We start from the raw sequence: 72,089 nt of genomic DNA, 5'->3' as shown, positions 1-72,089 counted from the left end.
ATGAGGTTGTGCGGTTCAAAAATATTTGTTATTCAAATACTCTGAAATTCAAATACTGAATTATTTGCGCATTTTATTTTATTTGCGGATCATATTTTATATTTGTGAATTACTTGAAGTTTTTGTTTGTGGATCTTTTATTTATTTTGTGGAACTTGTTATTTATTTGTAAGTTATGCAAGAAATATACCTCCATAAATTAATGATCATATTACTACTTTATTGACTACTTTTACAACATAAATTAAAAGCTTAGGCAAAATAACGGATGTTTGTAAGGTTGTACGCGTAACAGCATAATGCTGCAAAATTATATGAGTACAGCAAAGTGATGTGTGTGGATTTATTGTGAATGGATTGTTTTTGTCACAGCTATTACGGTCATATTAACGCAGTTCTTTCTTTATTCTTTGATTACAGCTGAATCCCTTACTGTACAGGTCCTGGATAGTACCATCTTTAACACGGGAGACAATCTGAATCTCACTTGCTTGGTTTCTGCAGATGACCTTGCTGCCTTAGGTCTTGAGGTGACGTGGCTGCTAAATGACACACAGGTTCTTACCCACCTTAGTCGAGATGGAGTGGTGGCAAAAACTTCAGATATGTTTAGCATTAACCGGGTTGGAGAGGGTGAATTCAGACTGGAGATCCACAGCATTGAGCTATCTGATATGGGCCTTTACTCATGCAGAGTGAGGGCATGGATACAACAGAGCTGGGGAAAATGGTACCAGGCTGCAGAGAAGACATCGGCCCCTGTACAAGTGGTGATCACCCCAAAAGGTGAGTTAATCAGAAACATATCTCGTGTCTTTTCAGAAGTTACCCTCAAGCCCAGACAGTCCAAAACATCACATGTACAGTTCATAATAAGCCTGAGATGCCCTTTAAGAAACCATACAGATTTTTTCTCCTTAATGTCCTGGATCTGCCCTGGAACTTGATCATTATCTTTATTGATCATCCTATGCATTTGCACTCAAGTGCTGTTTTGTTATCATTTAGATAATTCCTTCCGTTTTTTTCTAATCGGATGTAATACAGGGGTGGCACAACTACTCCAAAATTGGTGGGCCAAATTTCGAAGCTTTTAATGATATTTAAGCTATTAATGATATTTAAACGTGATAACATGTGCCGCAACAAATACTGCAAGTAGAATATACATCAAGCAAAATTCTTTAAATGAGTTTTATTAAACAGTAAAGAACCCACAATGTCTTTGTTTGCTTCCTTATACAGTACTAGGCTTGACTCCGTTACATTCCACTACTATGGAAAATGATAGCATGTTACATATTAAAATTACATTACTTAAATTATTTAAAGAGACTGCATATTTTAAACCATTGCTAGCTGGTGCTTAAACCAATGCTACATGTATACCTGTTTGTTTCCTGGAAACTCAGATCTTGGGATACAGGTCTGTCATCATCTTTTTGTCTGAGAGAAGAGGTACATATGTCATTTGTCTATAAAAAACATACAGATTAACTATGTGTGTTGCTTTTAGCACTATATGGAACCTGGGTTTGATTATAATACAATAACCGGGCACAACACACCTTTCAATGAACATCAGAGTAGTTTGTTTCAACCCAACATGCTTCATTTTGCATTTTACTCATTTTACTTGTTGTTATTAGGCAACTAATAACAACAAAAAGTTTGTTCACAAAGTTAGATATAAAATATTTAACAAAAATTGAAGACGTTCACATTCCGCAATAGCCTTTTTGTCACTGTAGTAACTATCTGTTTCGCTAAACATTTTTCCAGCAAGCCTTACTGTCACAGTTTGGAGGCGGAGAGCGATGCAAGTGTAGATTAATATAAATTGAAACAAAAACAGAAAACAGGATATATAGAACGTGTGGCAAAACACTAAGGCTAAGAATAAACATAAAACAAAGACCATAATTATAGAAACAGAAACAACAGCAAAGAAAGACAATCAATGTAAGACAAAGAGTGCAGTGAACACTGTGACTATATATATACACACAGGTGCTCGTTAACATAAATGTGAATCATGTGCAGGTTGTCATGTGAAGCAGTGGCTGCTGGGAACTGTAGTTCCTCCTGGAGGAAGGAATCAGATCGAAGGAACCCAACACTCGCCTGTTATTGATTTGTTTGTGTGTCTGTCAGGGAGAATGCAAGCAGGACTAGCGAATGAAATAAAGTCTCGTACATAAAACAAAACAAATTGGGGATGCCATGTCTGAGTAATTTCATTTAGTCCCCCTTTGCTATTATAATAACCTCCACTCTTCTGGGAAGGCTTTCCAATAGATTTTTTGTGGCTGTGGGGATTTGTCCATTGTTCCCCAAGAGCATTATTGAGGTCAGGCACTGATGTCTGATGAGAAGACCTGTGGTGCAGTCTGCATTCTAGTTCATCCTGAAGTTGTTCAGTAGGGTTGTAGTCAGGGCTCTGTGCAGGCCACTCGAATTCTGCCACTCCACCCTTGGCAAGCCATGTGTTCATCAACCTCACTTTGTGCACAGGGGCATTTTCATGCTTGGGTTAGGTCCCTGTAATGCTAAAGCATAGCACAAATGTATCCTGTACAAATGTGTGCTTCCAACTTTGTGGCAAAAGTTTGTGGAAAGCCCACATATGGGTGTGATGTCCACAAAGTTTTGGCCATATGAAGTAATTTACATAGTATTATATATTGCATCTTGATATTTGTATGATGGATACCTTAGTATCTATACTCATCTATACTCAGTATAAATGGGACTGGATTAGGCCTTCTCAGACTGGCTCATCTAAAGTATATATTAAAAAAAATAATAAAAAAAACAAAGAAAACAACTCAAACCAACCTGAAACAGTTCCTTTTTATCAGTTCTCATAAATGTTCTAAGCTGAAACAAAAATGTAATACTTTACAGACTGCAGTACGGACAGCTGCCTTGTTTAATTCTACTGAAAAGGCCTGCATTATCTATTTCTCAATAGCTGTGTTTATGTGGACAACAATAATCCACAATGCTTCCAAAACATTCTCCTCAGTGGTTCTGTACACTGGGTGGGAATTGTGGCTAACAACCTTAAGGTTGGGACGATATAACAGCCTGTTCCTGTGAGGCTAACGAGGCAGCAACATGAGTCATTACTTCTTCAGTAACTGAAACAAACTCACTGTTGACAGGACAGCAGTTTGGTGTCTCAATATTATTATTGAGAATTATATTACAGAACAAACTCGATGCTTTTGTGATAAATTAAATACAACAAAACATTTTCTTTGTTTTAATTAAGGACCAAAACTCCTGTTATATAGCCAACACCTAAACAGAATTAAACAGAAGTCACATAAAAAAAAGCACGTAATACAAAAGCAGCTTTAGTCTTATTGTGCTTGGAAAAACCACCTTTGAATACTTCATATGAGAATAGAAGCTGTTCTTTTTCCTGTGAGAATGAAAAAGGTCAAGATCCTTTAAGTAAGGACTCAATAGTTACCATTCCTGCAGAAAAAGTGAATGGATTGTGGATGCTGCAACATGCTCCACAAGCCCTGTAGCCACCCATAACGTACTGAGGAATTTTTCCAGAGATCCAGCGTATGCCAGCTATCTGGCTGAAACATATACTCCAATACTCCTCTCTCCTGTTTAAGCAAAAAATGAAGAGCGGTTACAACTAAAATCTTTGAAGAATACACATTATACACCCAACATATTGCATATAATACCTCAAAGCTTTGTATATGCCAAAGTAATTAAAAAGCAATTGGACAGATTATATAATATACTGTAACCAGAGCCAGACTTTTGCACATTCACTGTAACAAATGCACGCAAATGGGTTAGGGCCAGGGTTAGGACGTAATTTTGTGGGCATGCTTTGCTGCTTCAGGGTCTGGGCCACTTGCAATAATTGAGGGAAACATGAATTCTGCTCTCTACCAGAAAATCCTAAAGGAGTCTTCAGTCCGTAAGGTCAAACTCAAGTACAACTGGATTATGCAGCAAGACAATCAGTGCGTTTACATGGACAATAATCCACTCTTATTCCGATTAAGACCATACTTTGATTAAGAAACTACCATATAAACTGCAATTTTTACTTACCTTAATCTAATTAAGGTCATACTCGAATTAAGCTCTAATCGAATTAAGACAGGTGGGGTACTCCTGTTTTAGTCGCATTATCGACGTATATTACAGACATGTAAACACCTTAATCACATTATGAGCGTCGTGTGAGAGTTTTCACCGCATTTTGCGACAGGACACGATCACACACGGCAGTTTTACGTTTTACGGCAAACAAGAGAGTTCGGCTGCGTCCCAAACCGCACACTTGCCTACTATAGGCCCGTAGTGGGGAAAAATACATGTATCTCGGCGGCGGTAAGTACGCGGTTTGGGACGCAGCCCACGGCTTCAAGCAGTTTTCTATTAGCACGTATAGCATGACAAATCAATTAACTGCACTTAAAGCGTTCGTAAAAATTTTTAATAAAAACACACAAAACTGTATACGGTACCATAACGAAGACGGACCGTATGTTGATACGTGAAATTCTGGAGGGACGTCGGACGGCGTCACGCGGTGACGTAATGACGCGGGCTGTTAATCTAATTATGTTCTATAACATGTAAAACGGGAACATGACAGGAGTATTCTAAAAGCGACTCATGTAAACACCTTAATCACATTATTATCTTACTCAGAGTAAGGTCAATAATTAGATTACTGCTGTCCATGTAAACGTAGTCATCGTTTTCTCACTATTTACAATTCTCACGAAAGCGGTAGCTTGCATCTTACACTGCTGAATCACTGGTTAATATCAACACCTAATGTGTTTATTACAAGTTAAGACCTGTAAACCTCTAGAACAGTTCAGAAAGTCATTGGGTGTTGGCAGTGGTGTAGCCCCAAATTGCATAAAAATGCACACACAAAAAAAAAAATCTATAATTTTTCTGAACTGTATACTTAAATTGACAACTCTGACAAGCTCCTGCATTTTTGGGTGGATCAGTGGGCATGGTGATGGCACAAATGTGTTATTTAATCATTCAATTGCACAATCTATCTTTAGTTAATCTTGCCATGTTAATAAGGTTGCCGTATAATGCCTGCATAACAGTTCCAGTGAAAATGAATAAAATAACATGATTCTTTTCTAAATATGGAGGTATGGTAATGATGACTTTGTTGACCTTTTATGAACATCATTATAGTGCAATCCCCTTCCCTCCATCACCCACTGTAGAGACTTATAAATATGTTGGAAAAAAGTATAAAGATAATCCAGTGTGAGTGCTTAAGTATGTTTCTTAACCTTATATATATATATATATATATATATATATATATATGGAATATATAAATATATACAATACTGTGCAAAAGTCTTAGGCACCCTATGTGTGTGTGTGTGTGTGTGAGAGAGAGAGAGAGAGAGAGAGAGAGAGAGAGAGAGAGGGAGAAGCAGGAGAATCAATCAAAACATTGCACAACCATTGGAAAATAACAGCTGATGAAAGAAACATTGTGAAAGCGCCCAAAACAACAGTCAGTGACATCAACAATAACCACAGTGCAGGGGTGAAGGCATCACGATCCACCTTTTGAAGAAGACTTAAGGAGCAGTAATAAAGAGGCCGTACCACAAGATGCAAACCACTCATCAGCAGTAAGAATCAGAAGGACAAATTGGAATTCACAAAGAAATACAGAGATGAGTCACAAATGTTCTGTAACCATGGTTAACCTCTTAAGTGATGGAAAGGCCAAAGTGTCGAGAAAGAAAGGATCTCCTCTTGATCCAAAACATACAAGTTTGTCTATAAAACGTAGTAGATGTAGTGTCATGGCTTGCATGCTCTAGAACAGGATCACTAATCCTTATTGATGATGTAACTCATGATGGTAGCAGCAGTATGAATTCAGAAGTTTACAGCAACATTTTGTCTGCCAATTTAGAGAAATGAATGAGGAGGATCTTTATCATGCAGCAAGACAATGATTCAAAACATGCTACCAACTCAACAAAGGACTTTATCAGGGGTGAAATGTAATGTTTTAGACTGGCCCAGTCAGTCACCAGACTTCAGTCTAATTCAGCAGAGACTGAAGGGAGAAACCCCCGGAAACAAAGGACAAGGCCACTTGGGGTGATGTTTGCTAAGACTGCTTGAAGCCCACAGATCACCCTTGCTGATATATTTATGATTCTTTGCTGAAACGCGATGGACAGCCCAATCTGTTAGTTATAGAAACACCAAACTTGGTGCAGAACTCCCACCGCCACTCATTAAGGGACCAGCATCAACCTGATGGTGGCGCTATAGCGCAAGTCTTTGTTTTTCATATTATTCCATAGCTTCTACTGCATTTAACTAGACTTCACTCAATAATTTGCGGCATATTGGATTTTTTGCTAATTTACATGATCTGCAAAACCTACTTTTATGAACTGAGTGAAACTACTCAGCAGAGTGTGAACCTCAATAATGATCTAAACAATGTTGACATGTGTAAACGATATGGCCCCCACATGTCAATCAATATTAACAAGGCTGAGCCTTATTTATTCAAACAGTAACTTATGACTGCTTGCATGGATTTGCACAGAATTTGAATGGTATATTAAGGAGGAGATTCTGAGGTCATATCAAAGTTTGGAGCATGATCATAAATGGGGCTAAGAGCTAAGGTCAGATAACTTTCTAAGGAACCATAAGTCTGTTTGAGCTGAAGTTTGGTTTGGTGCACCATTTTGGTAATCTGTAAGTGGATTTTTGATGATGACCTAATTAATTAAGAAACATGGCTGCCACTGGCCAATCAGCTTTCAGCAGGCATTTTACAGGGTTAACATTGAAATCATGAAACTTGAAATATAGATTCAGGTAGTGAGCCACTAGTAATCTGCAATCTCACTCAAATTAGCCTCTGGGTGGTGCTATACATGTTTACGCATACAAAAATAAGCATATGTCTTGGAAAATAAGGTGTAGAAAGAAATTGCTTCAGTAGCTTGACTCTGTTGCTGAAACTATATAAAATTGTTTTTGGACCATTTAGCCATACACAAATAATATACAAACTAGTCTTGGGATTTTTGGCCAATCTTCACAATATTGATCCCAAACTACTCAGGAGAGTGTGGACCTTCAATAATGATCAAAAACATGTTGACGTTTCTAAACAATATGGCCACCACACGTTAATTAATTCTAAGGAGACAGAGTTGGTTTACTCAGTGTCTGCAATGGGTGGGGCATGGTCATACATAGGGGTGGAGTTTAAGTCTTTGAAATTTTCTAGGTATAGTATTAAATGAACAAATGTAAAATAATTGAAAATAATTTTTTGTGTTATTGAACGGTATATGAGATGATACATGATGAATTTTAATGACAAAATGTAAATATCTAAAAAAATTAATTAAAAAACAGTGCGTGAGTCAGGTCAGATGCCAATGCAATAATCATACAATTATCATACACTCTAGACCCTACCGTGCAATGTCTTTGTTGTCATAGGTGTTGAGAGGTGGAAGAAAGCGGAAAGGACATTGAGCATTGAAACCCAATTCTTTCTCAAAACGAAAGACATGTTGTGTTATGGAACAGGAACCTGTATATCCTTTATTTCCTCTTGAACCAAATTATGTATATCTGAGGCATATGTAAAGATATAGATAATGTTTAAAAAATACCTCTTATTTCATGCATTTCAGTATCAATCAGTGCTTACTTTGTGAATGTTGTCTTATTTCCAAATGATTAATTGTACATTGAAATATGTCTGCTTCACAGCCAGGACAAAACAAACACTAAAAAGAGAAAGACCAGAAGAGAGAGAAAATAGGAAGAAGAGGGAGAATAGGCAGTGTTGCAGTGGTAGGCCTGGTGGTTTGATGATGAGTGTCAGGTCTGGACAGAGTAATTGAGGTTGATTTACACCCTCCTTGTTTAGTTCCCAGAGTCCTACATTCCTATTCCCAGCAACTGGCTAAAGTCAACTGAAGAACATCCATCTTGTCTGTTCTATTTGTCTGGCTAACAGTGTTTTATGTGCTCCATATGTCACTTTTTTCGATACCATCTATCTCTTTTCATGCATTGCCACTAGTTGGTGGATGCATTATGTTTTTGGGTTGTCCATTCATCCAACCATCCATCTGTCTGTCCGAGATTCTCATTTGTGATCTATCTCTAAAACAAGTGGTTGGATGTTTGTAGGATTTATATGGAAATATCACTGTAACCAGCAGATGAACTGATTAGATTTTGAAACTGTTCACAGCAAGGTCAAAAATCTGAATTAGTTTTTATCCAATAACTTCCTTCTGGTTTGAAGCATATTTTAAAGGCGTTTGAGGCATATAAATTATTAACAAGGATGAGACTTGGTGACAAAATCATTCCTGTCTATACCATTGGTGTTGTGTTCATTTGCCTTTCATATGCTGTTGGATATATTTACTGGAATGTAACTTGCTGAATTTGGCCAGGGTTTGTTTTCTGAATAAACATTTAGGTTACAACAAAAGATTCCAAGATGAAAGATGGTGGCATGGTAGCACACAGCAGCCACTTCAGGGGCTAGAAATATGGTACGTGTAGTCCATACCAATTATACTTATCATTCCTACACTGCTCAATAGTTCACATTTAGAACCCATGTTCTGAAGAGTTGTGAGGAGAGCTTAGGGAGTGGCATATCAATGCTTGAAATTGCTAAAATTACTGGCGGAGATTGTTGTACCGCAGAGAAGTATGTAGCAGATTAGAAAGCAATTAGCAAAAGATCGGATATAGTTGAAAGCTGTTTCACAATGGTAACACCCTCTTATTACAAAAGTGCTGACCAGAAATCCTTTAGCCAACAGCAAACAGAGGTTGGAAAATCTTGGAAAATGTGTAAAGCCAGATATTTAACTTCCATTGAAGGGCAGACACAAAGATAACTGTGTTGAATGGGCCAGATATACTGTACATGAAAGTAGATTTCTAAACTGTATTGTACAATGACAAGTACATAACAACTCTTTGTGGTCTTGGTAAATGGAGCAAGGACTCGGCCAGAAATTATGACTCTCGTTCTCAGACGAAGACGACAGAACGGAGGTGGTGGTGTAATGTTTGGAGCTGGAACAATTGGTGGTGAGCTGGTCCCTGGCAATGCTTACAGTTTCTGAAGGTGTAAAGTTAAACACTGATGCTTATTGAATTTCTGGAAAAACTTTGACCTATGGCATAAAGACAAAAAGATGATACTCATTCATGCATGGTAACACTCCATCACATGCTGCCTAGAAGACAGAGGAGTACTTGAGTAAGTGTCGTTTGCTGGAGTGGCCAGCATCTTCGCTGAATATGAATCCCATTGAGAACCTATGAAGCACCATCAACTATGGGATGCTATTCCAACATCATTGTGACACCCTGGTGGATAATGAAGGGAATGTAAACATGGGAGACAGGCTTTGGAGAGTGTAACTTGGACTTTTTTCTTTTATTGGCTTGAGTTTTTCTTTTTAACTAGAACGCTCATTTTTAACAGTATGCTTTTTCTCCTTGAGTCGTCACAAATTGCCCTTGACCATGGTCCTACCTCCACAATCAGCAAGAAGTATTCTACATGTAAATCTAACAGAACCAATGGCTCAAAGACTCATCTTGGCCACATCTAACCATGGTAATTACATTAAAAAAAAAATAAGCACTATCTTGCAGGACTGTTATCTTGCAGGAATCATTGCACCAATTATCATGGGAAAATTCTGACAGTCTGATAATTCTGATCAAATCTGATAAGCATCTGGAATTTTAAAGAATGTTTAATTACACCAATCAGCACGTGAACAGTCAGTTCTCGAAGGTGATGTGTTGGAAGCAGGAAAAATGGGCCTGTTTCACACGACTTGTATGCATTACGTATTTTTTTCAGTGCCCATGTTAAAAGGTTAGAAGGTTAAAACGTATCCATTCACACTGCTCACGGATGCGACACGGCAAACGCGTTGCAGGAGCGGTGTGGTACAGCGATCATTTCCGCACCGAGTCTATTTTTTGCTGTATTTTTGCACATTGTTTGTGGTCAAAATGAACATGGATTGACATGAAAATGTAGTCATTTCAGCATAAATGCATATAATTAAAGTATCCTATTGCTTTTCACAGTCATCTTATTACTTTAAGCCCGGGGTAAAGTAAAGAAAACCAGGAGTTGCAAAGATAATTAATGCGGTCAAAATTATATCTAAGTATATATTTTTTTAATGTGAGATACAATATATCAAGCTGTGCAGTGTGTGGGTGAGAGGGGGAGACACTCGCATCTCAGCAGAAAGCAGCAATCACGTGACATACTGGTTGGTTGGAGAAAGTTGTGAATGACCTGCAGGATTTCTTGTATAAAGATTTAAATGCAAAAGAAAAGACATGAGAGGCAGTTTCCTCTACTGTTTGTGAGGATGGTAAGTTTTCATTTAAAATGTTTGTGATAATGCCTTTTTCACGTAAGAGATGTACAATGTTTAAATTTTCAATAATTTCTTTGAACTTTTCTTTTTCTGGGGCAGTATGCTGATACAACATACATCTTTAATAAAAAAACAAGAATTTGGTTCACAATTTTAATTCATTTGGGGTTTTCTGTAATCAACACAGGACCAAAATTATACATACAGGGTCAAAAATATATATACCAAGACTTAGATTATAAATTCAGTGGTGCTGAAAGTTCCAAATGTCCTTCAATTTGCCAAGACCAAGGCCTCTTAATTTCCTGGTAGAGATCATGATTGACGATGTCACGATCTCCCCTTTAGACAGCGCTGCAGCTTGCAGCGCGCCCGGAGAACCAGTGCACGAGCTAGTGCGTGAGTGCTCAGCGAGCGGACGCTCTTCGAATGTTGATAACTGTGGCATTGTTTACTGTGGACACGTGCGTTTGTTTTGTTTCTGTTCTCCTCCCTGTTTTGTCATTGGTTGTTGTTCGAGGGTGTGTCTTCACGGTTTCAGCCGTTAGCACTTAACCCTGATTATGTTTGCTATATACGGCGGGGATTATTATAGTATATAGTAGTTAGTCTTAGAGATAGTTTAGTTTAACGTAGATTAGTTTCCACGATACCTCACTGTTGTTTCCCGCCTCTCGTTTCCCTGTTCACGTTTCATGTTTTGTGTTTTGACCTCGTTTCTACTGACCTCGATTTTGATTCCTGCCTAGCCCAGTATATGCTTGTTTGCCGATAGCCCGTTGCCAGTTTTCGACTACGCCTCTGTTTCACATTTTGGATTTGTCTGCCTGCCTCCTTTAATAAAATGTCTTTACCTGCACTTGCTTCCGCCTCAATTACCGCACCGTGACAGACTACAGCAGGCAGCCTCGCTGTGTCAACATAAAAAGGGTTTGTTTGACAGCACTCACTGGCTTGACCAACACACAGTACTATGGGAAAGTCCAAGGAGACTGATAGAGACTGAAAGAAGGATGGTGGATTTACACAAATCAGGAATGTCTCTTGGAGCCATTTCTAAACAATTGCAGATTCAAAGATCATCAGTTAAAACAACTGTATGTAAATACAAGCTATTGGCAAGTGTTGCCATTTTGCCATGGTCTGGATGAAGACCCAAACTGTCATCCTCAGCTGAGAGGAAATCACCAAGGGACAGGCCTGCCATGAACTAGAAGCTTTTAGAACATACAAAAGCATTTTATTTCACATTAATATCTCCTAAAATGATTTCATTGCGCAATAACCTTTTAAAGCTGTTCTCCATCGATTCACATGTCTTGACATTACATTGACTCACAAATACTCAGACTTTTCACATTTTTTTATGCTCATTTCAGTCTGACCCTCTCTAAATTATTTTTCTCCCTCCCTAAATTATTTTTCAAGCCATTAGTCCAGTACAATTCCAGTGTAGTTGGAATAAAATGGATGTAAAGATTTGCAAAACACAACTTCAGCAGCATAAACTAAATTGTGGCGGTGTTTTTCCCAATTATTTTATTTTTTTTATTAGGCAGCAAACATACACAATATACTGTTTTGATGAGAGGGCCATTACGATGTCTTTCATCATTCAAATAAATGGACCCCATATATGATTGGTTTCATCAGGCCTCAGCCACCATATCTCATATGTTTTGGTCTCTCCGTAGCTTCCTTCTGCAAGCTGTCTTTGAATGCTTCTGCTCCACATCACACATATCAGTCCCTGCTATTCCTAAGAGTACCTTTGTGGAGTGGAAATCACGTTCTTGCATTCTGTACCATTTTAGCTAGGCAGCTTATTCTTCTTTGGTGAAAACATCTGTCCCCTCCTGCACTTGTACACTGGCTGAGGGATGTCACCCTTATCTTATACCTAAAAAAGACAAGATTCACAACCTTTCTTCCTTGTCTCAGTTGTTAGTTTATTCCTTGTTTGTTTTTTCCTTATTTCATACAATATGGTTTTCTGGAGTTTACCTGTTTAATTTTACCAATCTGTCATGCATAGTGACCTATATTTTTTCAGTAAATAAAATCTGTCCACTACTTCTGGCTGGCTGCTACCTGTTTTTAAACACACATGTATAAATAAAAAAGTAAGCTTCTTGATGAGCCACTTAATTTTTCAGAAGCACTTGTTATTTTGCACTGATATATTTCTCTCTTATTTCTTTCAGATCCAGCATTTACTGTGACCCTTACATCTCCAGTCATAGCCCAGTACTTGGGTGATCCCACAGAACTTTTGTGTCAAGTGTCCAACATTTCCCACTTCTGGGGTGAACGGTTGAGCGTCAGTTGGTTCTATTCAGCTGCCTCATCTGGTGGTGGCCAGGGTGGCAATGATATTATTGCGTCACTGAATGAAAATGGGGCTGTCATTCCCAGTGATAAATATAGGGACCGCATTGACTCAGGTCTCATCCTGGTAACCCGAATTGAACCAGCTACCTTCAAGCTCCGCCTGCTCCGCACCACAAATGCAGATGTAGGTGAATATGTTTGCCGTGTCACAACATGGACACTTACTCGCCATGGCATCTGGAAATATACATCAGAACATCATGCTCATGCACTAAAAGTCAGCTTGGCCTCCAAGGGTGAGGGAATTTTCATAATTCCATTTAAATGCTACTCATCAACAGGTTAAAAAATATGTGGTGAAGACCTTCCTAGAGAGAAGAATAACAGCAATAAGTGTCTTCCTTTATCAAGGCTGGGGACAGTCGAGGGATTTTGGATGTCTCTTTCATGCAGAACATTTCAAGCTCTTTTATATTCTTAGGTTTGAACATATTGACTTTTCATTATAGATCACAGGTTTTCAATAGGGTTCAAACGCAGAGGCTGAGATAGTCATTACAAATTATTGATTTTGTGTTCCCAAACACATTTCTATGTTTAGTTGGGTGCAAGTTTGTCATGTTAAATGTTTCATATGCTGCCAATTACTAACCTCCTAGCAGAAGCAAGCAGGGTTCAGGCTAAAATATGCTTTTACTTTGTGCCATCAATCTTCCAAAGAGCACCTGCCACAAAACATTCCCAAAGTGCCAATGATCCACCACCATATTTTACAGTGGATTTGGGTGCTTACACTTATGGGTACATTATTTAAAATAGTCTTAACCATTACTAAATTACTATTTAATAGGTTTTTAACCATTAACTAATGATATTATTGATAAGAAACATCCCATATTACTAAACATTTTTTAAAATGCATTAGGGTCAGTATATCTGAAGTGGTCCAATAATTGTAAATTTGGTTGCTTGACTGTTTTAAATTTTTTTTAAAAAAATTTGAGTGATTACCTCTGTGTATTGCCATTGCAAATCCAGTGTTTTTGTTGGTTTGTTTGTTTTAAAATGATTTTACCTGGTTTAACCAAGAGATGTAACAGTATGAAAATTTCATAGCATGATTATCGTGACCAAAACTATCATGGTTATCAGTATTATCACTGTATTGTTAAAATATGCTGAAAATGTACAAAAAATACTGTTGCACAAACTGAAATAATTTTAAAAGGTTTTATATTTGAAAATCAACAAACAACAAATAAAATTAGTAGCATAAAGAAAATAACATTAACATTAAAGTTGGCACCATGTAGCCATGAGAGGTAAAAGTTTCCCCAATGCAGGTTTTAATGAACACAACCCTAATTGCGCATATAAAAACAAGTTAAGCAATCTGCATGTACAACTATACAACATAATAATACAAAATAATACAACGATATCTAAACAAATACAATGTGCAGGTGTTTACACTAAAATGACAAAATTTTCAAACATTCATCTCAAATCATTTCATGTCCTCATAATTATTTGAAAAGCCGTGTATTAGTGGTATGAATGTACATTATCCCTTAAATGTCGCACTTATTTGTTACTTTTCTTGTTTGAACTCGTTAGTTAGCTCAAAGCCGTGCACTTGCTAGGAACTTTTTTTTTCATGCTCAAAAAACAATGTTGCATGCTGCACCTGCGTAAGTGTGTGTGGGCAGCATTTACCGGGAGTTTTACAAATCACGATAATTGTGCATGATCTTAATGATAATTAAATGTGACACGGTAATACTAACCGTCGGGGAATTTTATCGTGAAACTGGTAACCGTTTCATCCCTAGTTTAACCACGATGGCCCTCTTTGTGTCATGGGACACAGCGAATTTTGGTATTCAACCTGAATATCTCTGCTCAGGATGGTCCTAGCTTCTTGGAACAAAAACTGATCTCTAGAGCACATTACAAGGTACATGAACATATATAAACATTTTACATTCTTGTTCCTAAGACTGAGAATTTAAGTCCAAATATATTCCTCAGGATTGCACACAGTTCCACTTTTAGGGTCAATTTATAGTGGGAAGGGTAGGTAAGTAAGGTAGGCAAGTATAGTGTGCATGCAGAACATTTCAGGTTTGAGACCTATTTTTTTATGGGGCGAGAATGTGCAATTTTTTAGAAATTCTCCTCACTTTCAGGTTGAATATCAGGTGGGGGACTGGATATTCAACATAGGTTGAATTTCAGGTGGGGGACCAGATACGTACCTGAAATTTCTTCTGAGCTGTAGGTACTTTTATTGTTACTGCTTTTATCACAGGAGAAGCAACACCACAACTCTGTTTATGACACTGTTCATTTATGAAACACCCAACTGAACACTCTAATTCCATATGTGGATAAAATCTATTCACGCATACCACCTGTACATCTGTACATGATAGAACAGGGTCCTTCAGATCTGGCCCTCGAGGTCTACTGTCCTCCAAAGTTTAGCTCCAATCCTAATCAAACACACCTGAACAAGCTAACCAAGCTCTTCATGATAACTAGAAAATTACAGACAGGTGAGTTTGTAGGTTATAGCAAAACTCTGCAAATTTGAAGAACCCTGTGATAAATCATGCTTCATTGTTGCCAATATTAAATGTAGTAAAATTTTAGACCTCACTGACAAGCATACGCTATTATGTCTCAATCATAAACATAATTACTGTAAAATTCTGTTCATTTTTTATCATTTGTTATGCTGATATTACATCTGTTCATTTCTCAAAATGCATGAATAAAGTAAGCTTTTCCCCAAATTTCTACTAACCCTAGCTCTGTAACCAGTGGAGTCTCAAACTCAATTTTTATAGCAGAATACTACTATAGAGGACTTATTTCTCTGAAATTATCAGGTATATATCTGGTCCCCCACCAGATATTACATTACATTTTGACTTAGGTTCTAAGTCAAACAACAACAATGTGCCAAGACAAAACAAAAATGTTTATATATGTACCTTGTAATGTGCTCTAGAGATCAGTTTTTGTTCCAAGGAGCTAGGACCAAGATATTGAAGCTTCCACAATCAGCAGTATAACCAAAATTTATTGTGTGCCATGACACAAAGATGGCCGTTGTAGTTAAACCATTTTTTTTAAAGGTGATTTTGCAATGCCAATACATAGAGTTAAAAAAAAAAAAAAAATAGGAAAATTGAAAAATAGTCACACAACCTGTATTGGACCACTTGAGATGGAATGACCCTTTAATAAATATTAGTCAGAATCAAGCCTTCTTAAACAGTGAAAAAATAAGTTAATTAACCACTAATGATGATAACAGTAATGATAACTAACTATTATCCATATTAAAGAATAATAATAAAAAAAAATCTTGTTAAAGCTACAGTGCCCTCCACTAATACTAGCACCCTTGGTAAATATGAGCAAAGAAGGCTGTGAAAAATTGAAGAGGTAAACTGAAGATCAGAGTCCACCAGCGTGGATCTAAAGGATCTGGGGAGATTCTGTATGGAGGAATGGTCTCAGATCCCTTGCCATGTATTCTCCAACCTCATCAGGCATTATAGGAGAAGACTCAGAGCTGTTATCTTGGCAAAGAGAGGTAGCACAAAGTATTGACTAAAAGGGCGCTATCACACTATGAGGGAAATGGAGGCTAGGATGGATGCAAATGCAAATTTATTTAGAGAGAGACAGGCAGACAAATCCAAGGCCATTTCTTTGACCTCAAACAGGAACCTTGCTTGAGAGGCCGTCTCTTCGACCTCGGACAGGAACTTGGCTTGGGAGGAAGTCTCTTTGACCTCGGACAGAACCTTGGCTTGAGAGGCCCTCTTTTCGACCTCAGACAGGAACTTGGCTTGAAAGACCCTCTTTTTGACCAAAGACAGGAACTTGGCTTGAAAGACCCTCTTTTTGACCTCGGACAGAAACTTGGCTTGAGAGGCCCTCTTGTCGACCTCGGACAAAAACTGGGCTTGAGAGGTTGTCTCTTCAACCGCAGACATGAACTTGGCTTGGAAGGCCATCTCTTCAACATCGGACAGGAACTTGGCTTGAGAGGCCGTCTCTTCGACCTCTGACAGGAACTTGGCTTGAGAGGTTGTCTCTTCAACCTCGGACAGGAACTTGGATTGGAAGGCTGTCTCTTCGACCTTGGACAGGAACTTGGCTTGAGAGGCCGTCTCTTCGACCTCGGACAGGAACTTGGCTTGAGAGGTCGTCTCTTCGACCTCGGACAAGAACTTGGCTTGGCAGGCCGTCTCTTGGACCTCAGACAGGAACTTGGCTGGAGAGGTCGTCTCTTTCAACTTGGACAGGAACTTGAATTTATGCTGGAGCTCTGGAGATGAGACAACCTCATGGGTCTCATGTTGGGGCTCTGGGGAGAAGGTCACCATGTTGACCTCTGACTGAGGCTTTGGAGTTGAGATTACCTCGTGGGTCTCAAGCTGGTCCTCTGGAAAGGAGGTCACCACATTGACCTCCAACTGGTGCTCTGGAGCTGAGACTACCTTGTGGGTCTCATGTTGGAGCTCTGGAGATGAGGTCGCCACGTTGACCTCCGACTGAAGCTCGGCAGGTGAGACCACCTTATGGGTCTCAGAGTGGAGTCTGGGGAGGAGGTCGCCACATTGCCCTCCGGCTGGAGGTTGGGAGGTGAGATCACCTTGTGGGTCTCAGGTGGGAGCTCTGCTCTGGCTTTGTTGTGGAGCCGTCTGTGGGCACACCAGCTGCCCTTGAAACATTCCTGAGAGCAGAAATGTGATCCAGGTATCCAAAGTTAACTACAGGTGGGACATTGTAGCTGGGCTTCTTTACAGCAGCCTTCGGTCTTACAGGTCTGCATCACCTCCACCACTGCCCTGTTGGCCGGGGGCTGAAGCTGAGCTGTGGAGGCCACCCTGTCGATCCACCCATAGTAAGTGTGGAAAGGCAGATCATGCTGGCCCGCTACACTGACTCCTCTCAAGAGTTCATCCAGGTTGCAATTCTGAACTGGATTCCCAAACTCCTTTAAAAATAGTTCTGCAAACTGAGTTACTTGGGTGAGGGCACTGGACCCTGTACTGGCCAGATGCTGTGCCCATTGGTAGGCCGGGCCATAAAGCCGGGACATAAGGAACCCAAGCCAATGCCCTTTGTCCGGCTTGGGGTTCGCCAGACATGAAAAGTACATTTGGCAGTGGAACATGAACTGCCTCTGGTAGTCACACAATCCATAATTCGTCCAGGAGGTCTATGTCAGTTCACTGGGGAAACTGGACTGGCATCAAGGGTGGCCAGTCATCCCCATGTACTTTGGTGTGATACTCTCCTTGCTCTCCTGCTGCTTCCATGTTGCGGCAAAGTATTCTGTCACGCTATGAGGGTAATGGGGGCTAGGACGGATGCGAATGCAGATAAGAGTTTATTTACAGAGAGACAGGCAGACAAATCCAAAACATGAGACAATAGTGAGGTCAAGAAACAGGCAATGGGTCAGGCGATTAGTAAACAGGCATAAATTGGGCAAGGCAACAATTGAGAACAAGAAACAAGAAGCAAGATTAATGAACATGAAACAAAACGAGGAACAGGGTACAAATGCTTGGTATGGTGATAAGACTCAATACGTCGCAAAGAGTGAATTCCTTGAAAGTGCTTTTAAAGTGTGGTGTGATTGTGTGTGAGACTGGATGCAGGTATGCATGATTAGAATGAATGAGTATTCTGGGAATTGCGGTCCATGGTGGTCATGTTTGTTGGCAGCAGTACAGGATGGAAAATGTAGTCACTGGTTTGCTGTGATATGACAGGTGCCAATAATTGGTGCACACCTACATTTAACAAATATACATGTATTTTTGATAAACCTCTGTTTTGTTTGCAATTGTTTGATATCCATGAGAGCAGAATATTTTTGTGAATATTTTTTAAACAAAAGATCAAAAGGTTTTCAAAATGTTACAATTTTTCACAGCTTTCTTTGCTCATATTTACCAAGGGTGCCAATAATAGTGGAGGGCACTGTATATATCTCAAGAGTGATATGTTTATATGAATGTCTATATGAATATGAACTAATTTTGCTGCAGTAAAGACAATGCCACCACCTTAACAGAATCAGAATCACACAATACAGCCCAGATTAGTCTGTGCATAAATCCAGCCCTGAATATAAACATTGTTCTTTGTGAGACATTTATTTTCAGGGACACTTTATAATTACTTAATCAGTGTTATTAAGTATTAAATTACCAAAATTCACTTCATGAAAGTTCCATTATCATAGTAATATTGATTGATAACATATAAAACTTAAACTTAATTCTGTATTAATTCATATTTATTAATGCATTCTTCTTAATATTTAAATAATTTTGATAATACAGAAAATGTACAACCTTTCCAACCAGCTTTGATTAAGGTGAAGGTATGTAATAGTTCATACAAATAAAATTATTATTTTCTATTCAGATTTTACATAAATGGCAACAAACAGAACAAGGACAAACAAACAAAACCCTAAGAGACAATTCCCATGAATAGCTACCAAATGTAAATTCAATGCTTGGATTCAACTTCAGAGCTTTTATGTCCTTAATTTTTCATGAAATATTGAGGAAATAGGCCACACCTGGCCATGAAACTGCTTATCAGTGAATTGTCCAATTACTTTTGAGCCATTGAAGATGGAGGGGTTTGGGAAAAAATGGTTGTAATTCCTAAGTGGTTATTGCAGTATTTTTGTTAAACCCCTTGAATTAAAGCTGAACGTCTACACTTCAATCACATCTAGATTGCTTAATTTCAAATCCATTGTGGTGGTGTACAGAGGCAAAATTACAAACATTGTGTCGCTGTCCAAATATGTACCTGACTGTACTCCTTTTCTTTAGCAGCCAATGAAAATGTGTGTTTATAGAGAAATAAAATGGCTTAGTATGCCTAAAAAGGATAGTGATACAACTGCTCACCTATGTAAGTCACCTTCCTCCTCACAGCTTCCCCCACTCCTTCTTCCAGGCCCTGTCATCGGTGTGATCGCTCGCCACAACCGACAAGCAACTTTCAGTGGCTCCACTTTTGAAATGAACTGCCTGGCTAAACTTAAGAACCTCTCAGAGAGTGTGGCCCTCTCTGTCATCATATTGGTGCAGTATGGTGTAGGTGCACCCACTCGCAAACTTGCTTCGCTCAGCCCTGACCTGGTTCTCAAGTTAGAGGACTGGCATGAGTCTAGTCGGCAAAATGGCCTGAGTCTAGTGAAGACTGGCAACACGGAGTTCTTATTCCGAATCCAGAGTGTGCAGATGATGGATAGAGGATTCTACTCATGTGAAGTTGCAGCGTGGACCAGGCCAGATGGGAATAACTGGGTGGAGATAACGAAAGGAGAGTCAAATAAAATTCAGATTAACTTCGAGCACACAAGTAAGGGCTTAATAAATAAAACATGAACCCATGAATATGTAAAAACTGAATAGATTGGGATGCTTAGTTTTTCTGAATGTATGAGTTTTCAGTGTTGCTTGTTCTCCATCAAATTGACTATAATAGACTATAATTTTGGGGGATACTGGGAATAAATGGATGGATGGCTTTAAGTTGTTCTGGAAAGGCTATAAAGTTAGGAAACATCACTCAGGATCAATGAAAAGGTTTTGCAATGCTGATTCACCAATTGCTATGCAGCTTATTTCCTCTACTCTCCACTCTGAGTGAGGTGTAACTCAGGAATTTAAGACTTCTACAATGAGAAATATTTTTTAAAGGGGGAGGGGGAATTATCTATACCTGTTGCTTGTTGCTCAGTAAACAAATTATAGATGTATGGTGTTAAACTAGAGTTAAGTATTAAAGATGCTTGCCATTAATCTCAGTTGTATATTCTTATTTTCTTCAGGTCCATCATTTGATCTTTTGATATCTTCAGACACCACCAGTGTTTACCCCTGGGAAACGGTTAAGATAGATTGCAATATCGGTGTATCAGGAACTTCCAACACAGGTATGCATATTTGTTTCAGCGGAAACTAAATTTGTTGAAAAATTACTTCTGCTACCTCAGTGATACACTACATATTAGTGTTGAAATCTAGAGCTACAGACATGGCAGTGTGTAATCTGCATTTTGAATAAAGTCTTTTTTGTAAAACAGGACACCCATATATGTTTTGAATTTGTATTGCATATTAATGTGGAATACAGCTATTGCAGTCAGGTCCATAAATATTTGGACATTGACAAAGTTATTGTTATTTTAATTGCTTACCGCAGTATTTAATTGTCTACTCAATCTTTTGTAAATATTTGATTATATCTTTTAATGTGACAACACTGAAGAAATGACACTTTGCTACAATGTAAAGTAGTGCGTGTACAGCTTGTATAACAGTGTAAATTTGCTGTCCCCTCAAAATAACTCAACACACAGCTGGCAACAAAAGTGAGTACACCCCTAAGTGAAAATGTCCAAATTGGGCCTAAAGTGTCAATATTTTGTGTGGCAACCATTATTTTCCAGCACTGCCTTAACCCTCTTGGGCATGGAGTTCACCAGAGCTTCACAGGTTGCCACTAGAGTCCTCTTCCAGTCCTCCATGATGACATGATGACACGATGGGGCAGCTGTGGCTCAGTTGATAGAGCGGGTTGTCCACTAATCATAGGGTTGGTGGTTCGATTCCGAACATGTGCCGAACATGTGCCGAACATGCCGAAGTGTGGGCAAGACACTGAACCCCAAGTTGCTCCCGCAAGTTAGCGCCTTGCATGGCAGCTCTGCTACCATTGGTGTGTGAGTGTCTGTGTGAATGGGTGAACTTTACCATTTACATCACGGAGCTGGTGGATGTTAGAGAACTTGTGCTCCTCCACCTTCCATTTGAGGATGCCCCACAGATGCTCAATAGGGTTTAGTCCATCACCTTCAACCTCAGCTTCTTTTGCAAGGCAGTGGTCGTCTTGGAGGTGTGTTTGGTGTCGTTATCATGCTGGAATACTGCCCTGCGGCCCAGTATCCAAAGGGAGGGGATCATGCTCGGCTTCAGTATGTCACAGTACATGTTGGCATTCATGGTTCCCTCAATGAACTGTAGCTCCCCAGTGCCGGCAGCACTCATGCAGCCCCAGACCATGACACTCCCACCACCATGCTTGACTGTAGGCAAGACACACTTGTCTTTGTACTCCTCACCTGGTTGCCACCACACACGCTTGACACCATCTGAACCAAATAAGTTTATCTTGGTCTCATCAGACCACAGGACATGGTTCCTGTAATCCATGTCGTTAGTCTGCTTGTCTTCAGCAACTGTTTGTGGACTTTCTTGTGCATCACCTTTAGAAGAGGCTTCCTTCTGGGACGACAGCCATGTGGACCAATTTGATGGAGTGTGCGGCGTATGGTCTGAGCACTGACAGGCTGACCCCCTACCCCTTCAATCTCTGCAGCAATGCTGGCAGCACTCATGCGTCTATTTCCCAAAGACAACCTCTGGAGATGACGCTGAGCACATGCACTCAACTTCTTTGGTCGACTATGCCGATGCCTGTTCTGAGTGGAGCCTGTCCTGTTAAACCGCTGTATGGTCTTGGCCACCATGCTGCAGCTCAGTGTCAGGGTCTTGACAATCTTCTTATAGCCTAGGCCATCGTTATGTAGAGCAACGGGCAATGACACCAAATTTAACACACCTGCTCCCCATTCACACCTGAGACGTTGTAACACTAACAAGTCACATGACACCGGGGAGGGAAAATGGCGAATTGGGCCCAATTTGGACATTTTCTTATAGGGGTGTATTCAATTTTGTTGCCAGTGGTTTAGACATTAATGGCTGTGTGATGAGTTATTTTGAGGGGACAGCAAATTTACACTGTTACACAAGCTGTACACTCACTACTTTACATTGTAGCAAAGTGTCATTTCTTCAGTGTTGTCACATGAAAAGATATAATCAAATATTTACAAAAATGTGAGGGGTGTACTCACTTTTGTGAGATACTGTATGTATGTGTCACAATTCCCCCTTGAAGCAGCATGCTCAAAGCGCGAATGCGCGAGCACCTGCTTTTCCGCTGTTGACCGTAGGGACATTGGGACACGTGGGTTTTGTTTATGTCTGTCATGTCTCCTCCCTGTTCCGTCATTGGCTGGGATGTCACGTGTGTCTGGATTACCCTCAGCTGTTAGCAGTTGCGAGGGTAATCATGTCCGCATATATACCGCGCGCTTCCCAGCACACAAGGCGGAAGATTAAGAAGTAAGTAGTAAGTAATAAGTAATAAGAAGTGTATGTTTAGCGTTAGTGTAGTCATAGTCATAGTCATAGTCATAGTCACGTCCATAGTTAGTTCGCGCTGGATATCCGCTTCCAGTTCATCGTCATAGTTTGTTTCTTGTTTTGGTTATCGACCTAGATTCCTGCCTAGCCCCGTGTATACCTGTTTGCCAATCGCCTGACCTCTTGCCTGTTTATGAATTATGTTTTGGATCACGTTTTGGATTTGTCTGCCTGACTGTCTGCAAAATAAATACTGTTCATCCTGCGCTTGCATCCGCCTTATCTCTGCCCCGTCACGATCTGTGACAGAATCTTCCGCCGAAACATGGATGCAGCACTAGAACGGAGGAGACGCAGAACCCGGAAGTCGACGCCAACCGTCCCCGCTATGGACTCCGTCCACTTCCCACAATGGACATTTATGGAGCTTCCGGATCCATTTGACGAATTTTTCGGTGCCCCTGAATATTTTCTGGTAGACTGTCAATACTATTTCGCCAGCCTGTTAGACCCTAAGCCAGAGGAGAAGCAATGGCTCCGATTCATGTGGTCCCGGTTCTTTGGACCGGCCCGTCAGTGGGTGCAGCTCAAACTGGATAAACACTGTAGGAACCTGGACAGTGTAGAACAGTTTGTGGGGGTTATTCATGATGCGATTCGGGAGTCCGGAGGCGAAGGAGGAGCTAGAACAACTTTTCAGGGGGGTAAGTCTGGAAGGCGAACCTGCCCTGCCGTTTACCCACTACTACAGGCAACTTCATGCAGAGCTCAACTCTGAGATCCAAGTCTCAATTCAAGTCTCAAGTCTCTGAGATCCAAGTCAAGCCTCCAGGCTCTGACGCCCAAGCCAAGCCTCCAGGCTCTGACGCCCAAGCCAAGTTTCACGTCCCTGGGCTACCGTTCAAGCCTGCTGATCCAGTTTCCCAAGCTCTGCTCACGCCAAAGTCTGCCGACTCGCCCAGCCAAACTCTGCTCGTGCCCCAGTATGCCGACACGCACCGCCAAGCTCTGCTCGCGCCCCAGTCTGCCGACACGGCCAGCCAAGCTCCGCCCGCGCCACAGTCCGCCGACACGGCCAGCCAAGCTCCGCCCGCGCCACAGTCCGCCGACACGGCCAGCCAAGCTCCGCCCATGCCCAAGGGTCACCTGGTGACCTCAGAGCCTCAGCCCGCCTGTTCAGCTGAGGTCGTCGCTCAGCCCGCCTTTTCAGCTGAGGTCGTCGCTCAGCCCGCCTTTTCAGCTGAGGTCGTCGCTCAGCCCGCCTGTTCAGCTGAGGTTGTCGCTCAGCCCCCCTGCTCCATTGCAAATAGCATTCCCCCCTTCTGCTTCGAGGAGACCCACGCTCCTCTCCCTGGCCGCACGGAGACCCACGCTCCTCTCCCTGGCCTTACAGGGGACTTCGCTCTGCCTTCCAGTTCAGCTGGGGACGTCGCTCCCCTTTAAGGCTCTGAAGAGGACGTCGCCCTGCTTCCCTGCTCCGCTGAGTACCGTGCTCTATTTCCCTGCTCTGCCGAGTACAGTGCTCTGTTTCCATGCTCCGACGAGGATGTCGCCCTGCTTCCCTGCTCCACCAAGTACAGTGCTCTGTTTCCCTGCTCCGACGAGGGCGTCGCTCTGCCTTCATGCTCCAATGAGGACGTCGCCCTCATTCCCTGCTCTGCTGAGTACAGTGCTCTGTTTCCCTGCTCCGCTGAGTACAGCGCTCTGTTTCCCTGCTCCGCCGAGGACGTCGCTCTGCCCTCATGCCCAGCTGAGGTCGTCGCTCTGCCCTCATGCCCAGCTGAGGTCGTCGCTCAGCCCCCCTGTCCAGCTGAGGTCGTCGCTCAGCCCCCCTGTCCAGCTGAGGTCGTCGCTCAGCCCCCCTGTCCAGCTGAGGTCGTCGCTCAACCCCCCTGTCCAGCTGAGGTCGTCGCTCAGCCTCCCTGTCCAGCTGAGGTCGTCGCTCTGCCTCCCTACGCCGCCAAGAACAACGTGCAGTTTCCTGGCTCTGCTTGGGACATTCAGCCCAGGGGGCCGGGGCCGCCGATGAAATGGGATGACTCATGGCACTCCGGGAGGAGTGCCTTTGGGGGGGGGGGGGGGGTTTCTGTCACAATTCCCCCTTGAAGCAGCGTGCTTGAAGCGCGAATGCGCAAGCACCTGCTTTTCCGCTGTTGACCATAGGGACATTGGGACACATGGGTTTTGTTTATGTCTGTCATGTCTCCTCCCTGTTCCGTCATTCGCTGGGAAGTCACGTGTGTCCGGATTACCCTCAGCTGTTAGCAGTTGCGAGGGTAATCATGTCTGCATATATACCGCGCGCACATATATATATATATTAGAGATGCACCAATGTATCGGCCGATAAAGGCTATTTTTATATATTTAGTTTAAAAACATCCGATGATCCGGGCCGATTATATCCTGTATACCCCCCCTGTATATATACTATACCCCAGCCAACCCCCCCCCATTTCCCACTCGCCCTTGCACTGAATTAAAGTGCCAGTACACTGTTGAAAGATTTAAGTTTAAGATGAATTGACAAAAAAGTATATATTGCACCGAAAAATATATTTGTAGAGTAGTAGAGTATATCCAGTTAATGTATCTCAGAATTGTAGAGTATCCAGTTAATGTTAATATATAAAAAAGTACGATATTATATATTAACAGTTTGATGTTCAGTGATGGAGTAGAAATGCTTTTGTTTGTAGTGAGTGAATGTGAGACTAACAGGAGGTTTTTTAGAATTCAATCAATGTTAATATGAATTAATAACCTTCAATAAGTTAAGAAATCTTACTTTAATCTTCAGAATTTAGTTCATGTGTTAATGTTAATTAGAATAATGTGTTTTCTGTTTTTGAGACCAGTTACTGTGAAACAACTTTTTTAAACGGAGAGAATAAAGTTTTTATTTGCATTTCTTTCAGAATTCTTTTAAATTAATCATTATTAATTTAAAAGAAGGTATAAAAGGCAGAACTATCGGTATCGGTTATCGGTATCGGCCGAAATAATTCTGAATAATCGGTTATCAGTATCGGCTGAGAAATTTAGTATCGGTGCATCTCTAATATATATATATATAGTAATATCGAAGGAGTCTGCTAGACATAAATCAGAGACAGTAGTCTGGTGGACCTTTGTCAGTAGGGGGGTTGGGGGGGGGGGGGTATTATGATAGTATTTGAAATGTTTGGCCTGTTTGAAAATTATGAATTCAGAATTTTTGGGGTACCACCTGCCCTCTCAGTTTGAATGTTTAATGTCACATTATTTACGTAAGGGTGGTTAGGACGGATGCAAGTGCAGTTAACAAGGTTTATTATAAAGAGAGAGACAGGCAGACAAATCCAAAATGGTAATCAAAAGGATCGAGCTCGTGCATCAAACTCGCGCTTTGGGTCTCCGAGCATGCTGCAATACTGCAGCGCTGGCTTGAGGGTAAATCGTGACATTTATGATGCCCCTGATGGCAACAGTATGACAGAAGTATGTGCCCATGTATGACAATCAAAAATACTTTGTCTTCATATAAATATATAAATATAAATAACTCTGTAGTTCTTTAAAAAATAATGTAATGCATTTCTCTTCATCTAGACAATGTCGCATATGAAATAAGATGGTATCAGAGTCATTTACGGGAATCGGATAACTTCGTTCTGCTGGCCAGTGTAGATCGTTGGGGTGTGGTGAGGAAAAGCATTCGTAATGACACCAGTGACTGCAGTCTGGAACGTCTCGGAACCCAAAGATTTGTCCTCACCATTCATGGCACCCAAGACAGTGATGCTGGCGAGTATTACTGCACTGCCACACCATGGATACGATCAACCACAACAGCGGATTGGAGAAAAGAACCAGAGATCAGATCCAAGAGGGCCTTTCTTAATGTCAAGTTTGCATGTGAGTTTTATGTTAATGCCTTGGTTTGTGTGGTTTCTTCCATTTATCTGTGAACTACCACACAAATATTTGGTTTTAACAAGGTCTATTTGCAAGATCCTACCTTATTTGGTACAACAGTTAATCATGAAATGTTCATTTTACAATAACAGAAATTTGTATCTGATTCTTGTTTCTTTCAGTGTGGGATTCAATGAAATTACCTTTGCTTTATGGGACATGTACATCCCTCTCCGTGGGTCTCTTTTCTGTCATTCTGGGCCTTCTCGTTTCTCTGTGCTGCTGCAGAAATAAATCAGGCACTGATTTAATCAGGCACTCAACCCACAGACTGATTGACATGCACAATCTACATGAAGCAGAGGCTTGTCTGTCTCTTCACCAAAGCAATAATGTGACTAAGTAATGTTTGAGAGATTACATTTCTCTTTTATTCACAAGTGGCGCATATTTACAAGTGACCATGGAACCAGTGAACCCACGCAGAAAATGCACCTATGGCATTTGTTTGATTCTCATTGTAATTTTCTGTAAAAATCAATATTAACTTTGGATTTTTTCGATTTATTTAGAATTATTTTAAACAGATGAGACATTTAAATAGAAGGTATATCAGGAATGATTACTGAAATACCAATACTGAGCACCACTATCAACTTTTAATATACTAAATATCTTTCTGTGTTAAGAATTTAGTGCCACTGGATGTATCTGAGTACTAACAAGAACTAACCTGTGAAAACGATTTTCATCAATGAACATGTTTGACAGGCATGTATGTATATGATGTGTGGTTTTAAATGTTGCTATTTTTCTTTTTATATCAAATTGGTTGGAATATTTATTAGTCTTGTTTTTATAAAATTATATTGTGTATCTTCTGGTTATTAGTTTTTTACTCTGAATGTTGATGTTCAGTGAAATTTTTCTGTTTATTGTACACAGATTCTCTAGCAGCATAATGTAGTGATGAATTAATTCCCCTATTCATTCCCCACAGCTATTAATTCTACACAAACACAAGTACAGACAGAGATCAGCCACTGGAAGAGACATCTTTTTAAAGTGTAAAAGGAAAACAATGAACAAAAGGATGGTGTGATGCTCTGATTCACATAACTGAGAAACTATAAAGTGAAATATAAAGTCCTCTACTTCAAAGTTCTGACACTGACCAAAGTTTTAATAAATATTAATAAACAACTGCCTACAGAAACTCCACTGGCTACAGGTTTTTCATGGTAAATCTTTTTTTTATTGTTAGACACAAATTTTAGTAGTTGCTACTATATATAAATATATGAAGCATAAAATATGACAGGGTGTCCTGGTATTATCACCGTCGTGCAACGCCAACAAAACAAGTAAGTTTCTGTTATGTGCCTCATAGCCTCCATACACGTTGCTGTGTAAGTTAGAAATAATAACGTATTAGGAACACATTAATATAAACCTTGCAGCTGGCACTATTGTCAGAGCTGCTGTTATATAAAATTAATCAACAACTTCTTACCAATCAGAAGCAAGAATTCAACAGCACTGTAGTATAAGAGATTTACAGACAGGTCCATAAGTATTTGGACAGTGACACAATTTTTAAAATAATTTTGCCTCTGTACCCCAACACAATGGATTTGAAATAAAGAAAGTGGGTCATGCAGCAAGACAATGACCCTAAGCACACAAGTCATTCTACCAAAAGGATGGTTAAGAATAATAAAGTTAATGTTTAGGAATGGCCATGTCAAAGTCCTGACCTTAATCCAATAGAAATGCTGTGGAAGGACCTGAAGCAAGCAGTTCATGTGAGTTCTTGCATACAATGTTCTGGTCTCATCCAGACCAAGTTTCATTGGGGGTAGAGCTTCTGAGTCCACAGAAAAATATCATCTTATTTATAAGTTACCAAAGGACCAGTCGCATGATTTGTGACTGTTTGTGAGGTAAAATGTTTTCAGTTTTGTTTGAATTTGAATACCAAGCCTTTGTTCATAGTTTCATGTCTCATAGTTTTGATCCTGTTCTCGACCTCATTCTTTAATTCAAGTTTAGCCTCGTTTATGCCTGTTTGCAGATCACTGGACCCATTGCCTGTTTCTGCCCACGCCTGTGTTTCACGATTTGGATTTGTCTGCCTCGTCTCGCTCGTCTAATAAAGCTCTCATCTGCACTTGTATCTGTCCTGACCGGCATTATGTTACACTAAAATACATAATTTTGTAAAAAGATATATTCATAACAGTACATACATAGAGAAATGCCATAGAATAAAATAATACAATAACATTAACACAGTAAAAGACATTATTTTGTAAAAACAAACAAACAAAGTGACGGTGGTCCTGCAGCCCACACACATAAATATGGCAGGCTCATCACGCAACTGCCGGACATTTCAGCACTCCATTTGTTTTGGACAGCAAGTCTGCATGGCGGGGCAGCAGAAACACACATGGCTGGCGGCCAATGAGTGGAGCAGCTTCTCCTCACCAGCTGGCAGAAGACAGACAGACAGCTATAAAAGGGAACAGCAGGGTGAGTTCAATCTCCAAACGCATGCGTATTGACACAGGTCTCTCTCTGCCCTTTAGACAACAACGTCACCGCCAACAGCGGAGAAGAAGCTCCCCGGCTGCGCTGCATCATCACGGTCCCCACCGGGTAAACAGCGATCACTGATGCCGCTCCACTTACCTCCACGCCTTCACCCCTCCACTTAATCCTAAAATAAAAGAGCACCTTATTTTTCCCTACCACCGCCTCCTGTGTGTCTGTCTTCAGCCTGTCACAGCCTAGAGTGGCTACAATGGTGGAGAATGTGGGTACTCTAGAGCATAGTCTGACCCATGCCCACCATGGACCCCATATTGCAACACCTGCTAGAAACAAACATCCAGCAAGCTCACCAGCATGGACGACGTAGATGCCTTCCTCCTGACCCTTGAGTGGGTCGCCCAGCATGAACAGTGGGAAGAAGAGCGCTGGGTGCATACCGGCATAAAGATAGCAAACAGTAAAGGTTGAGCAACAAATAGTAATAAGTGAATAAATGTTTGTATTGCAGAATTATTGTGAACGTGTTGGCTGATGATGCAAAAACAACTAGCAGTGCTACATTATGTTGTTTTTTGCATTAAAGAGTCTGAGTGCTGTAGGGATGACGGACCTGTGGTAGTGCTCCTTCTTACACTGAGGGTGCAAAAGTCTACTGCTGAAGGAGCTGCTCAGGGAACCCAATGTCTCATACAGGGGGTGAGAGGAATTCCCCATGATTGACACCAGCTTAGCTAACATCCTACTCTCCCCCACCACCTCTATGCTGTCCAGAGGGCATACCAGGACAGAGTTAGCCCTCTTAACCAATTTGTTAAGACATTTCCTGTCCCTCTCTGTGCTCCCGACTCCCCAGGAGACTACTGCATAGAAGATAGCAGATGCCACCACAGTGTCATAGAACTATATTAGCAGAGTCCTGCACACACCAAGAGACCTCAGTCTTCTCAGCAGGTGGAGACAACTTTGGCCCTTTTTCTACAGGACATCTGTGTTTATGGACCAGTCCAGTTTATTGTTTAAGTGAACATCCACGAATTTGTAAGTCTCCACCCTCTTGATGTCAACACCCTGGATGTTCACCAGTGTAGTCTGTGGTGGCCTCCTATGGAGGTCAACCACCATCTCCTTTGTCTTGCTAGTGTTGAGGCAAAGGTGGTTTAATTCACACCAGTTGACAAAGTCAGCGATGACCTCCCGGAATTCCTGATCGTTCTCTTCTGATACTCGCCCAACAATGAAAGTATCATTAAGGAACTTCTGCATGTGGCAACTGTTAGTGGTATGCCTGAAGTCTGTTGTGTACAGGGTGAAGAGAAAGGGAGTGAGCACTGTACCCTGTGGTGCTCCCATGCTGCTAACCACCACATCAGACATACAGTTCTGGAGCCTCACATACTGTGGTCTGTCAGTGAGATAGTCGGTGATCCATGCAACCAGATGACAGTCAACTCCAGCTCCCAAAAGCTTCCCCTAAGTAGTGATGGCTGAATTGTATTGAAAGCACTGGAAAAAAAAAACATGATCCTCACAATGTGCCCAGTTTTCTCCAGGTGTAGTAGTGATCTGTGCATTAGATAAATTTTGGCATCATCAACCCCAATGCCTGGTTGATAAGCAAACAGTAGGGTGTCTAGCTCTGAGCTCACCAGGGTCCGCAGCTGTTGCAGTACAATCATCTCCATGGACTTCATCAGGTAAGAAGTTAAGGCTACTGGTCTGAAGTGGTTGGGCTCCCTAGGATGCACAATTATGAGTACTGGAACCACACAGGAAGTCTTCCACAGTACTGGAACTCACTCCAGTCTGAGGCTGAGTTTAAAGATGTGCAGGATGACCTCACTGAGCTGATCTGCACAGTCTTTAAGCAGTCTGGAGCTGATTCCATCTGGGCTTGGGGCCATTCTTGCCTTGATCTTCTTTAGCTCCTTCTTCACCTGATTGACTGTCAGAGAGAGACAGCAGGGGGGAGTTATTGATGATCCCTGTTAAGTGGGATGGGGGAAGGGGTGTGAAACCTCCTTGAGTGAGGGATGGTGAGCAGTGGAGAGGTGTGAACTGTGTGATGCAGATATCTCAGAAGCTCTGCCGTGGCTAGTGGGCCGGGGATGACTGGTTCGAGCCGCAAGACATGGAATGACGGGGCTATGTGGCTGTGTCTGGGTAGGTCCAGCTTGTACGGGCCTCATTGATCTGTTTGATGATCTTGAAGGGTCCGATGTATCTTCAGCTGAGCTTTTTGCATGGGTGTGGTTGTTTGAGATCCTTGATGGAGAGCCACACTCTGTCACCTGGTTGGTACTGGGGGTGTTCACTTCTTTGACGATCAGCCTTTTGCTTGTAGGTGTGTGTAGCTTGCATTGGGTGTTGATGTGTACTCTCCCAAACTTGTTCACTCCTTTGGAACCACTGGTCAACAGACGGGGAGTCAGTGGTGTTGGCATTCCATGGAAACAGAGGTGGCTGGTAGCCCAAGAATGGGGTGAGATGTGTCGCTAAGTGACGTAGGGAGTTCTGAGCATACTCAGCCCAAGGGAGAAATCTGGACCAGTCCTCTGGGTTTGATGCACAGAATGTGCAAAAACCTTCCTATCTCCTGATTGGCTCATTCCACTTGACCATTAGCTTGTGGGTGGTAATCTGAGGTAAGATTGATGGTGATACCCATCTTTTCCATGAAAATGGACCAGATTCTGGACATGAATTGCAGACCCCGATCACTGACAATCTCCTCTGGTATCCCAAAGTACCTGAATACGTGCTGGAACTGCCGTTCAGCAGTTGCGAAGGCCGATGGGATGGTTCGCAGTGGAATGAGATGCAGGGACTTTGAAAATCAATCAGAAGTCACTAAGATGGTAGTGTTATCTTAAGACTCTGGTATGTCAGTGATGAAATCGATGGAGAGGTGGGACCATGGGCGTTCCGGTATGGTTAGAGGCTGAAACTTTCCTGTGGGCAGTGTTTGAGGCACCTTAGATTGAGCACACGTCGAGCAGGAGAACACTATGCGATGTACCTCCCTTGACATGTATTTCTTGCGCAACAGGTGGTAGGTGCGTTGAGTACCTGGGTAACCAGTGGCAACCACCATGTGGGCCCAGGAAATGAGCTCAAGCCGGTGCTGCTCAGGAACAAACTGCTTCCCTGGTGGACATGCTGCTGGGATTTGTGATCTTGGAATGAGTGCAAGGGTTTGATCCAATTCCCATTCAATGGAGCTGACCACACAGGAAGGTGGTAGAATGTACTCATCGCAGGTGTCTTGAACTCCTGTGCTGTGCAGACGGGAGAGGGCATCGGCTTTGGTTTTCTTGGACCTGGGTTTGTAGGACAAGGTGAACTGGAATCATGAGAAGAAGAGGGACCAATGGGCTTGACGAGGTGTCAGACACTTGGCTGTACAGAGATACTCAAGGTTCTTATGGTCTGTGAAAATAATGAAGGGGTGCATAGCTCCCTCCAGCAAATGACATTCTTCCAGGCAAGGGTCATATGATCAGACAAACAGGCAAGGCAGAGAATCAAGGTCAATGGAGCAAACAAAGTCAAAACCAGAATATCAACACTAAGTAAGGCTTGGTAATGACAGAGACAATAGCAACTGAGCGTATACTTCGCAAAGACATTGTGTTCTAACAGTCTCTATATACTGTGGAGTGAGTGAGTGTGTGTGTGTGTGTGTGTGTGTGTGTGTGTGTGTGTGTGTGTGTGTTTGTGTGTGTGTGTGTGTGGGAAGTGTAGTCCTCTTCGGCCATGTTTGTAGTTGGTGGTGCATCCTGGGACATGGAGTCATTGGTTTGCTGTGATATGACAGCCCAAATTTACCAGACAATCATGTTCATTTTCCTTCTTCCCTTTCTCCATCATCTTTTTCCCATCTTCCCCCTTCAAACAGACTATTCTTCCCCAGGTTGAAGAAAAGTTGGTGAACAATATTCTGTTTGAGGGAGGAAAGAAGGGAAAAAGATGAGGGAGAATGGGGAAGACAAGGTAGAGCTACCACTTGTCTCAGAAATCACAGAAATGTACTTTTACTTCGGCTACAATCGGTGGCGTTCCTCCATTACTGTTAAATGTTAATGAATATATGTCATTTTAATAATTAGCTTATATCACGTATAATGAGGTCGCGAGTCTCGCAATATGCTGCAGTGGTCTGAATGTGAACGCAACAACCGCTCACTTTTTTAGCAGCTCAGTCCTGGAGAGAGGAAAGAAGCGAGTGTATCCACACACACACACACACACAAACATGACCGCACACACAAACACTCACTCTCTATCTACACACATTTTCTCTTCTGTTCTTTTCCATAGTCTGTTCTTTTGTTCTCTGCTGTCGTTTAAATGCTGACATGTGAAAATAGTCATTTTTCCAACAGTTGACTGTCAACTGTTTTTTGGGGTGAGATTTTGTGTTGAAAATGACAGGTTGTGTGTTATTGTACCACCACAGGACTGGGATATGCTGCTTCATCTTGAAACCAGGTTTTATATCATATAAACAGAACAGACAGACTTTCAAGGAGAGGTCTGACTTAAAGTTCTCTATGTAGTCTGAGATTCAGGATTTTCCATTCATTTTAATCAGATCCAAAGTAACTGGTAACTTGCTACTTGAGTCATCTTCTCATTGGATACTTTATTACTAAGTAATTATTACTTTTACTGTTACTTGAGTAAAAAAAGTTTGGCCACTCTACCCACCTCTGCAGAAGAGTGATTATTTGTTATCAGTAAATTATTGCATTTTTTGTTGCTGTGTGTTTATTTTTTGAAAATTTGCCAGGTATATACAGTAACCCTTTTATAAAAGCAATAAGCCCAGTGAGGACTTATTGTGGTTTACAGTGGTTTACAGTGATTTTAGAAAAGCTAAGGGGATTTTAGGCACCCCTAACAACACCCCTTAGCTGTTCTAAGTAAGGGATAATCCTTAGGTGTGCATTACAGACTTTTAATGAGAGAGAGAGAGATTGTGCGTGTTTGAATTACCTGCGTCTGTGCTGCATCTCTACTAATAATGAAGCTGTGAGTTTAACTACTGTATGCAACTGTAACTCAGACATCCCAACTCTCCCAGAAGTTCTGAGAGTCTCCCGCATTTTAATAGCGGCTCCCTGACGCCCGCAAATTATAGAGGGTATGCATTGACGTCACTTTCCCGCTGGAACACACCCCCTCGGCCGGACTGTGTGGCAAAACATCCAGCAAAATGGCTGATTTTAATAGGGGAAGCTGCGAAAACGGTAGTATAGCCTAACGATTATCAGCTTCAATTAAAGCCAGTTGGACTCGACAGTGATCCTTACAACTTGCCCAAGAACCTGTAGTCCATGGACATTGGCATGTGGCCAGAAGACGGTTTTCCCGACATTTATATGTACCTGAAACCTAAATGAATACAAAAGCCTTGACGCTTGAGAAATTAAAGTAACAAGAACAAAAATAAACATCCTGGATGTATGTACAAATATTTATGTACAAATATCGTAACCCATAAAGTAGCTAGTCCTTGTTTGTTTGTAGCTTCCACTGACTAACGTCATTTATTTGTGAAGATAAACACAGTCAGAGAATGAATGGACCCCATTATTCATCAGTAAATTATTCATCGTTGAACAACATGAATACCACGTGCCAAAAGACTGCTCGACTTAGTTAAAAAAAAAAAAAAAAAAAGGAGTGAATGGTTTTTTGGCACTCAGAGTTTTTGTTGAATATCTTAGCACAGTCGATCACACAACAGCTTTTAACCATTTTAGATGCGTTTTTTCTGTGTTTTCACGGAAATCACGCTGCACATTAATGCTGCCGCTCAGTCTTTCTGCCACTCAGCGGGCATGACCGCGACGAATTCCGCCTACCGTGACGTCACACGCATACCCTCTATACTATATCCCAGAAATCGTTTTTTTTTTTTTGCGAGAGAGAGAGAGAGAGAGAGAGAGAGTGTGTTCAACTGTCATTTCTAATGGTAGACAGGTTCTGGAGAAACAGAGAGCGCGAGTGATAGACATGGTGAGAGTGGGACACAGCACGCGTCCTGATTGGTCTCACTTTGTGCTAACTAACCTATCATTTTTCTCGGTAGGCGGGCTTTACAGTCGATCTCTCTCGCTCCGGTTCATCCATCAGTTAGGTTGAGTTTAATGTGTTTAATATGTGTATTTTATTCCATTAGCATAGCTAACGTTATTTTAACTAGCTGCTATAAGGATTATTATATAACGATAACGTTATTTTAACTAGCTGCATTCTACTATATTGTTTAGGTGATTAGGCAAAACTCACTGTAAACATGTATAAAGTAGTTATTGAATAAACTAAATGACTCCACGAGTTGAATAATACAGTAATATAATATAATATGAAACAGTATAAGTACATATTTTAATGTCACATTTTATGCATATATCAGACTTAGATTAGGTGAAATCACAAAAACAGAATATGTATGTTAACCTATTTATATTTTTAAACTCTTATTAAATTGCGGGGGGGGCAGTAGCTAGGGAAGCCACCTCCCTGAAATGAGTTTAAAAGGTTGGGACAGGTTGGGATTTCTGTGCAGCGCATTAATTTAGAACTGTGATTAAACTGACAGGAGCTACCTGTGCATTTAACCATTTGAACACACACCAATCAGAATTGAGTATTTAGAGAGATCATAGTATAAAATTAGTATAAAATCCCTATAAACCACAGCCTCTTGGGGCTCATTTCTTTAATTTACACAAATGAACCAATTCAAAAGTTTACAGGAAATGTTCCTAGTCAACCATGATTTCTTGTTTAACAGGGGTATAGATATGAGGTAACACATAGGCTAAAATACCTTAGTCATTCATAACAATGGGTAAGACCAAGGAATATAGCTGTAATGTGCAGCAAAAGGTTGCTGAGCTTCACAAAATGGGAAGTGTCTATAAGAAAATAGCACAAGCATTGAAAATGCCCATTTCCACCATCAGGGCAATAATTAAGAAGTTCCAGTCAACTGGAAATATTATGAATCGACCTGGAATTGGACGTGTGTCTATATCATCTCAATGCACTGTGAAGAGGACGGTTCGAGTGGACAAAAAATCTCCAAGGATCACAGCTGGAGAACCGCAGAAGTTAGTTGTGTCTTGGGGTCAGAAAGTCTCCAAAATACAGTCACCTACATCACCACAAGTTGTTTGGAAGGGTTTCAAGAAAAAAGCCTATACTCTCATCTAAAAACAAACTTGAGCGTCTTCAGTGTGCCAGACATGACTGGAACTTCAAATGGGATCGGGTTCTATGGTCAGATGAAACCAAAATAGAGATTTTTGGCAGAAAACACCAGAGGTGGTTTTGGTGCACACAGAGAGGTAGACATATGGAAAAGAGTACCTCATGCCCATGGTTAAATATGGTGGTGGCTCTTTAATGTTTTGGGGCTGTTTTTCTACCAGAGGACCTGGACATTGTGTTAGGATACATGGCATCATGGACTCTATCAAATATCAACAGATATTAAATGAAAACCTGACTACCTCTGCCAGAAAGCTTAAAACGGGCCGTGGTTGGATCTTCCAGCAGGACAATGATCCAAAACATACATCAAAATCAACACAAAAATGGTTTACTGACCACAAAATCAAGGTCCTGCCATGGCCATCCCAGTCCCCTGACCTGAACCCCATAGAAAACCTGTGGGGTGAACTGAAGAGGAGAGTCCACCAGCGTGGACCTCAAAATGTGAAGGATCTGGAGAGATTCTGTATGGAGGAATGGTCTCAGATCCCTTACCATGTATTCTCCAACCTCATCAGGCATTATAGGAGAAGACTCAGAGCTGTTATCTTGGCAAAGGAAGGTAGCACTAAGTAATGACTAAAAAGGTGCCAATAATTTTTGCACACCTATATTTAACAAGGATTTTTAAAATATATATAAACCTGTGTTGTGTTTGCAATTGTTTGATATCCACGAGAGCAGAGTATTTTCATGAATTTGTGAACAAAAGATCAAAAGGCTAAACAATAAAGACAATTTTTCCACAGCCTTCTTTGCTTATAAATATGAGCAAAGAAGGCTGTGGAAAAATTGTCTTTATTCACTAAACAGGCTGACATTTCTAATGCGGTATAATGAAAATTATAAATAATATTGGCACCAAATATTGGCACCCTTGGGTGCCAATATTATTTATAATTTTCATTATATAGCATTAGAAATGTCCACCTGTTTAGTGAATCAGGTATTTAGATACCTGAATAAAATAGAAAAAAATATTAAATAGAACATAAATATTCATTACTTAAATTTAAATTAAGATAGATATTTGTTTTCCTGCAAGGGAGATCTGTCTGTGTGGTCACTACACAGTTAAGTTCACACTGGAATAAAGTTGGTTGGACGTTCGATATTCGCGGATATGCGGAAGTTAAGGGACCGTCTGTAAAGTTACACACGACATTGTTAAACACATTTCTAACTTCAATAGCATTTGAAGGGGATGACTTACAGTCACAAAACTAACTGTAAAATGTTCATCTAGGTGTCAGGTATAATGTACACCTCTTAGGTTTTTGATATTTAATAAAATAAGCTATTAAATCACATGTAAATTAGATATGAATTTCACTGCAGAATGGGCCCATAGACAAAATATTCCATAATTTAAAGCTCAATAGCATTTGAAGGGAACGATGTACAGTCACAAAACCAACTGGAAATTGTTCGACCAGGTGTCAGGTATGATGCACACCTTTTAGATTTTTGATATTTAACCCTACAATGCATGAACCAAAAAAAATTCACAAATGCATAAAGGGGGTCAAAATAGATGTCCTATTAATGAAATTATATATATATATATATATATATATATATATATATATATATATATATATATATATATATATATATATATATATATGTATATATATATATATATATATATACACACATATATATATGTATATATATATATGTATATATATATGTGTGTATATATATATATATATATATATATATATACATATATATATATATATATATGTATATATATATGTGTATGTGTATATATATATATATATATATATATATATACACACACACACACATATGTATGTATATTATATTTATATATGTATATATATATATATATATATATATATATATAATTTCATTAATAGGACATCTATTTTTTGAAGAAAACCATTCAATCCAGTACGGGTCATTTTCAATTCAATTCAATTCTATTTGTATAGCGCTTTTTACAATAGACATTGTCTCAAAGCAGCTTTACAGAAATATCAACATGGTATACAGATATTAAAGGTGCGAATTTGTCCCAACTGAGTAAGCCACTGAGTGGTGACGGTGGCAAGGAAAAACTCCCTAAGATGTTTTAAGAGGAAGAAACTTTGGGAGGAACCCGACTCAGAAGGGAACCCATCCTCATCTGGGTAACAACATATAATATGAAAAAGTTCATTATTGACTTATATGGATTCTGTTTGACCTTAGAAGCAGCCGTAGTCCAGCAGTCTGGAGTTGGAGTAGATTAGAGCTCCATCCAGAGGCAGGACATCTGAAGCGGATCAAGCAGGTCCGGAGATCAGAGAGGATCAGGATCTCTAGTATCTCCATAAAATTGTGTGTGGCTCAGCAGAAGGAGAGAGGGAGAGAAAAGATTATCAGGACTGGGAATTAGCATAATAGAACGTCTAGTCAGGGTAGGCTTGAGTAAGCAAATACGTTTTAAGCCTAGACTTAAACACTGAGACTGTGTCTGAGTCCCGAACACTAATTGGAAAACTGTTCCATAACTGTGGGGCTCTATGAGCGAAAGCTCTTCGCCCTGCTGTAGCCTTCACTATTCGAAGTACCGTCAAATAGCCTGCATCTTTTGATCTAAGTAGGCGTGGCGGATAATAGAAAACCAAAAGGTCGCTTAGATACCGTGGTGTGAGACCGTTTAGTGCTTTATAAGTTAATAAAGTATTTTATAGTTAATGCGAGATTTCACTGGGAGCCAATGCAGTGTTGATAATATCGGTGTGATATGGTCGTATCTTCTGGTTCTAGTTAGGACTCTAGCAGCTGCATTCTGGACTAACTGGAGTTTGTTTATGCTCCTACTGGAACATCCAGACAGTAAGGCATTACAGTAATCTAATCTAGAGGTGACGAATGCATGAACTAGTATTTCTGCATCATGTAGTGACAATATATTTCTTATCTTAGAAATATTTCTGAGATGAAAGAAGGCCACCCTAGTAATATTATCTACATGAGCATCAAATGATAGGCTGGAGTCAATAATCACTCCAAGGTCTTTTACTGCTGCACATGATGAAACAGAAAGTCCATCCAGAGTAACCATGTGATCAGAAAGCTTATTTCTAGCTACATGTGGTCCTAATACAAGTATTTCTGTTTTATCAGAATTAAGTAAAAGGAAGTTATTTAACATCCAACGTCTAATGTCCTTTACGCAATCCTCAACTTTACTAAGCTGCTGTCTGTCCACATTTTGACCCCCTTTATGCATTCGTCAAGGTTTTTTTGGTTCATGTACTGTAGGGTTAAATATCAAATATACCTGACACCTAGATGAACACTTTACAGTTGGGATCATGACCGTACAACATTCCCTTCAAATGCTATTGAGCTTTAAATTATGGTATATTTTATGTATGTGTCCATTCTGCAGTGAAATTCATATCTAATTTATATATAATTTAATAGCTTATTTTAATAAAAATCAAAAATCTAAAAGGTGTGCATCATTGCTGACACCTAGATGAAGACTTAACAGTTGGTTATATGACTGTAAGTCATTCCCTTCAAATGCTATTGAAGTTAGAAACGTGTTTAACAATGTCGTGTGTAACTTTAGAGACGGTCCCTTAATTTCCACATATCCGCGAATATCGAACGTCCAACCAACTTTATTCCAGTTAAGTACTCTCAAAAAATCGTCTAGAATAGTACATAACGCTGTTATCTGAAACACAACTTTATAGTCAAGGTTTGATTTACTTGTGGAATTTTCTGATACGTAAAAGAAAGGAAAATCATACACTACAATAGAACTTCCTGCTACCCGGAAGGAAAAGCCCATAAGGCGGCAAAACATGACAGAAGCCGGGTTTATTTTGGCTCCTCCCTTATCAGCTGGTTTCTTTCTGGATCCTACTGCAATGGCGGAGCAGCAGCAATTTTACCTCTTACTGGGGAACCTGATGAGCCCTGATAATAATGTCAGGAAGCAATCGGAGGTATGAACAGCGCTTTGTAAAGCAATGTGTGTTTTGAGTGATCACATGAACGGTTAGTTAGTCTATCCAGCTTGCTTCGAGCTTCATTCCTCAGTGCAGCTCAGTCCACGTGTGACGGGGCAAGTTTCGGGTAGTCCGCTAAGCTAACCCGGATCATTCACCCCCACTTCAGCTAGCTAGCTAGCTAAACACCGAACCCCACTAACTAAGTATGATCTTGTTGTTTGGATGGCAGTTTGAGAACTTCACCTCAAATCTCCGGTTCCTGTATTATCCTGTAACACTAGCGTAATGATTGTTTCCACTAAAGTTATTTCTCAGTATTGTAGGTTTTAAATCTGTGAAGCATTCAAACCACACTCAATTGTTCAATAAGAAGTCCCTGCAAATGTACTTTAATGTGTTATTATGAAGTGTTAATAACGCTAGGTAGACCGGAAGTGATTAGCTAACATGGGAATAATCGCGTGTAATCAGTTAGCACTTGGTGGCTAGCTCACTAGCTCGTTAGCACACTGCACTTTTCTCTGCTGGTGTAGTTGGACACAATTCTGACTTTGAAACACGTACAGCGAGTTGCCTCAAATTTCCAGAGTCCATGAGTAACTGTTATCCTGTGTGTGTGTGTGTGTGTGTGTGTGTGTGAGAGAGAGAGAGAGAGAGAGAGAGAGAGAGAGAGAGAGCAGGCCTTGGTCCTGTATGTCATGTGAAATGGAGAGCAATGCTAACGGCTAGCCGCGTTGCCAATATAGCGTCACGCTGATTCAGGCCATGATACACACACCCCGCTTACAGTACACTTCCATTTCAACCTGGTTAAATATCCTAATGATGGACTAATTAGTGTTTCTTTTTGTTTATATAGTGTCTCATATTTCAGTTCTTATCAAAAGTCGTTGGAAACTAACTTTTCCCAAGTGAGCTCAACTCGGGCTTGAACACTGGCTGTTTAGCAGGACATCACTTTATTAAAGGATTACATACAACAGACCAGTTCAGTAGATTTGTTTTATTTATTAATAAAACTGTTCAATTGTTTACTCGTCTTTTCTTGTTGGTGATGGTACAGGCGTTAAGCTCAAGCTGTTTGTGATATTAATAAATAAGTGTTCTAGGTGAGGTGACTGGGTTCCTCTACTGAGAGTTCTCCACTGAAAGGCATGTAAATGTGGCTCTCAGCGCAGTGACTGAACATGAATGAATGTTGAACTCGGTTTGATGCTCAACAAATAAACTTAAAAAAAATTTTTTTTTTTGGCAGTATGGGTTGTATTAAAGTAAAGTCTGGTTCACACGGGACGATTTTGGCCACGATTTGGTCGTCTCAGACAAATTTTGGGAATCCTAAAAGATTCCTGTAATCTTTGATCGCTAGTTTGACGTGTTCCCCGACAGACGATTAACGGCTGTTGTGAGCAAATTTTTCCTCGGATTAAATTTTGTCAGTGTCAGAAGATTTGAGGCACAGTCCTCTATGTAGTCTGGCTTCTCCTACTCCGTACGAGTCTGTTTTTCGCGGCTTAACTGTCATCTAGTTAATGACATTAATGACAGCTGAAATCCTACATTGTGTCATGGCTTACAGCGGAGATCAAGTTCCTACAGTCTGACAAGCAACAGTCGCAAAGGACTATTAAAAAGTGCACCCGGCTTAAGTTAATTTTTTTTTTTTTATTGTAGTGTGTTTTTGTTTGTTTGTTTATTTATTTCAGAATAAGAAATTCGTCCGTTTTTGAGGAACACCTGGTCAGTGGAGGCCCCTTTCCATTTATAGATGTGGTAGAGGGGTGCTGATAACAATCTGCTCCTATACAGATGTGCATCAATAAAGCTACAACACTTGGGCATTTTTATTTTTAGATGGGCGTAGATCACGACCGTGTACCCGATAGTGATGGGAAGTTCAGATCAGTTTACTCACTCAGATCTTTGAATCTCGTTCAGCAAAATGAACAAATCTTTTTCCGTGTCATTTCGTTCAGTTCAGCAGAATGTAATTAAAATGTTACACGTTAAATTCCCCAACACATCTAGTACTTGTGCAAAACATTGATCACATTTGGAATAAATACAGCCACGGCCAAATTATGAGAAACAGAAATGATTAATAGCTTAGCTGGGTCTTCAGGCTTTGCAGTCTGTTAGTTCACCTCACCTCCTGATCCGAGTCGTTTGTCACATCTGTTCCCCGGAAACAGAAACGATTTGTTCACCTCTCGAGTCTTCGGGTTCGAGTCATTCGTTCATCACGTCACATCTCCGTGGACTGAATGCAGTGGGGCGGTCACGGGATGAACGAACGACTCGGACCTGAATACTCGAGAGCTAAACTAACAGTTTCTGTCTCCTGTACAGAACCTATGGGGATGTTGGGTTGACCGAGCGCATGCCCGGTCAACCCAAAATGAGCGAATGACTCTGAGACACGGCACTAGTACACGACGTACATTGCATACATAATGATAATGAGTCTTTATTGATCACGTATACATATTCACAGTGAAATTCCTTTCTTCGCATATCCTGGCATTTTAGGAGGTTGGGGTCAGAGTGCAGGGTCAGCCATGATACAGCGCCCCTGGAGCAGAGAGAGTTAGGCCTTGGGCCTTGTTAGAGAGAGTTAGGCCTGTTGGGCCTTGCTCAAAGGCCCAACAGTGGCAGCTTGGCAACGCTGGGGCTTGAACCCCCAACCTTCCAATCAGTAACCCAGAGCCTTAACCATCAAGCCACCACTGCATACATCTGCCAACTTCCTTTCTTTTATACTAAATAGCAGTTATAGTGGTGCCAACATCTACAGTTTTTATCCCCTGCTCCTGTGATACAGGAGACGGCAGATTCAAATAAAATTGTCCTACCATCTGATTGAGGACCATTTCTCTAGCACTGATTTCTATTGTAATATAAGAAGTCATATGGAAGAAACGCCTCTGTTGACGTCTGTGGGTTCCAGACTTTTACAACCAAGTATTAAAAACAACGATTTAATTTGACTGTTAATCCAGATTACTTTTGGTCACTTATAAAATTACTTTATAAATCTTTAAATGTAATCATGTCTAGAAGTTTAAAATGTAAGCTAATAGTGTACGTCAAATTGACAGTGAATTATGTCCATTATTGGGACCTCTTTTCAAAACATTTCCATACGTGGGACGGGACATTATCTGGCTGGGTCCATATCAGTTTAACTATTGACTGCAACTACTGACATGTCTTCTCAAACTGCTGCTCATGTGCTGTGACTGGGCATTGAACCAGGCATTGTAACACTGTTTGAGGAAAGTGCTATCGCTGCACTTCTGCATGCATGTGCTCACGGATGTGCACAATAGACTAATGTCTGTGATTTGACCTGGGATAGAGAGAGACTATGCCATCACTCCTGCCCCCACCCAATTTTCCTCGCTTGACTCCAGGCCACAGATAGCTGTACCAGTGGATGGAGGTATAAGCTTACTACGTCAGGGAAGACCGTTCTGTTTAGATCAGAGGGTTTTATATGTGGGTGTATTATCCAAGGACATGTTGTGGAATGTTTTCATGTTTCTTGCTGTAAATTAGTGCTAGGCCTTATTACAATGTGTGTTTGCTGCATTTTTTAAAAAAAATTCAGTTTGTAGCTTTATATCATGGCATTTCTTGCAGTTTTCCAATTTAAAATGTCATTCTTCTGCTTTGTCTTTTTTTTAACCGTAGGAAACATATGACACCATCCCTGGATCAACAAAGATAAGTTTCTTGCTGCAGGCCATTCGTGATGCATCTGCTGCTGAGGAGGTATGTAAAATTTGACTTTTGTGTAATCGTGAGTAATTTGCAGCACTTAAAAGTAACGAAACCCTTAATTACATCCAGGCTGTATTTAGACTCGGTGCCGACCTCTTTGGTGATCCGTACACAAGTGGACAGCCAAGACAGGTGTCACGGTCTCACACACCGTGTTTCTCCAATGGGATTTCTGTGACCTGTGACCAGTGATCGCATTTCTTCAGTAGCAGAGTTGACAAATCTGCCGAAAGCAACTAGCCAAATATCAAAGTAACAGTTCACTCAGGTTTTCGTACTTAGCCCCATGATATCGTTTTCTCATGTAATATCTGAAGCTCAGGTCAGCGGAGTCAAACTGTACGCGTAGCGTCCTCTATCTCTGTGGCATTGTGTGCAGCTTTTGCACCAACAATCATATAATCATAAAGAGAGGAAAGTTTAAAAAAATAAATAAATGTACTGGACCACAGTGCATTATACTCTAATATACTGTCCGTATATGTTGTAGTTAGCCTGTACAATTTACTGCTTGCATTTTAGAATCCGTTTCAAGCTCATATAAGGAGATTTATTTGCTGATTGTTGTCTGATTATGTCGTGTGCTCGATGACTTTTTAATGTAGCAAAATGGCGCTGGCCGATAAAATAAATGACATAATTATAGAATAATTTACTTTTATGGCATTTGGTAGACGTGCTTATCCAGAGTGACTTATAGAAGTGCTTTGGAGTCTCGATCGATACATGCATCCTCATACTGGTTCATTAGTTCAGCGACTATGATTACGATCAGTTTAAAAACCATTAGGTAGGTAGCGTAGTATGAAAGACACAAGAATTTCATTGTACAGTGTAACAACATCTTGAATCTTAAGTAGATGTAGGGTTTTCTGCTAATTAGCGCATGACATCCAGTGACACTTAGGGTGTGTGTGTATATGTATGTGTATATATATATATATATATATATATATATATATATATATATATATATATATATATATATATATATAAATATATATATATATAAATATAAATATAAATATATATATATATATATATATATATAAATATATATATATATATATATATATATATAAATATAAATATATATGTATATATATATATAAATATATAAATATATATATATATATATATATATATATATATATATATTTATATATAAATGTATATTTTTATATATATGTATATTTATATATATATATATATAAATATATATATATATATATATATATATATATATATATATATATTTTTATATATATATATATATATATTTTTATATATATATATATATATATTTATTTATATATATATATATATATATATATATATATATATATATATATATATATATATATATATAAATATATATATATTTTTTTTTTTATATATATATATATATATAAATAAAATAAATAATTCCCCTTCTCCATTGAAATTTGTTGGAACTGTGTTCCTGTCACTCACCTGGGGTGTGCTGATGTCATGGTGAATGCTTGGGAAATGCAGATTTAGTCCAGCATAAATATAATATTTATTTTCAAATTTTTTGGAATTTAAAAAGAAATGGAGAATGTTTGAATGACCTTTATTGTATAGTCCTTGAAACCTTGAAATAGTACTACTTGAAAGTCCTGGAGTTTCTTTCTGAAGCATCTGTATGAACCCTGATGAACTAGCTAAACACGCTGCCCGTTGAGGACCTCTGCATGCTGCACTTCGCTCGAGGGCGAGGTTCCTGACACCACCATTTTAGCCATTCATGCCTCTTCTGTAATCTCTCTACTCTAATGCTGTCAACTTAAAATCCGACCTTTTGAATATTCAAATAATCCAGTCATGGTCTATGTCGGGGATTGCGTGAGCGGAAGCTGGCCAGTGATTGAACACCGGTGAACTGAAGTGCTTTACTAGCGGCATAATTAACTCACTCAAACATCCTATACACACGAGATCAGTCAGATATTTACAGTGAATAACTACAGCATAAACAATTCACGATATCGTATTACACTAGCGTACTCATTGCAGTATTATTTCAGGAGATCAGGTTTTCATAAAGGCAGTGTTCACATGTTTTTGTTGATGCATGTTTATGTTAATATATAAAAAACGTGTGAAGGTTTGGTTTCATGTTTGCATTCTCATCAACTCAAATTCCGTTGACCAATATTCAGTGCCATTTTAGTCAGGGTAAGATTACCTAAAAAGAATAAATATGACATTGACTAAATTTAAAGGATATTTTTGTCAGAAGACAAAAACTTTATTACGTTGTCATTATCAGTGGAATAAAATGGTCTTAAAATGACAGTATTATTTATCACGATTATTTCCAGGACAATATACAGTGAGGGGAAAAAAGTATTTGATCCCCTGCTGATTTTGTACGTTTGCCCACTGACAAAGAAATGATCAGTCTATAATTTTAATGGTATATTTATTTGAACAGTGAGAGACAGAATAACAACAAAAAAATCCAGAAAAATGCATGTCAAAAATGTTATAAATTGATTTGCATTTTAATGAGGGAAATAAGTATTTGACCCCTCTGCAAAACATGACTTAGTACTTGGTTTAAAAACCCTTGTTGGCAATCACAGAGGTCAGACGTTTCTTGTAGTTGGCCACCAGGTTTGCACACATCTCAGGAGGGATTTTGTCCCACTCCTCTTTGCAGATCTTCTCCAAGTCATTAAGGTTTTGAGGCTGATGTTTGGCAACTCGAACCTTCAGCTCTCTCCACAGATTTTCTATGGGATTTAGGTCTGGACACTGCCTAGGTCACTCCAGGACCTTAATGTGCTTCTTCTTGAGCCACTCCTTTGTTGCCTTGGCCGTGTGTTTTGGGTCATTGTCATGCTGGAATACCCCTCCACGACCCATTTTCAATGCCCTGTCTGAGGGAAGGAGGTTTTCACCCAAGATTTGACGGTACATGGCCCCGTCCATCGTCCCTTTGATGCGGTGAAGTTGTCCTGTCCCCTTAGCAGAAAAACACCCCCAAAGCATAATGTTTCCACCTCCATGTTTGACGGTGAGGATGGTGTTCCAGGGGTCATAGGCAGCATTCCTCCTCCTCCAAACACGGCGAGTTGAGTTGATGCCAAAGAGCTCCATTTTGGTTTCATCTGACCACAACACTTTCCCCCAGTTGTCCTCTGAATCATTCAGATGTTCATTGGCAAACTTCAGACGGGCATGTATATGTGCTTTCTTGAGCAGCGGACCTTGCGCGCGCTGCAGGATTTCAGTCCTTCACGGCGTAGTGTGTTACCAATTGTTTTCTTGGTGACTATGGTCCCAGCTGCCTTGAGATCATTGACAAGATCCTCCCGTGTAGTTCTGGGCTGATTCCTCACTGTTCTCATGATCAATGCAACTCCACAAGGTGAGATCTTGCATGGAGCCCCAGGCCGAGGGAGATTGACAGTTCTTTTGTGCTTCTTCCATTTGCGAATAATCGCACCAACTGTTGTCACCTTCTCACCAAGCTGCTTGGCAATGGTCTTGTAGCCCATTCCAGACTTGTGTAGGTCTACAGTCTTGTCCTGACATCCTTGGAGAGCTCTTTGGTCTTGGCCATGGTGGAGAGTTTGGAATCTGATTGATTGATTGTTTCTGTGGACAGGTGTCTTTTATACAGGTAACAAACTGATATTAGGAGCACTCCCTTTAAGAGTGTGCTCCTAATCTCAGCTCATTACCTGTATAAAAGACACCTGGGAGCCAGAAATCTTTCTGATTGAGAGGGGGTCAAATACTTTTTTCCATCATTAAAATGCAAATTAATTTATAAAATTTTTGACGTGTTTTTCTGGATTTTTTTGTTGTTATTCTGTCTCTCACTGTTCAAATACAACTATCATTAAAATTATAGACTGATCATTTCTTTGTCAGTGGGCAAACGTACAAAATCAGCAGGGGATCAAATACTTTTTTCCCTCACTGTATAGTTATCACGACTCGCCTAAGCGTGTCTGTGATTGTGCGACTCACGGAGTCTGGGTGCTTTGCCCCTGAAAATGCTGCTTGCAGCTTAAAATTTCCCGGAACCATGGTCCTACGAATTTTTTTTGTTTACATACATCATTTACAAAGGTTTGTATTACTGTAGGTAGGCTGATTCTGAATGTATTGCATAATTTGGTTCTGTTTTCATCTCTTTTGTGTAGGCTTCAGTGTCACTTGTTTGTAGAAAACATCTTTTTAGAGGGGCATAATCCCAACGAATTAGAGATTTGTAAGAACCTAGCAGGTGTTTTAAGGCTAAATGTCGTTCCTTCCTTTCCATGCTTTCCATACAGGTTAGGCAGATGGCAGCTGTCCTGCTACGGCGATTGTTGTCCTCATCTTTTGAAGAAGTCTACCCAAGCCTGACGATAGACGTTCAGACTGCCATTAAAACAGAACTGCTTGCCAGCATCCAGTTAGATGGACCCTCTAGTATCCGTAAGAAGATTTGTGATGTAGCTGCTGAGCTGGCCCGCAATCTTCTCGGTTAGTTGAACCACATTCACGGTTATCTCTGAATTTACTGATGCTCTTGTGGCGCTTTTCCACCGCACGGTACCGCTCTACTCGACTTGACTCTGTTTGCTCTTTGGGGGGCTTTCCACTGTGGATCGTACCTGGTACTTTTGACATCCTTAATGGGGTCAGTGAACAGGAAAGGCGTTTGGAATGTGGCCTGACCGTGTATCTGTACAGGGCTTCGATAATACATTATTCCTGCGTGAAGCCGAGTGGAAGATGGCACCCCTGTTGAGGCGGCACTAAACTGCAGTGGAAAAGCAAGCGAAGTAAAGTTATACGAGTCGAGCTGTACCGTGCAGTGGAAAAGGACGAGACACCCCTATCTATTCACATGCTGACTTTAGTCCGTGTCTGTATTATTCTTTAAGATGATGATGGAAACAACCAGTGGCCAGAAATTCTCAAGTTTCTGTTTGACTCTGTGAACTCTCAGAATGTTTGTCTTCGAGAGGCTGCGCTACACATTTTCTGGTGAGCTGTCTGTTTTCACCATTTGGGAAGAATTAAAGCTTTTATTAAGTGTTTTTGACTGTCCACAACTTTTACGCACAGGAATTTCCCAGGTATATTTGGCAACCAGCAGCAGCATTATATGGAAGTCATAAAGCGCATGTTGGTGCAGTGCATGCAAGATCAGGAGAACCCACAGGTGAGCAACTCAATTTAACCATGAAAAGTTTTCATGGAAACGTTGGAATGAAAACCTGCACCCACACCGGCCCTTTGCGGATAAGATTGGATGCCCCTGGTCTAACGTGTCTGGCCTGAGTTGATTGATCAGTGTCCGTTCGTCTTTATTGTATGTCTCGTTCTGCACTGTTTCGTACTGGTGGTGCTGCTGTTAATCCTGCAGAGGTTCCTTGTGCTTGTCTCCTTTGTGTCTTGTTTTGCTGGTTGTTGTCGGGTTTGAATGTAATGAGTGTAAAATATCTTCATAGTTTATTTATAGCTCATTATTTTCATCGTTAGCCCATGGCTCAAACTGGCAAGTCAACACGTCCTTGCTCAACACTGTGGACTGATGTGGGAGAAAGATCTTCTTTTTGTTTGTTATTCTTCATAATTACTATAAGTACTAACCTCTTTCACTCTTTCAATCCACCTTTTAGATACATACACTCGCAGCACGTGCAACTGCCTCCTTTATTCTCTCCAACGAGAGCAATATGGCAATACTTAAACATTTCTCGGATCTCCTGCCTGGCGTCCTACAGGTAAGCAATAACTACGTGCCTCAGATTAGTTCAAGCAGGTTAATGTTAGTGCCTTTTATGGCCACTTTTTCTGGGTAAACGTTCTGTCTTGGAACCAGTATCTGGTATTACTGGTCTAAATACCATTTGTTCTTTGCAAGATGTATAATTTGAGGCACCCCTTACCATTTTTCCAGAGTTTTGTTCAGTATGATTTACATTTTATTTAAACCTGATGAAGTTTTTGGCAGATAGCAAAATGTCTTTAATTATTCCCTACTGTAATCCAGGCAGTCAATGAATCCTGTTACCAAGGTGATGATTCCGTGCTGAAGTCACTTGTGGAAATCGCTGACACTGCCCCTAAATACCTGAGACCAAACTTGGAGGCCACTTTACAACTCTGTCTCAAGGTATACACGTTGAATACATTGAAAAGTGAATTTCTCGTAGCCATACAAAGAAATCCTCTAGGTGGAATTGTTTGTGCCTGGTGGTTCCTTGAAGCTGCTCATCTGTGCTGTTCATCAAGGTTGTATTTCACAGGCAAATAGTAACTGCTTCAGTTTAATGCTTGGGGGTTGCCTACCTCTGTGACTTCCAAAGCCCGGCTGGAGAAACATTCAATGCTCACTATTGAACTATACTTCTGATCTTATTGTTTTGCATTAAGCTTGTGATTGTATATCCTATCAAAATGATGTGAAAGACCATTAATTTGCTGTTGCGCAATACCTCTGTATTTCTTGTTGCTTTAGGGGGATTAGAACTCTTGGTAGGCCGTGTAGCAGTATAAATCACAGTTTATGTGCTTGGATCTACACTAATAGAAACGTTCACGTATTTATACTTAGAAATGGCACATTGATGACAAAGTCTGATTCTGTACTGCTTACAGAAACTTAACATGAGCGTCGAAGGCGTATTACGCAAAAATATGGAAATGTTTCTTATCGGTCTTCTGTGGTGGATTCCTTCCTTCTTTCAATACATTTTAAAATGATATATTTGAATAGCTGTGGTGCTGGCAGGAGGATGAAACCATGAGAGACCCTTCAAAAATGGATATCGTAAAAAATGTTTCGCTGACCTGACATGCATGTCTGATGTTAGGCAGGTCAGGCATACCGTCAGTGGTTTTTATTTTCTTTAGTGTATAGATCACATTTTAGTTAAAAGCCCAACAGTGAAGTGTAAAATCTAATCATTCACGATTAGCAAGTGATTAAAATTGTTGCTTGCTGTCCACATCACAGTAAAAACTGGAGGCGGTGTATATACAGGATTTCACAGTAACCATCATTCAAGCAGCAAAGCACCCAGTTACCGTAAACCCCTGTGTATATACCTGCACTACATTTATGCAGGAGGTTTGTGAAGCGACTACATTTTAAATTAACTGTTTTCATTCACCTCATTTCATCTCCTGCCCCACTGTGGTTGGCTGCAGTACAGTTTGGAACCCCACCCATTCCCATGTAAGTGAGTGGGAAAACAAGCTAAAATGACTTTTTAATTTAATTTATTTTTTAAATAAAGTTACGGTCCATAAATAATTTTTGGGAGTAGTATTCAGTCATTATGACAAGCTCATGTGACTTTGATATGCCGTGCAGTATTTGTGCTTATGCTAAATGTTTTTTTATAGGAGTTATTTAATGATAATTAAGTGTGTGGTTGCACACGTCTTGAGCCACACCTGAAGCTCTTATTGAGGGGCAACATTAGCAAACTGAAACCCCTTGAAGGTAAGATGAAGAAAAATGAGCTCGCTACCTAGACGTCATAATATTAATTCGGTTTGGATATTAAAACTGGCCGAGTCACATCATATTGCAGTATATTACGTGAACATCTGGTTAATTTTGGAACGTCGGTTAGCTATATTTATTAGAGTTTCCATGGAAACAAGGCACTTTCTTGGCTGAAAGAGGGGGGGGGAATAAAAGGCCTACAACAAAGTGTCAAATCTAGCAATTCAGAAATCATTACATGGTAATGATCATTAGAAATCTGGACTCAAATGTGTAGCCATTGTTGCCAGCAGTCTGATTTTTATTCTTCAAATGTGATTAGATCATTCAGAATCAGTCAATCCCCATTTCGGATCACGTTCTCCTGTGGGATATCCAAACCAGCTAGTAGAGAGATGGAGGGGCAGGGAGAGATGAACACGCAGCCAAAATACATCCAAGGACATGACAGTATTTCATGACATGGGCTACATATTTCTTTTAAATGTGGAAACACTTTCTTCCTTTGTGTTTGTCCTTCTTACTTTAAAGGGAAAAGGTCACAAAGCGCCATTCTTTTCTGTCTCAGAGATTCCCTTCAAATTTTTTCTCAAAAAGCGTATGCAGATGATGTTCATCTATATTTATATACATATACATAACCTGCAGACACCCTGCATTTGGTTGCCAAGTTAAATGGAAATTCTTGCTATGTTTAATGATTTGAGTAGATGATGGTTTTAATCTTTTTATTTTATTTTTTCCCTGTGCTCTAGCTGTGCGCGGATACAAGTTTAACGAACATGCAGAGGCAGCTGGCCCTTGAAGTTATTGTAACACTCTCTGAAACGGCTGCTGCCATGTTGAGGAAACACACCGCCATTGTGGCTCAGAGTGGTAATGGACAAAATACTGTAATATTAATATGAAGGATTAAAAAAAAAAAACAACTTATGATCGTGACATCAATTTGTGAGCTTTATTAAATCTCTACAGAAATTGGCCTGGCTCTCACAATACACTTTTTTAAAATTGTGCAGGTCTAGTAGTTTTATGTGGACAAAGATTATTTCAGATTTCCTATCTTTGTATTGACGTATTGATTGTGCATGCATATATACCCATGTGTATATACACAATTTAATTTGGAAGCTCTCGAGTGTGTGAGAAATGAGTGACGCATTCGTAGTTCCACAGAGGTCAATACAAAAAAAATAATAATTGAAATGGATTATGCAAGTAATGCATTTCTAATTGGTAAAGGATTAAAAACTGTGTTCCCCAGTGCCGCAGATGTTGTCTATGATGGTGGACTTGGAGGAGGATGAGGAGTGGGCAATGGCAGATGAATTAGAAGATGATGATTTCGACAGGTAAAAAGAATTTCCGTTCGATAAAGAAGTGTGAAAAGAAACTGGGAATGTCCTTCCAGGTTAAAGTAAGTGTGGCAGTCTTTTTCAGGCACTGCGAATAGAATAGATATGCATAGCTCGGAAATGTTTTGTCTTCCGAAAGAAGAATATGTAAACCACACGTTTGAAGCTCAGAATGTGTGCAGTGGAAAGTGTGCAGACTAGCTGAGAGATTTGTGGGTATTTGGGCAGCTTATGCGTCTGCCGCTGAAGTGGCAGCAAGCTGTCAGTGTTGCCAGCTCCCGCGAGACAAATAAGCAACCTCCGCTTCAAAAACAAACCCCGATATAATTATAGCCTATTGTGGCCTCAGCATCATGTTAATCTGATCCACTATAATAATAATAGATTAATACATTATGAAAAAGATGCATTTCAAAAATCTTTGTTTGCTTATTATGTCTCACTCCTCCCCTGCACCATCAACCTTAAGTTGTTTATCTTTTTCCCAGTCTTTGTTGTACTTTTTGCCATACTTGGAAATGTGCACATGTCTATCTATGTCCACCGTACTAACGACCATCTATCTACATGATTTTTCACCAATGAGGTGAGGAGGGATGTGGGGATAGGTCCACGTGGGGATTTGTGGGACGACGAATTACCGTATATGACCTAGTATTATTGTGAGGCTGTGAGCAGTCAGTCAATGAATTGGTGGAAAATAGTGATGTCAGATTTTCCTAACAAGAAACCATATTTTTCAAAAAAAAAAAAAAAGGCCAAAGTTGCTTATTATAAGCAGACTTGGCAACTCTGCAGGCTGTATAGAGTGGGTCTTAAGTCTTGGCACCTTGTGGTTGGAAACATCCTGACACGTAAGCTTGCTTTTTGTCAAACCTGTCTTGCGACTTGAAGATTGAAGCCCACATTCACAAACCTAATGAAGGCACTTAAAATGTTTGGCGTGGCGCAGGCCTAAGACTCCTACAAGTGTCTCCCAAATTCGTTTGACATTTAAAGAAAGAGACTTCGTGCTGTTATTCGCAGGCCTAGAAAAAAATATTTGTAGGGATGCCAGTTGTGATGCAATAAGTGTCGTGTGGAAAGAAAAATGTACTGCTTAAATAAAACATTGTGTTTTATTATGTGTTAAAATAATTCAGTGAACGTAAACGATATCACCTGTGTATTTGAGCTCAAAATATTACTTGCGTATTATTTGTTTGCTCTTTTTATTATTTTTACTTAATTTAGTGAAGGGTACGAGCAATACTGGAGGGTACTGTATTGAGACACGTCCAGAAATATTTGGACATCTGACAATTCTTTTTTTTGTTTGTGTACCACAGGATATCGGTGCTGAAATTAAATAATTAATGATCTCAAAGTGCAGACTGGGATTAGTAGGAATTACACTGTACAGTTACAGCATTGTTTTTTGTTTAGTTTGTTTTTTTTTTTTGTTTTTTTTTTACACGTGGTTTCCCCTTTTGATTAAATTTTTTTATTTATTTATTTATTTTTTTAAACCCTAGAACAGTCCTCCAAACCCCCAAAGGAGATTTTGTGCTGAGCATGGCTGAAATCAATTCCCATCTCTGTGATTTTATGCTTACCCTGTGCAGATTGATCATGATTACTACACATGTCCTCTGACATTACTTAAGACACAGGTCCAGAAATCTTCTCTCACAAAGAACATCAAATAGGGGAATTAATCTTTTTGTTTCCATTGTTCTTTTTTTTATACCTAACCAGGATGTGCATAGATGCTGTTGTACAAAGATTTTGTAATAACTGCTTCCTCTAATTTTCCCCACTGGCATGTTGGGTTTTTATTTATTTATTTTTTAAGTGTACTGATACCCTATATCACTATCAGTCCACTATCTAACAATATCCAGGTTATCATACTGTGACTGACTAAAAGTGTAACACCTAATTACCTGTGTAGAGCTCTGAACTAATCTATCGCCAGTATTGTTCCTGTTCAGAATTCTACTCTGTGCGTCTGTGACGTGAAGTAGATTAAAGTAGATCCAAAACTGTTTGTAGTTCATTAAACTGCAATATCTGCAGTGAGTAAATTGATCCAAGCTTCATTGGATGTTCAAGAAGGGCAAATTTAAGCTGTTTTGTGCAATATGTGTTTTAAAGCAGTGTTCATATTGCATACTAAAAGTGGTGTGTTTTTAAGTGTGTTTTTAAAAAAAACCCTTTATTAGGCTTCACTGAATATTTTCTTCTTCCCAGTAACGCTGTGGCCGGTGAGAGTGCTCTAGACAGAATTGCCTGTGGCCTTGGAGGCAAAATTATGCTGCCCATGATTAAACAACACATTATGCAGATGCTACAGAACCGTAAGTGCATACAGACATGCTTCCAAGTATTTAGGGATCCAAGTAATACTGCTGCTTCTGCTAATCGTTGTCTGACTTTTTAGGGGTTCAGGCTCTTGCTGGAGCATATGCTGGAACCCTCTTGTTTTTACTTGAATTCTTCTTCAAGTAAATATTATAAGAGTACTACCACTTATTCAAGTGGTAGTACTCCCTCTTGTGGCTCAGGCAAGAGTGATGAGTTTAGCATTTTGGTTCAGAAAAGTTCCACCCCAATTAGATTTTGAGCCGATACTCCGAGTAACTGGAACTGAGGCCATTTCGCTGCAACATTTCTGCCTATTTGCACTATATTCATGTGTACAGTACATGGCTTTGAGGTAGTCTACCAGTTTTGGTAATCTGATTCAAATAAATCCATTAGAATCAGCTTTCAGCAAGCATTTGACACATTTTTTTAAATTCTTCACAACCTTTGATCTCTTAGGTGATGCCTTGCTGGGTGTCTTTACTAATCTTAATATTTGTTTTGTTTGTGGCACAGCGGACTGGAGGTACAGACATGCCGGTCTTATGGCACTCTCTGCCATCGGTGAAGGCTGTCATCAGCAGATGGAGTCCATTTTGAATGAAATCGTCAGTTTTGTCCTGCTGTTCTGCCAAGATCCTGTGAGTATTGACCAACTTACTGTTATACTGAACACCCTGGTTATCTTTAGACGCTTCAATCTCGAGATCCACAAACATTAGTCTGATTATTCATCTACGGATGTGCTTAATGTCACATTGCTACACGGTATCATTTCTACTTCAACAGCCATGGGTCATGTTTCTTCCTTTTATTTATTTTTTTTTATTTCCAGCATCCCAGAGTTCGATATGCAGCTTGTAATGCTATTGGTCAGATGGCCACAGATTTTGCTCCTACTTTCCAAAAGAAATTCCATGACAAGGTATTGTTTTCGCAGAGCACAGTGTTTCACCTGAACACTTTATATACTAATTGAAATGTGTAAACTGGAATGTGTCTGAGTGCGCTATGTGTCGAGTGCTTTTGATCCCGTTATAGTATCAAGACAACGAGTTACGGTTTAGATGTTTGGTAATACTACACATTATACATGAAGAGCCCCAATTACTTTGAGAGAAAATCTAAAACTGCAACCTTTTTTGTTTTTAGTCCTTGTTGGAAATCGCTTCGAAATACCTTTTAGTGTTGAGGCTTTACCAAACAGTACGATTGTTTTACATATTTATTGTACAATTTGTTAAACATGGGTGACTTTTGATTCCTATGTACTTCTAGATCAAATGTTCTACCCTCACTATTCTGAGCATGCTCCCTTTGTTGTTATAGGTCATCTCTGCCCTTCTCCAGACCATGGAGGACCAGTCGAACCCTCGTGTTCAGGCTCATGCTGCGGCAGCTCTAATTAACTTCACTGAAGACTGCCCCAAAGCTCTTCTCATTCCCTACCTGGATAATTTAGTTCAGCACCTCCATGTCATCATGGTGGCTAAGCTCCAGGAGGTCTGTTTAGAGAATTTGGCATCATTTTGTAACAATGTGCTTTTGCTCCAGTATTTAACACGTCACCCCGTCACCACCATTAACTAACCCAGCCAGCTACCTAATTACCAAACATTCCCTCATTAATTATCTACCACCAGTGGAAAGTTATCTACTAACATTACCCTTATTTGCTAGCCAGTTGACTACCATTAGGGCAACTATTATATTAGGTAATTCAATCCAGAGTTTCCAAGGTATAAGGTTCAATGAAGAGGAATTTTTTTTTTTTTCCTGATTTCTTCAGCTCATTCAGAAAGGTACCAAGCTGGTGCTGGAACAGGTGGTGACCTCCATTGCATCTGTGGCTGACACAGCAGAGGAGAGGTTTGTTCCTTACTATGATCTTTTCATGCCCTCCCTTAAACACATCGTAGAGAACGCTGTACAGAAGGAGCTTCGTCTGCTAAGAGGCAAAACCATCGAGTGCATCAGTCTAATCGGTCTCGCTGTGGGCAAAGAGAAGGTTAGTGTTAGATGCACACATCTCTTGTACTATCTTCCGCTGCAGTCAGTGATTCAAAAGCTTAACAAAAGATAAGCATAACACTGAGCAACCGAGGAATGTTATTGAAAAAGTTGCCTCTGTTGTGTACGATCACATAGTCCTTTAAAGCAAGTGTGTATAAGCGACTTCTTTATTTTCTCACTTTAGTTTATGCATGACGCCTCAGCGGTGATGCAGCTGCTCCTCAAGACACAGACGGACTTTAATGACCTGGAGGATGACGACCCACAGGTGAGTGTTGCTTTTAATAGGGAAATTCTAGTTAAGCTCGGTTTGAATATTATGATGCTCATATGGACCACATGAAGATGCTTTTCATCAAGTGCTCGTAATGTATAATACCCACTATATGGGCAAAAGTTTGTAGACACCAGATCATGTGGGCCCTCGACAAAATGTTGCTACAAAGTTGGAAGCAAACAACCGATAAGAGATGAGCCTTTATTTGTCTCGCATGCATTTACAGTGCAGTGAAATTTTCTTTGCATATTCCAGCTTGTTAGTAAGTTGGTGTTAAAGCACAGGGTCAGCGGTGATATAGTGCGTGTGTGTATGCGTGTGTGTATGCGTGTGTGTATGCGTGTGTGTATGCGTGTGTGTATGCGTGTGTGTATGCGTGTGTGTATGCGTGTGTGTATGCGTGTGTGTATGCGTGTGTGTATGCGTGTGTGTATGCGTGTGTGTATGCGTGTGTGTATGCGTGTGTGTATGCGTGTGTGTATGCGTGTGTGTATGTATGTATGTGTATTTGGGCAGTGCCACAAATTTATTTGTTTATTTATTTATTTTCTTGTAATTTTGCCTCTTTACGCCACCACAATAGAAATGTGAAAATGGTGGGACACAAAAAAATAACTAATTCATAAACTGTTAAGGCAATATTTATGTTAAACCCCTTGAATTAGAGCTGTCTACACTTCATTCACATCTTGATTGCTTCATTTCAAATCCATTGTGGTGTACAGAGGCTAAATGTCCAAAATTCACACTGTCCAAGTTCTTATACAAATCTTTTTGCAAATCCTTTCAATTTAGCACAAAGGTTTTCCGCACCTATGACCAGCAATAACTCGAGTGAAAAGTAGGATCTTAGAAATATTTCATGAATTTCCTAGTATTTGGTACGTCCCCCCTTTTTTTTTTTTTTTTTTTTTTTTTGCACTTGACCATGACTTGACGCCATGTTTGTGTAAAAGCATGAAAATCTCAAATTTCCTTAAATTTCATTAGTGACCTAGAAATTGTGCAACATCCTGAATACTGAATAGTCAAGATTGTGCTTGCTAGCAGTCGGAACAAGGGCCTTTTGTAAGCTAATGTTTGTGTCCGCTTTGATGCGGAGGTTGCCACATGGTGCCGCTGGAACACCCTACGTCCTCACAGACCTGTACAAAAAAGGATTGCAAGGCTACAAGTGCACTATCTGGGACAAACTTCATTGACCCAGTTCTTGTTACTTTAATTTCCATTAATATCTTCTCTTTACCTTCGTAATTCTTTCCATAGAAATATGGTTTTGCAACAGTGCCAGAGTTTTATTGCACATTGATTCATACTGACTGCTGCTGCATGTTCATCTGCAGATCTCCTACATGATCTCCGCATGGGCCAGGATGTGCAAGATTCTGGGCAAAGAATTCCAGCAGTACCTTCCTGTGGTTATGGGACCACTTATGAAAACTGCTTCAATCAAGCCAGAAGTAGCTCTCTTAGATAGTAAGTCACAATTCTGGACTCTTTACTTGGCAACTTTTTTGCTGTTCACTTTTATTCTGTTTATTTAATTGATCTCTTTTTATGTCCTTTTTTTCTTTCTTTTTTTTAAAAATAAACATAAAGACTAGGCATGAGTATTTTATCTTGAATATCGCAATGAAACATACTGGAGAGATGAATTTGGCTTCTTTCAAGTGGATGTAGCAGAGGTAGTAGCATACAGAGTTAGTGTGGTGGAACCGAACTGCATTGACACTTGCTTACATTTCAGGTGTATGTCGGACACTACCGGTAAAGGTTAAAGTGACACGTTAATAGGAGAAAATTGCACCTATAAATCCTGGGCAAGGGTATAAAACAACTTCTCAAGCTTTGAATGTTCCCAGGAGCACAGTGAGATTACAACATAATTCTCTGGTCTAATGAGAAGAATATTGAAGACCTGCTCGAGTGCACATGATCTCAGATGACCCAAAGCACACAGCCAACACAATGCAGTAGTGCCTTCAGTATTATGTCCTTAAGTGGCCCAGCAAAAGGCCAGGCTTGAACCTCACAGAACATCTGTAAAGTGACCTGAAGATGGCTGTTTACAGATGCTTCCCATCTAATCTTATTGAGCTTAAGATCATCTACTAGGAAGAATGGGAGAAACTTCCCAAATCCAGCTGTGCAAAGCTTTGAGGTTTAAGGGCCTGAGTACTTCTAAATGAGAGATTTCACTGTCTGTTTTTTTTTTTTTTTTTTTTTTTTTTTTTTTTATATAGAAGTTTGCAAAAATGTCTAAAACCTTGTTTTAACTTTGTCATTATGGGTTACTGTGTAGATAGCTGACCAAACATCAATTTAATCCATTTTAAATTAAATCTGTAATACAGTAGTGCACAATGTAATAACGGGCATGAGACGGTACACTAAAGCCACGATACGAGACAAATCTCAGCGCAGGCTTCATGAGTTTATACTGACGCAAAACAAATGTAAAATTGTAATACATGTATTTTATAATGACAAGAAGTCACCACAATATGAATAAACAGGAGCATCAAACTCAATAATCTGTAGGCTCTGAGATGAGCGATAGATGTTTCTATTTTTTATACTGATTTTAATGGGTTTTTTTTTTTGTTTTTTTTTGTTTTTTTTTTGTAATGAATGCATTCCTTGTTTAATCATGTTTTATTGGATCCCTTCTTTGAGGAAACAGAATTAGCCAACTGGGGTGATGGATTTTTTTTTCCTGTTTCTGTTTGAAAGTTACTTGCCAGCTAGAAGCTAACTAGGACCACCGCAGCACATACTTCCAAGAGAAAGGCTCTTGGGAGTTTAAATTTGCTCATTAGCCAGCCATCTGGGCATGGAAAGTTTTGGTGTTGAAAACCGTCTCACCTTGTTGTTTGGTTGGTGTGCTCTTCTAACAGTGTTAACACTATTGTGCCATAGTCAACGTGTCATTCTCTAACCTATTCGTATCATTATGTAGCCTAACAATTTATCTGAAATGATTTCACAGTTTACGGCAGCCTGTAATTACCCATAATTAATACCAATACATAATGAGGGGATTGAACTATATGCTGCATAGTTATTTGGTGCAATTAATACCAATACACATAATCAGACTAACCAGTCTACAGAAATTAAACTCATAGTGCTAATATATACACACACACAAATTATGATCTATTGTATATGCATCTGTTGATCTCGGACCCAACTGTCTTCAGGGTATTGTGGACACAAGATCTGCTCGCAGGGAGAAATGGCATCACGCACGTTTAATGCTACCTTGTTTCACGCCGGTTTCCTCTAAATGCATGTTTTACCTTCTCAGCCCAGGACATGGAGAATATGTCTGAAGATGATGGTTGGGAGTTTGTGAATCTTGGAGACCAGCAGAGCTTTGGCATCAAGACTGCCGGATTAGAAGAAAAAGCTACAGCTTGTCAGATGCTGGTATGTTTTGAATTATGAATTGAAACCCATGGTGTACATGTGCGCACTCTCCTTGATTTTTAGTTTTTTAAAAACAACTTACCATTATGGAAACTCTTTTTAACATGTGAAATGCTAAGTGTTAAAACATTCACTACCTGAAATTTTGACACACTAACCTACTTGTTTCACGTACGCCAAGGGGAGTGAATGAATGAACACATTTTAAACCGGGTTTAACGAATAGCACGCACTAGACACATTTTATGTTTCTTGGGGTTTTAATTCCGCTGCACTGTTTGCCTTATTGGCATGTAAATACTGTGACATTAAAACTCGAATTAAAGCTGGAAATTTGAAATGAATTCCAAAACAATATATAGCTTTGTTTTCTTCACATAATCAGCATGCATTCTTGCCATACGTTCTGTAACAATGACTTTTGTCCTAATTAACAGGCTGTAATAAGCTAACTCTCCCCTCCCCTACTCTTTTGCCAAGGGCATTTTTATTTATTTATTTTTTTAAAAAAACTTTTATTATCCGCTTCTTATCCTTCCTGTTTACAGGTATGCTATGCAAAGGAGCTAAAGGAAGGTTTTGTGGAGTATACAGAGCAAGTTGTCAAGCTGATGGTTCCTTTGCTTAAATTCTACTTCCATGATGATATCCTTTGTTTGCCTAGATTATTATTCTGTGTACTTGTAAGGTACATCTATAGTGTTTTATCTGTGTGTGTTTGTTTGTTTTTTTGTTTTTTTTCCCCCATACATATTTCAGTTATTATAATCCTTAACCTAGTCTCCATGTGTGCGAGTAGCTGCTGCCGAGTCCATGCCTCTGTTGTTGGAATGTGCTCGTGTGAGGGGTCCCGAGTACCTCACTCAGATGTGGCATTTCATGTGTGATGCTCTCATCAAAGCTATTGGCACCGAGCCAGATTCAGATGTGCTGTCAGAGATCATGCACTCTTTTGCTAAGGTACTACGGTTCACTTTGGTCTTTATAAAAAAAAAAAAAATCCTACTATTTCTCACATTTAATGAATTTGCTTTATAGCAGTAATATATGATTTGAAATCAAATGTTTCTTTTTTGTGTGTGGGTGGGGATCTTCATCAGTGTGTGTGCAAGAAGTCAGCTGGGTTTTACACATTTGTTGGTGTGATCCACTTGTCCTTTCTCTTCCTTATGTGTGTCTCTCTTTCACCCAGTGCATTGAGTTAATGGGAGATGGCTGTCTAAACAGTGAGCACTTCGAGGAGATGGGAGGCATTCTGAAAAGCAAACTGGAGGAGCACTTTAAAAACCAAGAGCTCCGACAAGGTGAGCTCTGATCGCAAGCTACCAAGAATGAAGTGTTCCATCAAGTACAAACAATTCATTCTGTCTCTTTCTGTACAGCCAAAAGACAAGATGAGGATTATGATGAGCAAGTTGAAGAAACGTTACAAGATGAGGTAAGTGTGCTTTTATACCCGAGTATACGTGTTTTTAAAATATCGTTCAGATGTGCTAGGTAAATTCCAACTTGATGTAATTAATAGCGCATTTCCCTTCTCCCCCAGGATGAGAATGATGTATACATTCTTACCAAGGTGTCGGACATTTTGCATGCTGTGTTCTGCAGTTACAAAGAGAAAGTGCTTCCTTGGTTTGAGCAGCTTTTACAGCTTATAGTCAATCTTATAGTAAGTACAGTCTGATTTTTATTTTTTATTTCTTTCTATAATTCTTGTCTGATATTATTGCAATGATATTATAATCTGATACAAGTTGTCTTACTTGGCCAGTTATAATTCATACGATCTTGTTTTCATCTTGTCCTCTGTATTTATTGGGTAAGATTCTGTGTATTTGATATACAGCTGTACCCAGCGTTTTTAAAGACTGCTTTGGTTTTACAGTTTGATGGCACCTAAAATAAATGAAATATTTCTGTGATGGTCAGGGGCTCGATTTTTCTGCTGGAAGGTGTTCTACAGGATGGTGACCCTCCCTGCTTGTCAATATATTTGCACATTTACATGATCTCTATGCAAGGCTAGGCAAAAAAAAAGACCCAAAAGGCTAGCTTAGTGGAGTAGCAGTTTTTGATGGATTTTATAGCAGTAGTGGCAAAAAAAAAAAAGCTGATTTTATTTTAGAGAAATGCAGCCATCATCCATCAGGACAGTGACCCAAATCACACTGCCAACACAACAAAGGACTTTGAAAAAATACAGCTGAAAGAAGCTGTAGTACAAGCCTGGAAAAACATCTCAAAAGATGTCCCAGGGTTGAACAGTCTTACAGCCTGAAAGGTTCAACTGACTGAGTGAAGAAGAAAAAAGCACAAAAAGTTAGACTGAAGTTTGCAGGTTATCTCCTTTTTGGAGGAGTGTTCTCTGGTCAGATGATACAAGTTTGGCCATACCGATCAGCACAATCTATGGAGGAAAAAGGGTGAATGAAGGAACTGGTGATGTTCAGAAAATAGATGGCATCATGAGGAAAAAGATTATCTAGAATTCTTACTACCTCAAGATCTCCGTTGGAAAGTTCAAAGTTGGTCACAACGGGATCTTCCGGCAGGACATACTAAGCATACCTCCCAAAGTTGTAACAAAATGGCTCAAAGACAACCGCGTGAAATGATCAGAGAGGCAATCATGGAGCCCTGACTCGCGCCACAAAATTTTGTGAACGGGCAGAAATTCCAATAAAGTACCGAGGAACGTGTGGAGGGCACGCGCAAGCATTTGATTAAAGTTCAAGCAGTTAAAAGGCAAGGTCACCAAATACCGACACGGTGCATGTAAACATCTGCTAGTTAATCCAAGGTGAAATAAATTTCTCTCTTTAGCTAATATTTTGAAGCGACCTCTTATGGAATTAAAGTAAATACCCCAATTGTCTTAAACTCTCTGGAGTTGTGGGGGGGGGGGGGGGGGGGGGGATAACTTGAACGTTTATAGTTTTAGTTTAGGTGTATGTGAACTGTTGCTCTCAACTGTATACAGAATTTTGCTGACACAGTGTTTACAGTCAACACAGTATTGCACAAATGACCATACCCCAATTCATTTCTCTCTTGTAGTGCCCACATAGGCCCTGGGCTGACAGACAGTGGGGTCTATGCATTTTCGATGATGTGATTGAGCACTGCAGTCCTTCTTCATTCAAATATGCGGAGTACTTCTTGCGGCCCATGATGCAAGCCCTGTGTGACACTAGCCCAGAGGTACGGCAGGCTGCTGCTTATGGGATTGGAGTCATGGCCCAGTTTGGAGGAGAGAACTACAGGCCCTTCTGCACAGGTGAGTTCATGTCAGGAGTCCATTAAATGTCATTTCGACAACACAGAATTGTCACGTTTAGACCTCAGACATCGGCTCTACTAATCTTTTAAAAGGTCCTGTGTTGGAATGTTTGATGCCCAGTTTTGTCAGTTATGAAACGTAATATTACGTTTCAGATGTAAATGCCTTCCTTTCTATACGTGTTGTCACAAGAATCGATTCTTTCAAGTGATTGGTATTTCAAGTAAATTTGTAAAAGAAATCCACTAAAATAGAGTACTATATTTAACAGCGCCAATTTACTAACAAACATAATATTGTTTGGCTAGGTGACGTATATTAGGCAGCCGATCGAATGAATTAAATACCCAAGCAAACTTGCTTCATGATTTAAAAAGCACACTTTGGAACATAGTTTGGTTTTCCTATTTAAAAGAAGAAAAAAAAGCAGGACGCATCCAGCACCAGTATTTAAACTCATCAGAGTATTAGAAGTTTTAGTCCTGGAAATACACTATATGGCCAAAAGTATGTGTACACCCGACCATCACACCTGTATGACGGCCCCCACGCTGCTCAGCTGTGGAAACCCATTTCATGAAGCTTCCAACAGTTCTGGTGCTGACGTGAGCAGGTTCATGTAGATAGCGACGTCGTCGTGCGTTTTTCGAGATAATAAAAATCCCAACTTTTCAGAATTTGGGTTAGTTGGTGAAGTTCTCGGTCTCTTCTAAGGGTTGAAGTATGGGATGCACCCGAACATTGCGTGTTCCTTTTTTCTCTTCTCCATAAATGAATCCAGGAGCAGAGTTACTCCAAGGGATTTACGGTGCTGTAAATCCATCCTATGCTTAAAAACTTCCTCGTCGTCATGGAGAGCGCAGCTCGTGGATTCTTGGCAACGGCGGACACCATGGGAGCCACAGGCGTTTTCCACGCGTGGTTTTTTTTTTTTTAGGCGCGACATGTGAATGGTCCCTAAACCTCACACGAATAGGAAATGGACGAATTTCCAATACACTGGAGTGAGACCACAGAAGTCTCCCGAGCTGTCGCCATCTTTTTCCCAATAAAACCTCTGAGGTGCGGCGCCTCGTGATGCATATTTTCCCCTAACGCAACCCCATCAAACTTTTCCCAACCATGCCTGCTTGGCATGTAAGCGAACGTCGGTCAGTTCAGAATGCATCGGAATACTTCTGCTGAATTTAAAGATCGACTCCCACTGCATCCGTATTTCCGTCTGATTTTAACGTCTGTCGTTATCGGGAGTCACAGGGGAAATATAAACGAACAACGTAAGGAATCGAGACCCACGGTGTTCTTTACCGAGTGATCGTGTTGACCGTGGTTGCGTGTTTACATGATCGGTTCTGTTTGCTAATGTATTCGATTTAGATATGTAAAATTAGTGAAGCTTTTTTTTTTTTTCCTTCAGTTGTATGTTTCCAAGTTGCGAAACAAGTTTTTAAATATTTGCGTATGACGTCATATACACCGCTCTCGTTGTCTGGCTGTCTGTCTAGAGCAAGTGCACGGGAGTCTTTGCTTTAAACCGGAACACCGGCGCTGGCGGATTATTTAAAGTTGCAGTTGTGATCAGCTTTAACAAACTTTTATGATGAGATGGGAAAAAGAGCTCTGAAGCCAGCTGTTATCTGTACAGGTCTCTTCCAGAATGATAGAGCTTAACGACAAAGACTCTTTTTATGTAGTACAGCTTAAGTCAAGGCAGAGGTGCAGATGGAGCTGGTCCTGGGTGAAGGTTGAGGCCAAAATAGAGGTGAAGGGAGTCCATCACAGGTTCTAATGGTCAGGTGTTGCGTGTGGGTTTTTTATTTATTTAATTTATTTATTTATTTATTTTTTAAATGACAAAGCGGGGTATGCAACAAGGTGTCTCATGCCCTCTTGGCCCAAGGTGGGTGGTATGGCAAAAAGTTAAAATGAAGGTGTCAACATGTGTTTTTTATTTATTTATTTATTTATTTATTTATTTTCACAATTTTCTTATGGTGGAGGATGGCCCCCAGATCTCCCCCTGCCACACCCCCCACCCTCTTGTGAGTTTGCAGGGCTGCTATAAGATGTAGGCAAAAATACATTTTATTTGAATATCACTTTAATAAACTATTAGGTACATGAACATGTACTTGGAGAACTGCTTGGGCTCATCGCAACCCCCCCCCCCAGATTTAATGGAAACAATTTACTTAGATTCTGATTTAATGGCAATTTCTTCCCCAAACACCCCCAGAAGCGATTCCTCTCCTGATTGGAGTGATCCAGGCTGCGGATTCCAGAGCAAAGGAAAATGTTAACGCGACAGAAAACTGCATCTCTGCTGTTGGCAAGGTCATGAGGTATCGACCCGAATGCATCAATGTTGAGGAGATCCTCCCACACTGGATTTCATGGCTGCCGCTCAATGAAGACAAAGAAGAGGCTGTTCACACGTTTAATTATCTGTGTGATCTTATTGAAAGGTGAGTTCCAACATTGTGGTCATGTATACTGGGTGGTATTAACTGTTTTGATGAATCCTAATCAATTCTCCATTGTTTTGTCTTTATTTATTTATTTATTTATTTATTTATTTATTTATTTATTTATTTTTATTAAAGCAACAATCCTACTGTTCTTGGACCTGACAACGCAAACCTTCCCAAGATATTCCTCATAATTGCTGAAGGGGTTGCTAATGAATCTATTAAAGCTGAAGATCACTGCAGCAAGAGACTAGCAAATGTCATTCGTCAAGTACAAGTGAGTGACTAGTTAACCTTTTCTCCATTCGTGTAGCCAACATGGAGTTGACTGAACATCACCGCTGACTGAGGCATCAGTATTAGTGTCTGAAAGTTTTTCTCATGTCCAATCTTTAGGTCTCTGGAGGACTTTGGACACAGTGTGTATCGACGCTTAATGAAACTCACCAGAAGGCCATTCAGGATCTCCTTAACACAGCGTAAATTAAGGCTTTATGGTCCACCTTAGAGAGAGGTCACTTTTTCCAACCCCGAATCTCTGACCCACCCATTGAGTAATAAACTGTAGTATTACTTGATCGTAGGGCTAAGATCCGATATGCCCTCCCCCTCCTTAATGGGTGTAGTATTCAATTCTCAGAAGTCGTTGTGCTCATCTTATTGAGAGTTTGGAGGCAACATTAGATGTTCAAATATTGCCAATGTAGGAACTGTTCCACTTATAGTTCGGGTTATCAAATTGTGTTGTCCCATCGTCTCACACTAAGGAGATTGGCTCATCTACATTTTTGCAGCTTTAGTTCAAACACGGATCCCCCATTGACTGTAGCGTCTACCGGTAGAGGGGAAAGCCAGTTATTTTTGCACCCATGCAGATGTGATGTAATTGCTAACAGCAAATCTTCTGTCCACTCACTCCAGAATATAAAAATAAAAACACATGATATTGAGTCTCTGTGATTTTATTTATTTATTTATTTATTTATTTATTTATTTATTTATTTATTTTAAAGATGCAAAAGGTATTCTGATCTAAGCGTGTGATGCCAGGAATCCAGAAATACATAAAGACTGTTTTTAATAATCAATTTGTACAATCTCTCTGTCGTCTGTATCGTCGAATACAAATTCATTTAAATCTAGTCAATAACATTACGAGGCTATGCGTGTCCACTAGTCAGAAATGTTGATACACAACCCCCAAAGCTCATTAATATTTGTTAAAACTAATTCATTAGTTCTAATGAAGTTGTGAAGGAATAAAAGAAAATGGAATGTTTAAGAAGGAGGGCAAAATGTCTAGAAGACATTTCAGTTGAACCCAGCGTTACTGTAGAGTACCAACATGTACATACCGGAGACACGTGAACATTGTGCTGTTCTGCCTTTTCAGCCAAAGCAGTGGTCGGACCTAACACTAAATAAAATTAATGTAGAAAAAAGCTGCAGCAAAATCGAGCATTTTTGGCCGAAATAATAATAATAATAATAATAATAATAATAATAATAATAATAATAATAATAATAATAATAATAAACGTGCGAAATCCTGTATGGTGACTAAAATATACATGATCTGCTAGTGGGTACTTTTGCTTTGTGGCAACTTTACCAAGGAGAAATTTGACCTGTGAATAAAAGTAGAGCTACACGCATACAGTTCCCTCCACTAATATTGGCACCCTTGGTAAATATGAGCAAAATTCTTTTGTTCAGAAAATTCTCAAAAATACTCCGCTCTCACGGATATCAAACCATTGCAAACAAAACACAGGTTTATTCCAAAAATATGTTTGTTAAATATAGGTGTGCAACTATTATTATTGGCACCTTTTTAGTCAATACTTTGTGCTACCTCTCTTTGCAAAGATAACAGCTCTGAGTCTTCTCCTATAATGCCTGATGAGGTTGGAGAATACATGGTGAGGGATCTGAGACCGTTCCTCCATACAGAATCTCTCCAGATCCTTCACATTTCAAGGTCCACACTGGTGGACTCTCCTCTTCAGTTCACCACACAGGCTTTCTATGACTTGAAGTCAGGGGACTGGGATGGCAGGACCTTGATTTTGTGGTCAGTAAACCATTTTTGTGTTGATTTTGATGTATGTTTTGGATCATTGTCCTGCTGGAAGATCCAACCACGGCCCATTTGAAGCTTTCAGTCAGAGGCAGTCAGGTTTTCATTTAATATCTGTTGACATTTTATTAGGATACATGGCCTCATTAGTAACCACCATATTTATCCTTGGGCATGAGGTACTTTTCCATGAGGCTACCTCTCTGTGTGTACCAAATCCACCTCTAGTGTTACCAAAAAGCTCTGTTTTGGTTTCATCTGAACGTAGAACCCGATCCCATTTGAAGTTCCAGTAGTGTCTGGCAAACTGAAGACGCTCGAGTTTGTTTTTGGATGAGAGTAGAGGCTTTTTTCTTGAAACCCTTCCAAACAGCTTGTGGTGATGTAGGTGACTTCAGATTGTAGTTTTGGAGACTTTCTGACCCCAAGACACAACTAACTTCTGCAATTCTCCAGCTGTGATCCTTGGAGATCTTTTTTTATCCATTCGAACTGTCCTCTTCACAGTGTGTTGAGATGATATAGACACACGTCTAATTCCAGGTTGATTCATAACATTTCCAGTTGACTGGAACTTCTTAATTATTGCCCTGATGGTGGAAATGGGCATTTTCAATGCCTGTGCTATTTTCTTATAGACACTTCCCATTGTGTGAAGCTCAACAACCTTTTGCCGCACATCACAGTTCCCAAATTCCTTGGTTTTATAATATGCAACAGAGTGAATCCTGGTATATGCTATCTAAAGCTTTTTTCAAGTCAATGTAATCGATGTAAATTGTACTGTTCCACTCTGCATTCTGCTCCAAGACTTGCCTCAGGACAAAGGGCTGGTCTACAGTATCCAGGACTTTTTTATAAAAGCAGTTTGCCTGGTATAATGCTTTCATATCAATCCTTCTGGCTGCTACTTCTGCCTCCAATGCAAGCTGTTCAATGTTTCCCTTGCCTTTTCTAACCCCTGTCATAACCTCCTTACCCTTTTCTGAGTGAGAGAAAACAAAGAGTTGTAACAAATAAATGTAGTGTTTCACAAACATAAAATATGAGCCTATGGCATATCCAAATTCACAAATAATCACAATCTGTTCTACAAATCTGAACAAATCCAAAATTCAATGTATACAAATGCATACGTCGCCGTTAAGTTTGTGAGAGACGTGAATATTGTTGTAAACGATTTTCTCCACTTGATTTTGTCGCATTTGTTGACGCGGGATTTCTCGCAAATGCACCCAACCCTAACCTTCCAAACCAGCAGCGAGATTATATATTTATTTATTTATTTATTTATTTATTTATTTATTTATTTATTTTACACTAGTCCCCCAGGAGAAGCATGACAACACACCTTACACTACACCAGGCATACAGCCAATGAAAACGAGAGCGTTTTCGGTTGACACAGGTGAGTTTCTTCCTCAGTTTATCAATAATTAACCCTTTTTGTGTGGGTTTTTTTTTCTTTTTGCGCAACCACTTGTTGCAACCCCCCTTCAGTGCATCATAAATGATCTGAGCATGCATAAAGCTCATGATTCATTATTTTCCTTCACAGCGGGTTTGTGCTTGAATTCACTCTTCTGTGGGTGTCACAAGCTCGGAGTTGAATTCACTTACTTTCAGATTCTCCTTGACTGCAGAAGCGTAATTCCAAGCTGGCTACGAGTTACTACACAAATCTTAAATAACTTGACAGAATGGAAATATGAGAACATTTCATTGCATTGAAAGTCTCTTCTCAGCTCAACTCTCATTTTTGAAGCATGTGGGATTTGATGCAAAAGGAATGATTGATCCATTTTTACATTTCCTGTTCGTACATTCAGCAGCTTGATTCGGAGGATTGTGGGCTGCCCAATGACCCACAACATGGAGTCATTGTTCCCACAGCTGACAACCTATTAAAGCCCTGCAGGACCTGCAGCACTACAAGCAGCCACTGATCCCATGTGACCCCACCATCTTATGGCACAGATATCTATCTGGCAACCACTCAGTACATACAGCACATACTGTATAGGGCCACATAGTTTTATTTTTTCTTTTTAATTTCTATATATTTTAAACTTTTTTTTCCCCAATAAACCTGACATTCTGAAAAAGAGAATAGTCTTTGACTGCATATGTCAAAACAGAAAGGAAAAAAAAAATACCACCTGTAATATCAACAGGTCCACCTCAATATCCTTTAAAATGAAATTGTATCCCCGATGTAATGTAACGTGTGTTGTAATGCTTCTCCTGGGAGACTAGTGTAAATTGACGTCGTCTTCTGGTTATGAAGAGGAAGGGTTAGGGTTGCTAAACTGGAGAAAATCTCCCACAAATGTAACTGAAACATATACATTTGTATTCATTGGATTTGTTCAGAGAGCTGTAGAATGAATTGTATTTAATTGATATATATATAATATATAATATAATATAATATAATATAATATTTGTGAAACAGCACATTCATTTATTACACCTCTGTGTTTTCTCTCAAAATGGCGTTTGTGTTTGCAAATCCAGTCGAGTTTTCCTTTCCAAAGCAGATTGTGTTTGTTTGAGAAATGGTAGATTTGTTTGTTTAGTTTTGGCACAAATTTATCTCCATGTTTACCACCCTGGGCAGGGCCCTGCCTTCTGATAAGTACAGCATTGAGTGCAAGCATTAAGACAGTGACTCACCTTTGGTGCCACCAACAGTTTACACCCGTCATCCTGTTAAAAAGTTTACACACCTCCTGGCTCTTAATGTATCGTATTGCTCTGTTGAGC

At 40.0% G+C, this 72,089-nt stretch overlaps 2 protein-coding genes and 1 non-coding gene across 4 annotated transcripts in view; all 3 read left to right on the top strand.

The window, feature by feature from the left end:
• The window catches only part of ptgfrnb (prostaglandin F2 receptor inhibitor b), a 45,904-nt gene extending 18,051 nt beyond the window's left edge, over positions 1-27,853 (top strand). Inside the window, exons 4-9 of one of the 2 annotated variants that reach the window (XM_053675994.1) lie at positions 421-786; positions 12,677-13,099; positions 19,818-20,225; positions 20,698-20,802; positions 26,672-26,977; positions 27,160-27,853. In XM_053675994.1, the coding sequence (XP_053531969.1) occupies positions 421-786; positions 12,677-13,099; positions 19,818-20,225; positions 20,698-20,802; positions 26,672-26,977; positions 27,160-27,383 (1,832 nt within the window). In that variant the 3' untranslated portion in view covers positions 27,384-27,853. The remainder of the gene's footprint in view (positions 1-420; positions 787-12,676; positions 13,100-19,817; positions 20,226-20,697; positions 20,803-26,671; positions 26,978-27,159) is intronic. The other variant, XM_017456829.3, reaches the window with a different exon arrangement.
• Positions 27,854-40,636: 12,783 nt separating this feature from the next.
• On the top strand, positions 40,637-68,193 carry kpnb3 (karyopherin (importin) beta 3). The gene is made up of 26 exons (XM_017457962.3): positions 40,637-40,794; positions 44,494-44,574; positions 48,897-49,089; positions 49,494-49,596; positions 49,678-49,774; positions 50,235-50,339; positions 50,609-50,731; positions 52,828-52,948; positions 53,337-53,424; positions 55,660-55,766; positions 56,290-56,414; positions 56,609-56,698; positions 57,103-57,276; positions 57,563-57,781; positions 57,971-58,054; positions 59,407-59,539; positions 61,374-61,495; positions 62,044-62,140; positions 62,283-62,455; positions 62,688-62,799; positions 62,878-62,933; positions 63,042-63,164; positions 64,553-64,772; positions 67,012-67,240; positions 67,379-67,520; positions 67,640-68,193. The coding sequence occupies exons 1-26, from the start codon at positions 40,651-40,653 to the stop codon at positions 67,724-67,726; spliced, it is 3,348 nt and encodes a 1,115-aa protein (XP_017313451.2). The 5' UTR covers positions 40,637-40,650; the 3' UTR covers positions 67,727-68,193.
• On the top strand, positions 50,807-50,943 carry LOC124626402 (small nucleolar RNA SNORA84). The gene has a single exon (XR_006981182.1). It is a non-coding gene; the product is annotated as a small nucleolar RNA SNORA84 (small nucleolar RNA).
• Positions 68,194-72,089: the final 3,896 nt, after the last annotated feature.

Source organism: Ictalurus punctatus, chromosome 26, assembly GCF_001660625.3.
Source record: "Ictalurus punctatus breed USDA103 chromosome 26, Coco_2.0, whole genome shotgun sequence".
Lineage (NCBI taxonomy): Eukaryota > Metazoa > Chordata > Actinopteri > Siluriformes > Ictaluridae > Ictalurus > Ictalurus punctatus.
The sequence above is the reverse complement of the archived record's forward strand: the minus strand, read 5'-3'. Positions and strand labels throughout refer to the sequence as shown.

Coding starts and splice junctions, on each gene's coding strand:
- kpnb3 (XM_017457962.3), top strand. CDS start 40,651: ATGACAGAAGCCGGGTTTATTTTGGCTCCTCCCTTATCAGCTGGTTTC. Junction 49,597..49,677: donor GCTGCGCTACACATTTTCTG/GTGAGCTGTCTG, acceptor TTTTACGCACAG/GAATTTCCCAGGTATATTTG. Junction 56,415..56,608: donor TGCTGTTCTGCCAAGATCCT/GTGAGTATTGAC, acceptor TTTTATTTCCAG/CATCCCAGAGTTCGATATGC.